Source organism: Numida meleagris, chromosome 3, assembly GCF_002078875.1.
Source record: "Numida meleagris isolate 19003 breed g44 Domestic line chromosome 3, NumMel1.0, whole genome shotgun sequence".
Classification (NCBI taxonomy): Eukaryota; Metazoa; Chordata; class Aves; order Galliformes; family Numididae; genus Numida; species Numida meleagris.
In genome coordinates, this window is record NC_034411.1 from 76,365,229 (window position 1) to 76,422,779 (window position 57,551).

General features: G+C 46.1%; 2 protein-coding genes and 1 long non-coding RNA gene across 6 annotated transcripts in view; 2 read left to right on the forward strand and 1 right to left on the reverse strand.

The window, feature by feature from the left end:
* LOC110396391 (maestro heat-like repeat-containing protein family member 2B) overlaps positions 1-2,969 on the forward strand; it is an 8,742-nt gene extending 5,773 nt beyond the window's left edge. Inside the window, exons 14-21 of the mRNA XM_021392008.1 lie at positions 4-135; positions 536-588; positions 919-1,026; positions 1,340-1,459; positions 1,657-1,779; positions 1,915-2,070; positions 2,289-2,411; positions 2,867-2,969. Coding sequence (XP_021247683.1) covers positions 4-135; positions 536-588; positions 919-1,026; positions 1,340-1,459; positions 1,657-1,779; positions 1,915-2,070; positions 2,289-2,411; positions 2,867-2,926 — 875 coding nt within the window. The 3' untranslated portion in view covers positions 2,927-2,969. The remainder of the gene's footprint in view (positions 1-3; positions 136-535; positions 589-918; positions 1,027-1,339; positions 1,460-1,656; positions 1,780-1,914; positions 2,071-2,288; positions 2,412-2,866) is intronic.
* On the reverse strand, positions 32,510-50,388 carry LOC110396718. Of its 4 annotated transcripts, XR_002437201.1 has the most exons (4): positions 48,061-50,388; positions 42,443-42,487; positions 36,155-36,336; positions 32,510-34,140 (listed from the first exon to the last, which is right to left on the reverse strand). It is a non-coding gene; the product is annotated as an uncharacterized LOC110396718 (long non-coding RNA). The 4 variants fall into 4 exon arrangements; XR_002437200.1 differs by lacking the exon at positions 42,443-42,487; XR_002437199.1 differs by having other exon boundaries at positions 42,443-50,388.
* The window catches only part of AKIRIN2 (akirin 2), a 16,931-nt gene continuing 16,069 nt past the window's right edge, over positions 56,690-57,551 (forward strand). Inside the window, exon 1 of the mRNA XM_021391750.1 lies at positions 56,690-57,327. Coding sequence (XP_021247425.1) covers positions 57,129-57,327 — 199 coding nt within the window. The 5' untranslated portion in view covers positions 56,690-57,128. The remainder of the gene's footprint in view (positions 57,328-57,551) is intronic.

The following is a 57,551-nucleotide window of genomic DNA, read 5'->3' on the forward strand; positions in this document are numbered from 1 at the left end:
CAGGGAGCCCTTCTGCAGGCAGCGAACTCCAAGCCGCTGCCTTGCTGCTCCTGCAAAACCTCCACAGCAAGATCCACAGAGCTGTGGGGGCCATGTGGGCTGCTGAGATCCCCCGGCTGCTGCAGTGCCTCGATGGTAAAGTACTGGCGGGGAGGGAGAGGCGGAGGCAGGGAAGGGGGGGTGTGAAAATGCAGCTCTGTGGCGTGGCAGAGGAGAAGCGTTGCCTGCAGCCCGGTGCTTGCTCTGCTGCCGTTCCCACTCCGGGGAGACAGCACTGAGGCCTGGGGACCTTTGCCCCCGGGGATCTGTCCATTCTGGGGCACGGATGGGCCTTTCATGTCCCCTCAGACAGCAGACTTGGAGCAGTTCCGTGTTCCTGCTGGGACAGTGGTTGTGGGGAGGGATGGGTCATTGTGGAGAGGGTGCAGGTCCCAGCTTGGCAGTGCCGCGTGCCCAGGCCAAGCCAGGTTTGCAGCAGCTCTTCCTCTGTGGCGTGATCCCAAGCAAGGTTCTTTTGCTTCCTCTTGCTGTGCAGGGAAAGATGAGAGCTTCCCGGGCTCTGCAGAGTGGGAGCAGCGTCTGCTAAAGGTACAGCACTGCCGGGAGGCACGGCGCAGAAAAGTGCCTGCCTGCCTCAAGGAGCCCCGCTCCCATACGAGCCACTGCGGGACGGGAACAGCCTCTAATGTGGCCACGGAGCAGCCTCACGCCTTTGAGGCACTGCCTCTTCCTCTTTGTGCCAAGCCCAAGGGGGGTCTTAGGAGAAGAGCGGCAGGCGGCTTTAATGGAGGGAATGCTGGGGGGAGCTGGGAGAGGGACTTTTCTTCCAGGCAGCTCTCCCCAGGAGGCTGCGGCGACTTGGGAATGTGGGAAGAGGCACAGGGCAAGGGAACATTGGCTTCTCCTGTTGTCCAACAGTTCCTGAGGGTGTCTCTGGAGACCATGGCGGACGAGGCCTGGACCAAGGCTCTGAGCTGTGAGCTGAGCCAGTGGCTGGGCAGCTCTCCCAGCAGCTCTGGAGAAAAGGTGGGTTCCCCCCGGCTCTACCCAGCGGTGCAGCCGCGGGTGCCCAGCTGGGGCTGGGGCTGCGGGTGGTGCTCTGCCCACGTGGGCTTCTCACGCTGCTTCCCCAGCCCGTGCCCCCCCGAGGGCCTTTCCCTGCAAACTGCCTGCGGGCTGGCTAAAGCTCGGCCCTGCAGCTGCTCTCAGCAACTCCCTGGGAGCGTGGGTCCTTCCCACCTGGCCCTCACCCAGCAGGTCAGGCTGCTGCCACATCTCAGGTTCTTCCTTCCCTTCCCTTCTCTTCTCTTCCCTTCCCTTCCCTCCCCTTTCCATGCAGTCTTTCCTGTACAAGGCTCTTGGGACAGCACTGGGAGCTTGTAAGGAGGTCCTCCACATCCAAGAGAAGCTGCTGAAACACCTGGAGGAAGCAAATGCGGAGCAGCGATCTGAGGCCCAGGTGAGGTCTCCTCCAGCTTCTGCGCGTGTCCCCAGCCTGTCCCTGGGGCAGAGGGCTTCTCCTGGCCCTGCTCCAGGCCCTTTCGATCGCCTGCTGCTGCCGTTTCCCTCAGGCGGGCCTGGCCCGGCCCAGCCGCTGTGGCTGGCCGCATCAGAAGGTTCAGGCCTGCACTAGCTGCCCCTTGTTCTTTTGTGCAGGGGATGGTCTCTCTTCTCAGCCATGCTGCCGAGAGCAACTTCCACCCAGTCTTGGACACGCTCACTATGTTTGCGTCCAGGCTGTGCAAAGGCCGGCATGCGAGGATTTCCGCACGCAAGAAGGTGAAGCGTTACGGGTGTCTATCGTGGCTTTCTTCTGCCTCATTTTCACGGCAGCTCCTGCCTTGGGAGCCCAGGTGCATCATGGGGCGCTGGGGGCCCTTGAGCAAGTGTCTCAAGGCACTTCTCCCCCCACAGGCGGAGCTGAACAGCCCAAGAGCTCAAGCCACACGCAGCGCCCTCATACTCGCCCATGGCAGCTTGGCGCTGCGTGCCTCCAAGGAGCAACTGCTCGCCCGCCTGGAGAGAGACATTGTGGGCAACATCCTGCTGCTCTACAGCTGCAGCTGCCGGGTGAGAGCTCAGGGTGTGCCAGGGTGTCTGAGCACCCAGCTGCAGCCCCTCCACCTGGGGGGATGCTGAAGTGGGCCTTCTCTTTCCAAAGGTCCCTCGGGGAAGGGATTGTGGCCAGATGAAGATCCAAGCCCTTCCATTAGTGTTGTCCCCACGCGTTCCCCTTGCGGCCCTGGGCCCTTCCCTCAGTTCAAAGAATGTTCTCTCTTGGGCCTCAGGACTTGCAGAACAAACTTGCACTGCTGCAGAGCGCCAGCAACATCTTCTCTGCCTTCCAAGCTGTGGGTGACTCCAGCTGGTTTAACCCCACCTTGCAGGCCAAGCTGCTGGAGGCCCTGAGGGTGAGTGCCTGGAGCCAGGGCTGTCTGCCCTGCAGACAGGGGAGTTTGGGGCTGTGCCGTGACGCTTGCTTCCCTGGAGGCATACAGGTCTCCCTCAGCCACACGTCTCCAGCTGGTGGGGACCTTGGGTGCTGGCAGGCAGCGGCTAGGCAGCAGGCTAGGTCCACCTGCTGTGGAGCTGCTGCATCCTGCAGTGCCTCTGTGGGAAAGGTGGGCGTGATGGGGCCAGTGTCTGGCAGCTGTGTCTGCCTCGGGGCTGGGCAGAAGAGCTCTTGCTTTTTTTTTTCTCCCTTGTCCACTTGGACAGTGCCTCTGTGGGACTTGAAGGACTTGCTGAAGGAGCACTGCTTGGGCATCCCTGTATCCCCAGTGTCCCTCAACATGGCTCTGGCCCTCTCAAAGTCTGTTTGAGGCAGGAATTACTCAGTCACAACTTGAGACTCTCCTTTTTCTAGTGGCGTGCGGGGGAGAAGAAGAAGAGCGGTTTGTCCTCGAGACTGGAGCCGGTGGAATAATGAAAAGGACAGCTGAGCTAAAAAATTTGTATTATTTATTAAAAATTTTGAATGCCAGAATCCTGGCTAAGGAGTATTTTTTTTACCAAGTCTTCATTTTAATAGCTGCTGTAGACTGTCTCTTCTCCATACCAGTTACGCCATGCGCTGGTCTGCAAGGGCAGCGGACGTCCGGCAGCACAGCTTGTGGCTGCGCAGGCATGGGCGTTTCCACGGGACACCAAGACCCCTGCTGTGGATACGTTGTGTCTCCTGCAGAATATCGTCCAAACACATGGCTTGCCAGAACAGGTTACTTTGTAGTTCACAGTCAGAGAACTACAGGAATACCGGGTTCTTCCTAAGTTTTGACTTAGAGGTACAGGTCTGTTTTGCTCCGAACTCTTGGAGAATTCCCTTCGGCATAACCAGGTGGTTTACCATGGGTCCTCTCACTCCTGCTTGCTTATATTTCCACATTAGACTCTGCTCGTTTCATATCTTTTTCTTTATCCAGCTGCTGACTTATTTTTCTGCATCCTCCTTCACGGCGTGTTTCCGTTTCCTTGTATCGGCAGGCAAAGAATTAGCCCTGCAGAGCTCATCTTTCTCCACGTCAGACGACACGTTCTGTTCTCGCCTGCCTCCCTCTCATTTCTCTGTGCCTCCTCCACCCTCGGCCTCCTTTCTCCGAGCAGCAGGTTGAGGCCAGCTGCCTCTCTAGCAGCACCCTTCCAGATCACCTCTGCCTGACGCTCGCGCTCTCTTTCACCCCTCTCATTCTCATCCTTCCTCTTTTGCTTCACTTGTCCTCGCCCCTGCTGTGTACGTGCCTGCAGGCGGCGCTGGCGGCAGGTGACGGCCACTGCCGAAGGTGCTGACATTTCACCTCTGCACATCACCTCCACTTCCACAGCAGCCGTGTTACTTGCTGTTGGTGACATTTCCCAAATCCCGTATGGACTTCATAGAGACGAGGCAGTGCTGGGTTATGCGATGAAAGGCTGCTGTTGCCCGTTCGTGGAAGAACCAGAGGCCCCTGGGCTGGGGAACTCTGGCCCTTCCCTGTGCTGTCACAGGAGGTGAGCAGCCCCACAGCTGGGGGAGCCTGCAAGGGGCTGGGGAAGGGCTCTAGAGACACCTCTGAGCAACTTTGTCCACCTCAACTGTTGGTTCGTAGCGCACCGGTGTTCGGCTGGTGCTGCGGTGCTGGGCCGGGCCACTGGGCGGGGCAGTGCAGCCGCCATGATGGCACGGGGCAGCGGGCGGGCGCAGGGCCAGCTGGGCTGCGGGTTGGACACGCCTCTAACTGGTAGGGGCTGGCCTGCAGGAGAGGAGCTCTGCAGAGAAGGGCCTGGCTAAATACCATGACGTATTCCTCCTGCAGAGAGATACTGAATTCTCTGCTATTATTTCTGGCAAATAAATCAAAAGACATGTGGCTTAGTTGCTTATTTTTAAGTGTGAAAGGTGAAAATGTCACCTTTTAGGGTAGACATCCTCTTAACTTCCGAACCATTCCAATAAACGTCTAAAGATCAACTGCGAATAAAAAGCCCCAGAGCATCATACAACTTTCACTGGGTAGAGAGAGGAAACTTGAAAAGAAAATGCGTATCTCTGCAAGGACATGGCAGTGTGTCCTACGAAAAGCACTGGCTGAGAGGAAGGAGGAGTCCTGAAGCCATAGCAGAAGAGATCACTGAATTTTCCCCAGGAAAAAGCCAGATTTCTGGGAAGCGACAAAAGTAGAAACTGTCTCATTGTAAATGGATGTTTGCCTTGTGTTCTTAAGACTGTACTCAGCTTTAACTAAATGCTATGACGTATTCCTCCTGCAGAGAGAGATACATAGAGTCATACAATCACAGAACGGCTTGGGTTGGAAGGGACCCCAAGGATCATCAGGCTCCAACCCCCCTGCCACAGGCTGGGCCAGCAACCTCCAGAGCTGGTACTAGACCAGGCCGCCCAGGGCCCCATGCAAGCCGGCCTTGAACGCTTCCAGGGATGGAGCACCCACAGTCTTTCTGGGCAGCCCGTTCCAGCACCTCACCACTCTCTCTGTAAAGAAGTGTTCTGACATTGCCTAACGTTTGACATTGGTTTTATTTGTTCTACTGATGGAGCAGTCAAAAAAAGAAAATCAGCACTAACAAAACAAGTCTTCTGAGGGTTTGTGGAAGCAGAACTCTTCTTAACTCCTTGCTAATGACTTTTCACAGAGAGGAAGGAAGATTGCAGGGAAGAGGTACAGCATCAGATATGATACAGCAGCACTCTCTACAAAAATGAAAGTGCAGCAGGATGTTGGCTTCCACCACAGCTGAGCAGATAGGCAGTGTCAGTCCCAGGAGTAGCCTCGCTGGATTAGAAGTGCCACGCAGCCCATCAGCTCCAAGGAAGGTTGCCTCAGATACTTCAGACTCTGGTATGAGACTCTTCCTACACCGACATGAGTGATTTTGTGGGGTTATGCAAAGCTATGCTCATAAACACTGTCTGTTCTGGAGAGAGTGTTGCAGAGGAGCTCATTTGTTTGCAGCCCACAAGCAGTTTTATCCAAGAAGGCTTTAGAACTCAGGACCCTTGGATAACTCCGGAGAATTTCAAAGAGCCGGGAGAAGACTCCTTTTTGCTGTTCTGTGATACTAATATCTACAGTGCCATTCTTCCTTAGCTGTGGGGAGCTCTGAGGTCTCCTTTGTTTCCACATTTTTAATGCCTAATTGCCCAAACTTGCCCTATACAGTACAGTACAGCTCTAACTACTTTCTAACATATTTAAATGTATGCAATAAAAGTGTGGCCACTGTGCAATTAAAGTGCCATTTCTGTTCATTTTAAATGTCAGTGTAATTTAAGTTCATGGATAATAATATTCATAAATCTGTAGAATTTCCTATGGATTTGCTCAGGCTCCCCATTTACTATTTCTGGAGATTTCCATATGTGAAAATTTCAAACTCTGTTATCGCCAGTGCTTGATTAGATAGAAGTACTATCTTTGACCCAAGGCTTGCCTATGCTGAATATCTGTTGCAGGCTGATACGTGCTCTATACTATGTCTCTAGACCTCTTGTTCATCATTTTTTTGGTCAAAAATCACCTCACACTTTACAGTTCTTTAACCTGAAAGCAACTTTACTGAGCTGCAGGGATAATGCATCCTCTCTGTATGCTGGAACCTGATGAATATCCTTGAAAAACAGCTTCTGGAAATGGAAATGGAAAGCCAACATCTGCATCTGCAAGGGAAAGATGCTGAAGCTGTAAGGTGTTCTGACTGGGTTGTAAGGAGTTTCTGATTATGGTTGTAGACAATAATAGGACATGGGGAGCTGGTCTCAAGACCTGTAGCTGAAAGGTGTGTAAGAACCTCAGGCCATCAGACACTAAATGTTTTATCCCCACTAAAAGTACTGCCACTCTAGATCAACAGAATGCAGTCCAGAAGGCAGATTCTAAAATCTATTGTCCTATCAGTGTGGAGGCCTTGAAACGGGAATGCCCTCAATTGCTGCTACCAGATTCAATTTGTTAGTGTTCAGTGTTCTTTCCCCTTTAGTTGCTCTACTCCAGCACCATCTCCATCCCACAGCATTAGCTGGTGTGGATGTGGCTTTCTCTTTTCTCCCCAACCTGCAGTGCTCAGAAATATCCTGGTTCTGTCACCTGCCTTTTTGAACAGCTCTTTACTGCATTTCTTAGGGACAGAGCTCAGAATAATGCCTCCAGGGCAAGTTCAACCTAGAGAGAACCTTGTGAAACAATTAACCTACAGCATGAAAAATAACCTTATACTGTGCCTCTCCCCATCCCTGCTTTCTCATCCTGAAGTCACAGCTTCACTTTCCATTTTCCAAGACGCACCAGCACTTGGTAGTTCGCCTCTGCCATGTTATCTGTAGAGCTCCTTCGCATGCCCAAATCCCACCTGGCATACATTGATTCTTCCTTCAAGTTGGCACACCTGTCATGTGTTATGAAGCCCTTTTGGAAAGGAGAAACTGAAGGAAAGATATTGCGTTTACTACTGCTGATATGATTGCAAGGACTTCTGGCTTAAGTAGCTGGACTTTTCTGTTTGGCCAGTGGATTCCTCCAGCAGCCTGAGGAAAGAGCAACCTGTCTAATCTCTGTCTTGGGAACAGGTGGAGGACCCCCGCAGAGAAATCCTTCCCTAGGAGGAGTAGGAAGATTTCCCAGAACATAACAAAGGACATGGTAAAAAGGAAAGGAGAAAATGAGAAATACTTCTGGAAAGGAGGAACAGACTGTTTCTCACAGAGGACACGACAGCTCTCTCATGGCCATCCCACAACCTGCAAGTGAACCTCTTTGCCTCTGGTACTGCTACAGTTTTGGGTATATTCACCATAAAGAAAGCCAAGATCAAGGGCTACTATGGACCATAAATGCTATGGAAGAATAAAACAAACAAGCAAACAAACAAACAAAAACACAAGATGAAATCACATTGACTCAGCCAACAGCATGGAACATGCAGATCTAGAGCTACTCCCATCCTGACGGGACACTGCTGACAAACATGACAGAAAAGCAGCAGTATTTGGCCTCATATTTGAGAACCCAAACTCATTCCCTGCATGGGCTGCTGCAGAAATAAGTCTGGGAGAGGTGTCTGCTTGGTTTAGTCGCATCCTACTCAGGAGCTTGACTCTGAAGTCTCTATATAATATAAAGAATATAATGAATATAAATGTGGTTGCAGCACTGATGTACTGAAATGGGCTGCCCAGGGAGGTGCTGGAGTCGCTGTCCCTGAAGGTGTTCAAGAAACATTTAGATGTACTGAAGGACATGGTTTATTGGGAAATATTGGTGATAGGTGGATGGTTGGACTGGATGATCTTGGAGGTCTTTTCCAGCCTCGGTGATTCTATGATTCTATGGATTTCGGAAACTGGGTCAACACCACAAGAAAGTAAATGTTAGATTTTATGGACTACAGACAAATCCTTTAGGGAGGCAGTTCTATGCATCATAAATAATGAATAAAAAACTCTCTACCAAAGCAGACAACCATGGAACAGTTTACACAGCCTTATAAAACAAGACAATTTTCATAGGCTGCTTTGCTTTATAGTAATGCCAATGGGAAAGAAAACCTGTAGACAAACAAAAATGACTCAGACATATTTTCCCTGAAGACTTCTGGACCCCAAGGGAATTTTTCTTTTCAGTTTAATAAAGAGAGTCTGAATTCATACAGAGCTCCTGAACTGAAATTTCTACTTTGCTGAACTTGTATTCAGCCTTGCTACCTATGCCTCTGATCTTGGTTTAGGATGACAGTTAACTCAGATATGTCCAAAAAGAGATAGCTCAGTAATTGCCTATGCAGAGAAAACCTTATCTGTTTCAAACATAAGCCTGACGGAAGAGAAAACTTACAGCTATTGAGGGCAAAATATATTTTGTCCTTATTTGTACTAGTTAAAGCTGGGATAGGGGGAGACATAAAACAGGGTGTTTGTTTGTTTTGCTCTGGGAATGCAGCTCTTAAAAGAATTATTCATCTCAGAGAAATTAAATAGAGGAAACAAATATGACTGTGAAAAGGGAATTATTCATGCCCACGTAAACCAAAACATTCTTCAATTAAAAAAAGAAAAGTAAAGAAAAAAGAGGATCTATCATTTGATTCTAAAGTTCACTGGTGCTAAGTAATGCAAAAAACTCAAGGATTTTCAGAGTTAATGCATCCTTCATGAGTGGAGAAGGACAGGGTGCATGCCCAGGCAGGAGAGCTGCCCTCTTCACATGTAAGCAATGGAACCAGAAAATGCAGTATTTGTAGTGGGAAATGGCTCTGCCATGGCACTAAGGTGGCACTCGGTTTCGGTGTGTTCATCATGAATTACAGCACCTACACAGCTGACAATACTAATATTCTGACCTTAATTCTTACATTCATATTCTGAAGTGACCCAACTAAATGAGTTTAGGCTAATCATCCTCTGGGGGCTCCACAGCAGGACTGGGAAAAACATGCATGTGCAATACATGTACAACTTGGAAAGCTAGTCTGGCCTGGAGCTACAAATGCACCCTGAAAAGTATGTGTGTCTTACATGGTGTGAATTAATAACAGCTTGGGCTACTAGGAGACAGCCACCGTTGTGGCCAGCTCCAGCTTTGACATCACACTCACCCAAGTGCATGCCTGGGGTCCCCTCAGAAGCAGAAAAACACAGCTGGAGATAAGGGAGAGGGAGATGTCTTTTCCATTTGCAGCATATCTGGAGGATGGAGAAGAGCCAAGAGCCCAGAGTGGCCAAGTGCCCTCTGGCCTTGCTGTGTGAATAGAGGGGCAGTGTCAGAGCCAGGGCAGGGTGGAATCTGCCAGGGAGGACAGGTCCTCATGGCCATCACATGGGGACCCCTCAGCTGCTGTCCCATGTGGAAAGGATGGACCTTGGGGCTGACCAAAGAGCCTCCCTTTGCCTCTTGTGAAATCAGCAGCACATCTCCTGCCAAATTCAGCCAAAAGAGGACCCTAGGCACTGCTGACAATCTCCATGCACTGATGGATACAATAAGGAAGATCACTTTTTTATTAGCTATTTACATTTGCAGGGGTCATTTAAGGGTTGTACTGAAAAAGCACCAGTCAGGAACAAGTGAAAATTGACACAGAATGAAACAAGACCCTGTTGTACTAGGGCACGTACAAGAATGAAAAAGACAGCCATTATCCTAAGAGCATAGATAATAAAACATTTATGGCCTATCTTTGGATTACTTGTCAGTGATCTTTTGGTCCATGGTGACCCATGAATCCTCATTAAATGCTCTGTCTATCACTGGAGCTTATACTCAAAACGATGCTACTAAAATACAGACAGGCTCTAAACACTGCTGCAGAAAACACCAATTGTTCCTTCCACATCACCTGATGCTCCTGGCACACTTGGGGAACTCCACGCCTGTCTGACAGACAGGAGTTTCTGTCCTTTATAAGTCCAATATTACAGAACTTTCCCCTAAAATGAAATGCCTTGCTACTTTTGGTCACTTTTAACTTCAGCAATTGAGTTCCATCTTTTTCTTAAATTCATGTTAAAACCTTCATAATTCTTACTTCGGTAAGGAGAATGTCTGTATTTGAGAGAAAGGCAACAAGCTCAACATTTTCCTGCTACATTTGAAGTTTAGAGGAGAAGAAAGGAAAATTCTTGCCCTGCAAAGAGGGACTCTTCAGGAGATGGCAACTTGCCTCATCTGTTTTTTTGCTGCTGCAAGCAATCTTTTGGCAATACTGCTTACCTTAGAGATGCAACAACACAGAAATATCAAAGACCTTGCTAAAGAAAGCAGCCATGGACACAGTACAATGCAATTTATTTTTATAAAACACTCTTCACATGAAGCACTCCTAGTCCAACAGCAGGACATCAGACAGTGATTTGAGGCTATTGTTCATACACCTATCTTAAAGATGTAGGATTGCATTTTGGTGCAAGCACATGACAGGGAATGCTGCCTCCTTTTCCAGCTCTGTGGCTGCTAGGGTTAAGCAGCAGAGCACAAGCTCACACCTTGAATGACAAGGGCAGATTTATGCCAGCCACAATCTGCCATTACCTAGAGATATGTTCAACAATGATGGTGGGACCATTCCTAAAGTCCAGCGTACAATTTTGGGACAATGTGGATTTGCGTGGAGAGATGGCTTTCATTAACAATACCAAACAAGTTCCTCATCACCATCAGTGGAATCCCAGCCAGCCTTTGCACCAAGGGCCAGCTCCCATGTGGCAAGGTCACTGGGCAGCCCACCTCTGCACCATGCCCTAGATGTGGGTATAGCCAAGGCCAGATGATCATAAAGCATACTGTAGGCAACCAGCTCCTACAAAATGGCCAAAATAACTTGCCAGCTTTAAGCGGTGAAGCAGTGAAGCAGCTGCTGCTGGGTGCAGCAAGGCAGGCATCCACATCACAGAAGAGTTGGCTGAAATTCTCTCTCCATCAAAATCCCCACTTGGAGAGATTTTCCTCTGAGGCAAATTCCACTTTGCACTCAGCCTGCTGCCCCCTGGGGAGACTACGCATGAGGTTAGCTAAGAGATGCCATTACTCTCTGCCTTTCTTTGAGAGGTGGCATGGCTCAGGTAGTAACATATTGGCCCCTCAACACATGGGTAGGCCCCATGTTTGTAACTTGATTCCAAGAGGAACATCTGAATGAGTAGTGTTCTGTAAAAAATACCTGATAACTTCAAAATCTGGTCCATGCTCATGAAGAGAATAAAGGCTGTATGACATCATTCAAAGAACATAGCTGACTCCTGTGGCTTCCAGAAAGGGTTGTTCGTGTCAAAAGTGTTACAAATTGAGATGCCAAGCAGAGGCTAAGGTCAGAGTCTGGAGATCCAAGGGAACAGCAGTGTCTGGAAACACAGCAAGAGAACGGCTGGGCTGTTGATGAAAAATAGTTCATTTCTCCAGAAGCTTAATATACGGTGTGTGCCACCTGCAGCTGTTTATAGTCGAGTGCCAAGTTAAAAGAAATGGATCAGGAAGTGTGAGGAGGCTCTGGAGCTCTCCTGTCCCCCAGGAAGGGAGCCCAGTGCTGAACAGGCCCCGACACAAGCTGGGGAGACTCTGAAGCCCCCAGCTCCATCCTGCCAAAGCTGCACATATTTATTTTAGCATGCAGAACCAGGAGTATGAGATGGCCCGTTTTCAAATCCAGCCTGACTCCATGTCATTTCAATGGCTTGGCACCAATCCATGCCTCTGTGGCCGCGAGGAGGTCTGTCGTCCGCATCAGCGAGAGATTAGGGCCGGGCCTGTGCTGGTCACCAGAACTGGAGGGATAATTACCATCCTTCATCAAGGTTGCAGAAGAGTGGCTGCGAGGCAGCAGCATCTGGGGTCTAAAGGCACTTGAATTGCAAATGGCATTTGTTTCGCTCTCCTTCAGCAGCCCTCTGGTGTGTGCGCAGCCACTGCAACAGCCACCTTTGTTAGCAAAAATGAGTGAATTCAGCATTCATTTTAGAGCATTAAAACTTCAGATGGCTTCCCCGGGGTGGCCGTTATGTGATGCAACTACACTGTTACCGAATCTTCACTTTTTTATTCTCACATGGTTTTCTCTGGGGAAAGTCAGGCTGCAAGCAACAGCTATTTACAAACATTACAGCCCTGGTTCTGGCTCTTTGCCAAGGATTTCCATTAAGCAAAGGCTATGTTGAATAAAAAGACTGTGTCAAGGCCAATATACACCAGGTGGAGTTTCATTACACATCTTGGCTTTCACTGCCCTCATTTGACTGAAAACAAATAACATTACTGCTCCTTAACAGAAGATTTAACTTGTATACAAGCGTGCTTTGATTTTTATTGCTTTTCCTTTTAGAATAAAGTGTTCAAGTTATACATAGATGTAAGCACCAGCAGACACACCTGGGAGGTGTGCGGGCCTGATGGAAGCAGCCTGGCTGCATTTCAGCCAGGATACTCATGCATGGATGGAAAGCTGTTCTGGCTTTGGGAGGTGTTCACTTTCTTTTTTTACTGTCTTTCCTCCCAGTTTTCTTAGTTTTGATTCTAATTCTTGCTTTCCTGTAAAATCTTGCAGCTGGCAGAACTTGCGCGATTGCCAGCCCGTGTCCTCATGGGGGACTTCAACTTCCCTGATACATGCTGGGAATACAACACAGTGCAGAAGAAGGTTTCTAGGAGGTTTCTAGAGTGTATGGAAGATAACTTCCATCTGCAGCTGATAAGAGAGCCTACCAGGGGACGTGCCCTGCTAGACCTGATGTTCACAAACAGGGAAGGTCTGGTGGGAGATGTGGAGGTCAGGAGCTGTCTTGGACAGAGTGACCGTGAAATGGTAGTTCTCAATTCTTGGTAGAACCAGGAGAGGGCACAGCATAACTGCTACTTTGGACTTCTGGAGGCTGGACTTTGAATTGTTCAGGAGACTGGTAGGGAGAGTCCCTTGGGATTTGGTCTTGGAGGGTAAAGGGGTTCAGGAAGGCTGGTTGCTCCTCAAGAAGGAAGCCTTAAAGGTGCGGGAACAGGCTAACCCCTGAGCCACAAGATGAGCCAGCGTGAAAGGAGACCAACATGGATGAACAGGGAGATTTTCCTGAGGCTCCAAGAGAAAAAGACAATCTACCTCCTATGGAAAAAGGGACGGGCAACTCGAGGAGAGTACAAAGAGGTTGTTAGGATGTGCAGGGAGAAAATTAGAAAGGCAAAAGCCCAGCTTGAACTCAACTTGGCTGCTGGGGTAAAAGGGAACAAGAAACTCTTTTACAAATATATTAACAGTAAGAGGAGGACCAAGGAGAATCTCCATTCTTTACCGGATGTGGCTGGTAATGTGACCACTGAGGATAAGGAAAAGGCTGAGGTTCTCAATGCCTTCTTTATGTCTGTTTTAAAAGTCAGGCCAGTTATCCTCAGGGTACTCTATTCTCTGACCTGGAAGTCTTGGATGGGGAGCAGAATAAATCCCCCATGGTTCAGGAGGAAATGGTCAGAGACCTACTACTCCACCTGGACTGCCACAAGTCCATGGGGCCGGACGAGATCCACCCGAGAGTACTGAGGGAGCTGGCAGAAGAGATAGCCAAGCCGCTTTCCATCATCTATCGGCATTCCTGGTCAACTGGAGAGGTCCCAGAAGACTGGAGACTTGCCAGTGTGATTCCCATCTACAAGAAGGGTCGTAAGGAGGATCCAGGGAACTACAGACCTGTGAGCCTGACCTCGTTATCAGGAAAGGTTGCAGAGCAGCTCATCTTGAGGGAGATCGCATGGCATGTGCGGGACATCTGGGGGATCAGGCCTAGCCAGCATGGTTCATGAAAGGCAGGTCCTGCTTGACCAACCTGATCTCTTTCTATGATCAAGAGACCTGCCTGGTGGATGAGGGAAAGGCTGTTGATGTGGTCTACCTAAACTTCAGCAAAGCCTTCAACACTGTCTCCCATGGTACTCTCCTGGAGAAGCTGGCAGCCCGTGGCTTGGACAGGTACACTGCTGGGTAAAGAACTGGCTGGATAGCCAGGCCCAGAGAGTGGTGGTGAATGGAGTTAAATCCAGCTGGCAACCAGTCACGAGTGGTGTTCCCCAGGGGTCGGTGCTGGGGTCTGTCCTCTTCAATATCTTTACTGATGATCTGGATGAGGGCATTGAGAGCACCCTCAGTAAGTTTGCAGATGACACCAAGCTGGCAGGAAGTGTCGATCTGCCTGGGGGTAGCAAGGCACTGCAGAGGGATCTGAACAGGCTGGATTGCTGGGCTGAGGCCAATGGGATGAGGTTCAACAAGACCAAGTGTTGTTCAACTGCCAAGTTGCCAGTAGGAGTAGGGAAGTAATTGTCCCTCTGTACTCAGCCCTGGTGAGGCCGCACCTCGAGTACTGTGTCCAGTTTTGGGCCCCTCACTGCAAAAAAGACACTGAGGCTCTGGAGCATGTCCAGAGAAGGGCAACGAAGTTGGTGAGGGGTTTGGAGCACAAGTCTTATGGGGAGCAGCCAAGGGAGCTGGGATTGTTCAGTCTGGAGAAGAGGAGGCTCAGGGGTGACCATATCACTCTCTGTAACTGCTTGAAGGGAGGTTGTAGTGAGCTGGGTGTTGGCCTCTTCTCCTGTGTAACTAGTGACAGGACAAGAGGGAATGGCCTCAAGTTGCATCAGGGGAGATTCAGGCTGGACATTAGGAAATACTACTTTTCCGAAAGAGTGGTCAGGCGCTGGAATGGACTTCCCAGGGAGGTGGTGCAGTCATCGACCCTGGAGTTGTTCAACGAATGTTTAGACATTGTGTTGCGGGACATGGTCTAGTGAGAACTACTGGTAATAGGTGGATAGTTGGACTGGATGTTCCTGTATGTTTTTTCCAGCCTTGGTAATTCTATGATTCTGTGATTCTGTGATCTTCAAAATGATCCCCTGCCCTTCTTAGAAATATATTTTAACCAGTTGTGCTTTAGTTTTCTGCTTTTAACACCAACCGCACAACACTGAAGGCACCAAATGCACGCTCCCCAAGCACTGCAAGTACAGCACGACCCCATGGAGACAGAATAACCTCCTATATGCCCTACTGTTAATGCATGGGGTCCAGGCCACACAGCAATGAAAAGGTTCCCTTCTAGGGCTGCCAGTGCATCCTTTATGGTCACCTTTGAATGTGGTAGAACCAGAGCATGCTCCAAACTGCAGTGAGGGGTTTCTCCCATGTGGCTGAAAGATAAACACAAGGTAACTGTGAGGGTGAGGAAAGAGGAGGGAAGGACAGCTTGGCCCGAGATGTCCTTGTGTCTGATCTGCTGTCACAATGAGAGCACCTCGGTGTCCCTCTTCCGAAACTTCACCATCTCCTGAGTGATGCTCCTGCTGACATCATGCAGCTGCACATCAGGGACCAGCACAGTTCTTAACCTTTAGGAAATTTATGTTAGTAATGAGCAGGTACCACTTCTGCACGTCAGCCAACGGGACTCTATTGTAACCTCTTTTGGGCAGCCACAAGAGGGCAATAGGACCAAACTTACCTTCTCAAGGATGAGATGTCCCGCTCAATAAAAAGTAGGTGCCTGCAAAGCTCTTCCTGCAAGCTGCTGGATGCTCAGTGAAGTACAAGTGCAAAAAGCTGCCTGGAGCACGGGGGATGCACCAGCAGGAGGGAGGCACTGCCAGTTTTGATGGACAAGGTTAGTGGGACTGCTTGCCCCCCTCTGAGTTTCACCATGGCTTTCAGGAGGCACCTTCCAGCTCTGCCAGACCCAGAGCCAGCAAGCACATGGACTGATAAATGCCAACAACATACTAAAATAATTGTGTCCTTTCCTTTTTTGATAGCTGAAGTGGTGTGTTCTCACCATAACAAACCCCAGTGGGAACCAGATGAACATTCACTTTGTGTAAGTACGCATCATAGCAGGGTTCAGCAATTTGCTGGATCAGAATAACGAAGAAACCTGCTATTTGCATAGAACATTGCTGTATTTTACTTCCGAACCTTCTATTTAGCAACCTTTAAACAATTTCTAAAGGGAGAAGTAGAGGGAAGGAAAAGAGGAAAAGCTGTACTTTTGTACATGCTACACACATCATGCTGTGAATACAGCAAAAAGCATGGCTGTTGAATCCACGTCAGCTCTGTGTGAGCAGTCATTCTAATAGTCCTCATTACCAAAGGGAAAATTATTTCATGCTGTTGGAACTGTTATAAACGAGGGTTGTTAAAAGCTGAGTTTATTATTCTGAAGCTGGACTGCATTTAAAAATGTTACTGAAGATTTTCCAGTCGCCTAATAATTTTATTAGGAACCACTTAAAAGATCAGCTGAAAATGTGGCAATGCCTGCACAACACAAACAAGGCTTGCCCTTCAGCATGCAAAGCTATTGGGGTTTTATACTGAAGATTTATGTGAAGCAGCTATGGAGGTTAGAGATGCTGCCGACCTCCATGTGAGAGCAGTGTTACTAACAGAGGTCAGCCCCACTAATACGCTGCTGATTTGTGTAAAGACAAAAAGCTCATGGGGTGAATATTCAACAGGTTAAAGGAGACCAGAGTGCAGCAGGGGCTGGCGATCTGGCTCCAGACTATTGCCTCAATCCAGACCAGCGATACAGGAGGTGTTACCACCAAGTAGTCTGTTTGCAGAAACATGATGGTCTGAGTTTCTACCCTCATGGACATGAGCTGGAGGTCCCAGCAGAAGCTGAAGGTTAAGCATTCACCTTGGCTGACCTGGGTAGAGCTCCCCACAGAGCAGGCACTGCTTTGATCTGAGATGCTGCATCAACAAGGAAGAGTGCCAAGCTTCCCAGCTCGTTGCAAAACCCTTTCCTTGGAGGTGGTTTGTAAAGCAGCACAGACGAGCTCACACCAGCATGGTATTTTGGCTGTGGCATGGTAACTTATGCAAAGGAACGGAACATCACACAACAGCTGCTCGTTCCCCACAAAAAACTCCTCCAGAGCCAAGAGGGGTGCAACATCAATGTTCCCGCTCTTTTGATGCTGGAATTCAGGATAATCTACTCACCGCAAAAAACGGGAGCCCTAGGATGTGCCTGGAATTGCCAAGAGTGTCATGGGCACAGCAGCACCAGGGTCCCTGCATGGGGTGGCATCAGCCCTGTCCATGGACACCAGTCCCGTGGGGGGACACCAGCTCAGCACCCATCAGCTCAAGTGACTGCAGCAAAGGCATTGCCTGATGTAAGGGATACGGCAGGGACAGCTGAGGAGGATTTCATTCCTTCAGCTGGATGATGGGAGGTCAAGACAGGCCACTGACCTCGTCAGCTGATCTCAGTGGGGAGGGCCTCGCATCGCTGACTGACAGACACCGAGCTGCCCCCTCACATCGGTGTCTAGGATTTCCTTGAGCACCGAGTTATGCAAAAGGTTTTGCTCCATTTCCCTCTATGGCTATCACATTAGCTCATGGGTAAATTGCTGTGACAATTAGGGAGAATAATGGGAAGACGTGACACATTTCTTTTACTTCAGTGCTGTCTACTGAAAACTGGAACTAGAAGATACTAGGCAGCTTCTTTCCTGCCTTTGGAATTCCATAGAGGGTGACACTGGAGCATTAAACAGGCAGAAATAATTATACTTGCACAGACTAAATTAAAAACAATGGGAGAAAGTGTACTATTTTCTTTGTAGCAGCCTTTGCCTGCAGCAGTTCTGTATGTTTCAGATAAATAGAGTAGACACTGTGAAACCTTTTGGAAGCTAATCAAAACCTCTAACACGACAATAAAATCTTCTCACAGCTGGAGCCAGAGAGCAGCATTAATATTTACTAATCATTGAGTATATTTACATGAAAGAGAGGATTCTCAGAGTATCTTTGATATGCAATTAAGGTATACACATGGACTGGCGGGAAAATAAATCTTTTTTATCATGGCTGTGTTAATGTTTCTGGTAACAAACTAATAATTATAAATGTACATGCAAGAATCTTGCAATAGGGAGAGTTTTGCTGCAGACTTTATTCTCATCTGAGTACATCTTGAACTCAATTGTGGCTTCTAAACTGTAGGACACAGAGGACCTAACCGCAATGGTTTAATTTTGTATCAGCGACGTCAACACACAGCTTGTCAACTAAGATATAGTGTGTGAACGACGAATGTATTTCACACTCAAGTAATGGTAGCACTCAGCTGATGTGCAAGGCCAGAGAAAAACAGTTTAGTGAGCAAAATACATACATTCTAACTGGGAAATATGAAATTATATTCCCTTAGGTCCACGCTTGCCTTTGTTGTCAGAGCCCAGCCTGAGATCTTCAGTGACAACGATCAAGAGCCGTGAGAAGATCTCTTAGCCCACGAGAATAACGCAGGCTGGTGAGGTCCCAAGGCTCTGCAACACCAGGCACTGGAGCACACCAGTTCCACTCCTGCCCGTTAAAGGCAGCGTGTTCCACTGCACTGTCTTTTACTGGTAGGTAAGGACAAGTCTGGGTCAACGCAGAAGAATCAGAGGTTTTTGATACATTAACCACATGATTTAACAGTGGATGTAAGGGAGGTACATCTTGTTGTCACAGCTCTATCCACATCATCTGCACAGCTGTAAGGGTTTTGCCAAAGAGGACTACATGCTAGAGATGTTCCATGCTAAAAATGCTAGAGAAACGGTTGCATTTGTATTGCATGTTTATCATCTGGTCTAACATATGTTAGTGGGCTTGTTTGTACACACAGATTCTACTGATTCACCTGACAGTATCAAGTTGGACTAAACTAGTATTTTTGCATGGAGAAACCTCTCTATGAATGTGAAAACTTACCTTGCAACCAGTGATATCAGTTCATAAACATGATTCCATACTAAATGACACTTGTTTAATTATAACAGTCCTGTACTGCATGTGGGCTTAGGTTCAGTATTTCACAGTGAAATGCTCTGGACACTCATTCCCATTTGTGCCAAGAAGCATCCAACTCTAGAGCTGTTCTGCTAAGAACCAAGGGAGGCTTTGGTGCGTTATGATCTCAGGTTAATCCTATCATTCTATGCATGCTGGTTTTCAATATTATGTATTTGTTATTCATTTGAATTTGTGCTACAGGTACAATATCCTGTATATCCCAGACCCAAAAAAATGCTGAAAGATGGGAAAATAAAATCACAGTCACAAAATATTGTCAGTGTTCAAAGAATGAAGGATTACCTACATCACCATGCCTTGTAATGTTTGAACTATAAAAAGATTGGCATGAATCTTTAAAAAACACTGGTAATGGGTCTGCTGGTCATGAGTGATTCCTTCAGCATCATTCAAGGCTCTGTTAGCAAAATGTCAAACATACTGCTAGCAAAGTCTTGGGCTTTATCACTAGGAAAGGAGTTACTGTGAGGGAAAAGGAAAGAAATTCAAACAACCAGTTTACTTATCTTTCTAGATTCTTTCTCTCAGCTTAGCCAATGCAAAGTCACTAGTATCAGAATCATGTTATTGGAATGGGTTTCACTTTCAAGTTGTCAGAGCTGCCGTATTACAGCTGCCAGCACTGCAGGAAGATATTTATTGCATGAGAAACAACAGTTCCCACTGGATTTGGAAAACAATATAATTGCAGTATGTAATAGAGCATAAGTTTCATAAATGCTGGAGGTGACTGGCCTCTCTCCCACTCTGACTCCATTTCCTTGTCCCCCTCTGCTCCCCCAGGCTAGGCCTGGGACCACTCCAAGTCAGAAATGTTCTCTGCATGACAAACGTGCTGACGGATTGGAAGGATAACAGCATTAATTGCCAGCTTAAGCCTGCAACTGCAGAAGGGAATTGCTAGGCAGAGCTTGGGGTTGGGTAAAACTCACTTTACCCCTCTGAAGCAAGGAATGACACCAAACATCATCAGGCTACCCGCATGCAGGGCAGGGCACCTGGTGCAGACCCCAGACTGACGTGACCACCCCCGAAGGCAGCATCACATTGTTTACATCTCCCCACACCAAAGATACCAATTTTTAATCAGGGGTAAGAAATGAAGGTAAGGCCTTGGAAGAGATTCATGGGTTTGGCTGAAGGACACATAAATGACCATTCCTGAAAAGAAAGCAAGTCTGAGTCCAGTTTCTACTTTGTCTTACCTTCTTTTCCAGTATCAGCCAACAGTCACTGCAAGCCACATTTTCCAGAAATAAATCACAGAGAGAGAAAAAAAAAAAAGGCAAGAAATGGAAAAGTATAGCACCACTGAGCTGGTCAGAGATAAGGAAAGCGACGGCCTAATTTTAGGCAGAGAGAAATGTTATGAAAATTAATACATTTCTTGGGGGAAAAGAAGGAAAGTAACAAGGGTTGTTTAGACTGAAGGGCAGCCAAAAAAGAAATCCTGGCCCCTAGGAACAACTCAGGGTTTGGCAGAATGTTTTCCAAAGGATTTCCAAAGCACAGGGAGAAATCCCAAGCCTGAAAAGACGAGAGAAATACATAGAAGTGCTTTAGCTCTGAGGCTTAAGTAGGGAAGCAATGCAGAGGGTCCACAGGAGGATGCAGTCCTGGCCATGTCTCAGCAACGTGGTCCTTCCCCTGCAGTGCCAGCCAAGTATCTCCTTCCCATTCCTGCACACAGGGACTTGCATGTGGTGGGCACAAAATTGGAGATGCTGGGAGATGGTTCAGCATCTGCATATAGGGACTTCAGCAACTGCAGTGTGGTGATGGCAATGAAATCTGTCCCAAAGAGAATAAAGAAAACAGATATTCCAAAACAGAGGGCATTTCTGGGGGAAAAAAAGGTGCTGATAGGAATGGGGAGGTTTAGAAAAGTTGCTTGTGGAAAATGTGCAAGAGCCTTCCTATTCAGGGCTCACTCAGTTTGATTTCAGAGGCATGAATTTTTGCAGAAGAAGATAGGTTTTTCAGACACCAAAGTCATCAAGACTCCAATTATAAAGAGAGAGAACTTTGTTCCTATAGAGAAGCAGCACAAAGCACTCTTAAATGTTCTCAAAAGAAGTAGGTTACGATTGCCTGAAGACTGTGCAGTCTCTATCAGCCAGCCTCTTCTAGACAAAGCTCCAAGTACCAGTTTTGCTCCTTCTTGTGGCTAGCATTCACAGCCAAAGAGGAGAGACAGCCATACTTAAGCTGCTAATCAGCTTTTGCTACTGGCACACTTCTAAAAGCTATCTGGGCAGGTAAGAGTGCACAAAGGTCTGAGTGTGCCTAGGACTGAATTTATGCTGACACTAGACTGTGCTGTCATGCACTGCAAAGACAAGAGCTCTAGAGCTGCTGCCAATGAGCCCTGTGAGCTGTTTGTTTTGTCCAATTGCTGTTTTTTTTTTTAATCTATGCACCAGCTAGGAGCTTTTCTGGTGAAGGGAGCTTGCCCAAAGCCACACTTCACAGTTATCAGTTCTATTCCGAGTAGGCATTAGTGAAAGGGTCAGAGGAACTGTCACACTAGCTCTGACCAGTACCCCAGACCTTTGTGGTGTTCTGGATGTCTAGTGGCATGGGAACACCCAAAGTCTGATACATGTATTTGTATCCTCACCTTTCAGAGTTTGTATCTCCGTGTCTTTAGAGCGAGGTCATTCATATCCAAGCCCCAAGAAACATGGCTCTTTGACATCACATCTGTAGCTACGTTGCATCAAAAAGGGAATGGTGGTCCTCCATATTCCAAACTGACCCATCATCTCCCCAACACCTTGATATTCCTAGAGCAGTACACAAACAATTTTATTACTCGCTGCCTGTATTTGAATAGCACTTTCCTAAGCTGCATTTGGTCTCAAAATCAGTGGCCTCATAGCAAACTAAAAAAAAGAATTTACATTGCAACAGATTGACCTGGTGAGATTTGCCAACCATGACTTTCATAGCTGCTCTGACTGGGTCCAAAATCCTCAGGTCCCTATTTGCTCACAAAACATCTGGTTTGGAGAGCTTGTCACAGCATGCTGCAAGGGCGCAGCTAATTCATTTCTTAGCCACATGATCATGCCTAATGCAGCACAGAGATAATAAAGCAGTTTCACTCTGAAGCACTAGTTCCCAGGTTGGTACAATGGATAAAGCTGACTAAATCTGGGCCACATCACTCCATGAGGCAATTCATAATGTCAATGGGACATTAAACAGTAGGACTTGTCAATGCTCACAGCACCCACAGCCCATTGGAATGTCTTTCTGTGAAGGTCCCTGTCAGGCCATGTGCCCTGCGAGTCATCATAAAGAGCCACCTCATAGAAAATTGGGCAACACATGTGTTATCTAGAGCTGTACCCTTGCCTAGTTCACAGAGAAAGGCAGGGAGATAACCCACTGTGTACACAACGCTGATACCACCATGTATTTCACAAAATCCTCTATCATTTTCCCAGGAAGAGCTACAGATGGGAGTTTCTAGATCTTGACTGAACCAGCATTTGCTTCACTTGTTCACTGGGCCATTTGGACATGGTTTCTAGGAAGACCAGCTCCTTGCTGCTGCTGCTACCCAGGCTGATCTCTTGTTAAACCATGGATGTTCCAGCCTGCCCCCTCCAGCTCTGAGCTGTCTCTGCCACTACTATTACATTAGGAATCTTCTTTGTGCAACTCAGTACCTCCACTGCTTTTAGAATTGGCTTAAAGGAAGCTTGCAGGCAGCCTTGACATGAGCCATTACCTCATCAAGGACATACAGCTGTAGCACACCAATTAAAGAATACCACACAGCCTGGCCCCACTGCCCTTGCAGCCCAGAAGCACCTTGTGTGTTTCTTCTCCTGAAGCAATGAAGCAAGGCAGTAAAATACCATCACTCTTCTATTATTGCTTTTAGAATCTTCACCATTATTCATACCCATGCATACAACCTTTTCTCACTGAAAGAACAGGTAAGAGTGCTCTCCTTCTCTTCTCCCCTGATCCTGTGCCCACAGCTCAGCTGCAAAAGAACTCTCAGAGCAGGGCTTCAAGGGGAAAAGGAAAGCCCATGGCTGGAGGCTCTTAGAAAGATGTCATTTCTCCAACCTGTTTGCGTTAAAGTCTCAAGGGCATTTAAGCCACGTGGTCTAAGGAGCCCAGCTGCTGCCGTCCTACAACAAATAGAGGCAGGCTCCAATATTAATGGGTATAATCCTTCCAATTTGCAGATTTCTTCATCTCTAAGTATTGTTCGATTGCATGCGCAGTGCTGTAGTGCCTATTACCATCCCAAGGCCTCCTTTTGAGATGCTCCTCACACAGCATGCCACGCGTCGGGATGGACAATTACTCTGATGATTGACATGAAGGAAGAGAGCTTATGCAGTCATTAGCAAAGGCCTTCACTTCAACAAAGCACACTTGTCTATTCTTCCTTCCTAAGATATAGCTTGTGAAGAGCAAGAGAAACTGAAAGAGGGAGAGAAGGAAAGCAAGGGAGAAAGAGGAAGGAGAGAGCAAGCTTCTTTTCCCCTCTGTAAACTGAAAGCTGTTTTCAATTTCTATGCTTTTTTGGCCTGAAGTACTGTGCAATTCTTTTTGAAATAAATATATAGACTGCTGTTTGATAAAAAGAAGAAGCTTGCTCTCTAGTGGCTGAATTTAAATAGCTCAGAAAACACAGGCTACAAAAGAAAGGGAGTTTATCCAAAATGTGCTCAGTTCCTAATCTTTGTGCCCCTAAATATTTGCTCTTTCCCAAAATTTACTATCAAATAACTACCTATGATCGGTGTGATTGTACTAAGGGAAAACAAAGTACATGGTATTAAGACCTAATCCCATGAAGTTCCGAGTTGGGAAAGGAAATTACTTCAGCCTGTAAATGCTTCCTGACCCAAGAAGGGACAGGGATGGGGTCTGAAGGATAAGCTGGCATGGGCCCCATGCTGGTGGCACATGGCCTTTGGTCATGTCAGAAGCCAGCCCTGCACTATGGCTGTTCCATCCACCACACAGTTTTTGAGCTGGGACTGGCTTGTGCCATCAGGTATCATGGGATGGGAGGGCGAAGGCCTGGGGGCCGCTGTCAGGAGTGGGCTCTGACTTTCCCCAGGCCTGTAGCAGGACCACAGACATTGCCCAGGCTCCTGCTTCCATCCCCAACTGGAGGGCACCCTGCAAAGCAGTATCAGGATGCAGATGAAAAAGCACAGCCTGCATTTCTATCTCTATCCCTGGTCTTTCACAGCACAAAGATCCAGCCTGCTGCTCAGCCCTCCTATTTCCCATTGCAGAGATCTTCAGACTGCACATAGACCCTGCATCTGGGGTCAGCATTGTTTCCGAGAAGTGCTTCTCCCAGGGCAGTCCCACTGTCTTAGAGAAGTCAGCGGCAGGTTGTCTGTTTGCCACTGCTGTGTCACGTCTCTGCTTACAGCTCGTCTGGCAGAAGGAGCCGAGTGCCATAGAGGTGTCAGCATGATGGGATTAGCCAAGCAACACTAATGAATCAGAGGTTTCCTATTAACAACTAGTGGGGAAAGGGGAAAACAAAGAAACAAGATGAAGCCACAGCCTCAGTGAAGTCCAATCCCATCCATTTCTTAATTTTTTAGAGTGTTATTACTTGGAGGGAGGCCTTATTTTCAACAGCCAGATGGAGAAGAGGATGAAGCAGATGAAAATGACAGCCGGGTCTCGAAGGTCCACCTGCTTGCAAGGCCCATTCCCAGGCAGAGTAATTGCCAATCAGAAGCAAACTGCTTTATAATTAAAGCATTGTATGAGCAAGGGGATGTCTGGGGCTTGTGCTTAATTGCTGTACATTGCAAGGAAGCACAGAGGCACAGAGTGAGGGGCTGAAGTCAGTGAGGGTTTTGCACTGAGCTAATCCAGGGCAGGGGAAGAGTAACCTGCCAGATAAACCTTGCTCTACCCTACCTCAGGAAAGCATCTACACCACCTCCTCCTTGCAGTCCTGCCCCTTCCACGCACCTGGGGCAGGCTGGGGCACAACCAGACCCTTAGGGGTCTCATTCCCAATAGAAGAGCCCTGTATGTGTTGTCACTATGGATTGTGCAAGTTTGGACCATTCCCTATCACTTCTTACTGCTCCTGCTCCTGGCCTGCTGCCCAGTTCTCATGCCGTGCTGACGAGCTCTCTCCAGCGCACAAGCCTTGTGAAGTTCTCATGTGGATATCTTTTTCCTTTCTTCCCAACATTGTTCTCAGAAGGTGGGCCTAGGATTTTGGCCACTATATTGGAAATCCAGAGCCTGTGATCTTTGGAAATATGCTTTTACAGCTTAAAGCCAGAAAGAAACCACCATTATTTAACCTGGTCTCTAATACCTGTCTCATCAGGCCTCCCAGGTCTGATCTCTTCTTGACGAAGAGCTTTGCTTGGGAGTATCCCACCCCACAGAGAAGAAGCTCTATTATTGGAAACGATAGTTGAATTTTCGTATTGAAAGAAACCATGCATATTCCCTACAGAATAAAAACATTCATACACCAGTCGTATTTCACCATTATGGCATTGCAGCATTTGGGATTTTTTTTAAGTTTGAGGTTAATGGTACTGTAAATGAGGAATAGAGACCCAGCTTTAGAAATCATTTCTGAGTTTAACCAGAGATGAGGAAGTGACTAAGTTAGTTACTAGGGCTGTGTTTAGCTAAAGCATCATTTCCTATTTTGAGATAGTTCAGAGAGGCACAGCATCAGCAGGAACCAGACCCAAGTTTTGGGGCTCTTGGCAAATCCATAGCCTCTCCAGTGACCACTATTCTCTTCCAGTTTCCTCTACCATCATCTGGACCATACAGAGATCCTTCAGAGATAGACAGTATAAATCCATCCTTGAAGAGATTAGATTAGCGAATCCATCCCTCAGATGCGAAGTAGCAATAATATTACTGAGCATAGAGTCAATCTGATGTTGAGACTAAACAAACCAGAGTTATGCTATTGGGATTGGCAAAAGAAGACATTCTCCTTGGAAGTCTTTACTTCAAATAGGCCTGAAGAACAAAAATGTGCATCAGCACCCTCATGCAGGTATCATAGTCCTTCCAAGGTGTGACAGCACCATACACTCCCCTTTCTCCCCATCATGCTTTGCTGGAGGCTAAGCATACTACTTGCCTGCAACGTTGTACTGCGTTCTCCAGCTGCTCTGCTCCCCTTGCATGGAACAAGATAGAGTGTAAAGACAGAAATTTACCACTGTGACTCCCCTGACCTTTTACACAGTCTAGGGCTCAGTGGGCCTCCTGGAACTGATAAAAGCCCCACCTTTAAGAAAAACATCACAAATGTTAAGTTACCTGTGAAGGAGAAACCACCTCAGCCTTGGCTGATTGTTCTAGGGACTATTGCACTCACTGTAAGAAAACGAATCTTATTTTTGTCTGTATTTCCTTACTTTCAGCTTCAACCCACAGTTTTTTTCTGTTTATCTGCTAGATTAAAGAGTATTCTGCTGTTAAATATCTGTCCTGATTCAGGTGGTGGCAAGGAGAGACCAGTCCACTTCTCAACCCTCTTTCCCATGAGCCAAACAGAGGTAGGCCTCAGAGCCTTCCCATTGCACTGCTACCACTGTTCATCAGACACATGTTGGAGCACATATTTGCACCCAGCTGAACAATCAATCTCCCTACAACGTGACCTCTCTGTTATCTGCCCCTTAGCCATTCTCTGGTACTGTTTGCAGATGTCATCAGCAATGTGCCTTTGTTCCACAACATCAATAATGTTCAATAGAAGCACAGTTTCTGGACAACTATTTGGTTATGGTTTGATTCCAAGCAGTCACCGGAGACAAATTTATTTCTATTTAGGCAGCAAAAAAAGTAGGTATTTCATACAGGATGGAAGATTGCACCTTGGAAGCAGTAATCCTAGAAGGGACATGAGACAAAGAAGCAGCTCCTTGGGATGCTGTGACCATTGCTAACCAATCTGATCCCTTTTTAAAGATGAGAAAGAGTACATATTGCCTACTCTGGAGGTAGAAATCTGGCAGGGTTAGCCTGAAACCAGGCTCACCTACTGGCTTCCCCTCAGGAGCAAGCCCTCCTGCCTACAGGCTGTAGAGCAAAATTGGATGAGGAGGATGTGCCCAGTGAAGTCTGCCCTCACCTCTGAGACTGGACACACTGTTCCAGGTGAAAAGTGAAGCCCTCTCAGCTGCTTAAATGCTTCTCATGCACCACATAGTGCATTCAGAAGTTGGCAGGAATAGCAAGTGGATCAGGAGGGAGGGGGCTGTGTTAATGCAACGTGACAAGAGTAGGAATTACACAGCACCACGCTTTTATGTCTCCCCCAATAAACTCTCAGAAACAAGTTTTCTGATTTCCTTTCTGCCATTGTTACACAGCTAGATTAGATTTTGCCTACGGATAGCTTGACCCAAGCTTTACCAAAACCTAAGAGTCTCTGAACAGGGCATGCTGGAAGTTCATTAATGTAAGTTACGTTTCAGCAAAGCTGAATGTTACATAAAGCGGCTTTTTTTGAGCAATGTTGAATCTGAATGAACTCCTCTTTTGATTCAGCTTTCTTTCCCTGGAATCTAAGACCTTATGTCCCTGTTTTTTTTAAAGGGACTTAGTTCTCACTGAAAGTGAAATCAGGGCTGATTAATTCTGTTGACTTGGGTGTTGTACTGCAAACAGGAGATGTCTTATAGTGTAGCTCAAGCTTCTTTTAAAAGTGTATCTAAGGAAGAAAAGTGAATGATGAGGTTGTTATGTATTCTTAGTGTTGCTAGGGAAACCATTTCCTGCCTGTATTTATCCCAATTCATCTCTGTTTTTTCAGGGAGGGGAGGAAAACCTTCCAAAATAAACAGACAATACTCTAGAATGAAGGTGCTTATTAATGAGATAGGGTACCCTCGAGATACACAGCATGAGATCTGGTACTTTTCCAGTCGAGGCCACTAGTTGAAATGCATCCCAAATTAATAGCTACTGAAAAAAAAAGAAGATACAACAAACAGTCTGTATTGCTGGTGGTCTGTGTCTAGTTCCTCTTGGACTGGGGTGTATCTGGAAAAAAAAAAGCATTAATCAGTATTGATGTGTGCAGCTGCTCCTTGAAATCTCTTTCTACCTCAAGTTGGTTCTTCCAGACCAGACTTGGCCCAAGTCTGAAAATCTCTGCCAGGGCTTGTCAATGCTATGAGAAGAGAAACACTTTGCAGTGAGGGCCTTTGCCAGAGCACCTTGCGGAGGACCTGAATCCCAGGCAGGACCCACAACACAACTGCCTGTCACAGACTGACTTAACATGGCTAGAGTCTTTGTTCCTTGGAGGTAAACTCAATATATCCTTAGAAAAACTTTAGAGATGGAAAGAAATGTGTGTCACTGCCATTGGATCAGTGACCACATTTGAGAAAGGACACATGTCTTTTCCTCTTCCCAAGGATGAGTTGCTCAAAGGGGGTGGTCAGACTCGTGTTTATGATATTAACCCAGGGCTCAGTTTCTCACGTTTTATGTGCTCTATGATCACAGTCAGACCATGAAAAGTGGGTAATAGCACTTCTCTTTCTCACAAAGTGGTAAATATAGACAAGACTGAGGCACAGAAATATCTTCTTGACGACTAAAATCATACTTACAGTGACATCTTAACCTGTGCTGTCAAAAATGTCAAAAATGACAGCACTGTAATTATCCTCCTGCCTTCTGTCCCCAACAGACAACACACCACTCTGTGCTCTGTTAGTCTCTGGCAGAAAGGAGCTCTCTCAAATGGGACCCCCGTTTCTGGAGATATGGAGGTCCACCCTGTCCTATAGAAAAAGTAGCTCTGGGGCCCTTAGCTGGACTTGTGCATGCAGGCCCTGTGCAGACCTGATTTACAGTGCGACATAAAGAAAGCACAAGTGTGAAGACCAGGCTACCACCACAAGCTTACCACTAGCATTTCCTCTGGGGCCACCATGGAGCAACTCTGGAGGCAAAAGCCAGTGGTGACAGGACCAAAAGGAGGGAGAGTGGAGAAAAAGCTAAAGAGGCTTGCCTTTTCTCATCTTTGTTTAGATGTTCATCTCTCTCTGCTGTGTTTTCCATTTTGATGCCTTAAACATTCCTTGTCATGTCAGAGCAGGAATTCAGTGGGAAAACCCTCATCAAGAAGATTATATGCAAATACATTAAAATCAAGACAGATTGCTGGAGATGCATGTTTTGGATCCTGTGGGTGTGTTTGGCCTGTAGCTTTTCAACTACAGTGCACTCGTTAGGCTGAAATCCTAGCCCTGTGAAAGCCAGGGGCATTTTTTCCAGTGGCTGTGGTGGATTCAGGAGGCAGATCTCCATGTCCAGTACCCACAGAGGGAGTGGATGCTCCGTCCTCCATCCAGGGTCAGGCCGGACAGGGCTCTAAGCAACCTGATCTAGCTGTAGGTGTCCCTATTCATTGCAGAGGAGTTGGACCTTACCGGTCCAACCTTTAGGGGTCCCTTCCAACCCAAACAATGCTATGATTCTATTATTCAACTCAAGTGTTGCTGCTGAATTGGGAAGTAGGTGGCTTATCTTGCAAGCAGTCGGGGTTTGCAGAACCTCAAGATGGGAAATGGTGATGGGATGATGAAAGTTTGGAGAGGAACACCCAGAACATGCTGCAATTTCTTCTTATTTCCTAAAAGTGTGATCTAGTGCTCAACCAAATCCCTCCAAGGCCTATGCCCAGCCTGTGAAAGACATGCTCTCAAAACAGTGCAGACTTCTCCAGAGGTCTGTTCTGTTTTTGGGAGCTCTTAGTTGATTTGTCTTGATTGCCAGCAAACATAGACTCTATCTCATTAAGCCAGAAGAAGAGTGGCGACAGTCTTTAAATGATCAACCTGTAAACAAATCTAAATTAATACGACAAAGTGGTTTTATGGAGATGGGCCATATATTTGAAGATGTCCCAGGTTGGGTTAAATTAGGCCGTTTCACCACACCCGTTCATGTGAGATAGCTCTGAGAGATAGCTGAGCACTTATTTAAACCCAAAACAAAAGCAAACACAGAGCTGCTCTAAACTCTGAGCAGATCAGATTGGTTAAGGGTGGAGTTGCTACATATTTTCTTGGAGGATGAGACTCCCTTCCCATGCCCTGGGCTGGCAATCATTACCCCAGGGGCAGTGACCCAAGGCTCAGCAGGGAGAATGAGCAGCCAGGGGCAGGGGCGGCTGGGAGTTTCTCCACCTTGCTTGTTGAAAGGGAAGGCACAAGGTACTGCATCCCTAGCATCATGTTGAGGTTGGGCTGGGTGAGAGGAAGGAGCAGTGAGGCAACATGTAGGAGCCGACCTGTTGGACTTGGATCAGAAAACATAACTGCCTTGTAGATCTGCTGGCTCAGGGTGAGAAAAAACTCCTGTTTCCTAACCCAGGCAAATCTGGGTATGCACACAGCAATTCCAGCTGCAGAGACCTTTTGTCAGCTTATTTCTGAGTAGATTGTAGCTGATAGCTGCTTCACACACACCACTTTTGGAGACCTTGGCAGCAGTCCCATCACACCAGCCTGGCTCAATGCCAAGTGCTCAAGAGCGTACCCAGAGTATTCGGCTCTTGGGACCTACAAAGGAAGCCTGGCACCTACTGACGCCTGGCTGTGTCTTAGGAAAAAAACAAGTATGCTCTTGTAAATAAACACTATTAACCTAACCTTATTGTACTTTGCACCTCCTGCTTACAACCTGCATAATGTTCAGGTCTCAAAGATATCTGGATAAAAAAAACGTTTGGAAGGACATGTTTGGTCCAATTATAGCACAGATTTTGGTCCCAACTATTTATTCTAATGAAATATTACAAATACAGTGAATTTTGCGTATATAGTATTTGACTATTTAAAGGTTTCTGTTTTGCAGTATTTAGAGTCTGTCTCTTGACAGCATTATCACTGCAACTTTTTGCTGATTGGTCAGTGGAAGGATAAAATCCCATTACAGTTTCTTGCGAACGTGCAGAATGATGCTGTTAATTAAAGAAATATAAAATTCATGTATGATGCTAAAGATCACCTCTGCAACTCTGAAAGCACACTGGCCTTAAATCAGCTATGTAATGATGGGATAATTTTGTTGGCCTCTTGAAACTGAGGCTTATATAGTCCATTACAAGAAGGAAATGTCATCTTATGATTTAGCTGAAGGTGATGTCAGACAGTACGGTCTATAATTTACGCCAAATTCCCAATAACATTTTGATATGATGTCTCTGACGTATGGACTTGAATGGTCTTTACCTCCTGAGTACCCTTAAGCACAGGGTGCTAAAATAGCTGGAGATGCCATAGGAGCAGCTCACAGTCTCTCTGCTCCGTGCATCGACTCTGGCTGTCAAAACAACAGGTGGCATTCCTTGTATTTGCATGGGTAACAGCTGTGCACACAGCTCCCTGACCAGACTGAGCAACAGAGAATAGGAAGTGTGCCCTGATCACACCCACCTCTCCGAGGGAAAAACATCAGGAAAACTGAGGCTTTTGAACATGTAAAGGCAGTAGGGTAAAGTTACCCCAGGTAAACACACACCTGCAGAGAGACAGGCTGCTATATCCAGAGAACGAGAAGTTTAATGCCAAATGTTGCAGGAAACAAAAAAAAATTTGCATCACTTAAGTACTGCAAAATTAAAGTTTCCTTTGAATAAAAGTAGAGGCAATAAAACTTTAAATTTCACATTCCCCTTTCCCTGGTTGTGCATAATATTAACACATAATAGAGGCACAAATTGTTTTTGAAAGAAGATACACAAACCATGAGCCAGCCACAAGATCTCAGGGGACAACATTTCACTTGTCCTCTGCCTCCATGACCTCTGCTGGGAAGCCCATTTCTCCAGTATCCTGAATGCAACTGGCCCATGCTGTGTGCCTGGGAAATCACTGATAGGACCATACTCCAGCCCCTCTGCCATGTGCAGGGACACCACCTTCCAGCTCAGACTGCCCAGGGCCTCATCCAACCTGGCCCTGAGTGCCTCCCAGGGATGGACCACCCACAGATTCTCTGGGCAGACTGTTGCTGTGCTTCACCACCCTCAAAGTAAACACTTTCTTCCTAATGCCTAATCTAAATCTCCCCTCTTTTAGTTTAAAGCCATCACCCCTTTCTTGTCACTACACTTCCTGATAAAGAGTCCCTCCCCACCTTTCCTGTAGGCCTCCTTTAGGTACTGGAAGGCTGCCGTAAGGCCTCCCTAAGTCCAGAGCATACGTAAAACCCTGTGGCATGGAGGTGCTTGCACAAGTTCTTGGGAGGAGGAAAGACAAAAACCCACAGGGAGGCACACCAAGCCACTGTTGGATGCAGCGTCAGAGCAAAGATTACAGAAAATAGGAGCATTTCCAGAAAGGGCACTGGCTGCATCATTTGTCTCTGATACAGTTATACAGCTGCTGCTTAAGCCAGTCCTTGTCATGCCATGGTTCCCTGATAGTATCAGGAACTACATGCGCATTTGTCAAAACAGGATGACATCTAAAGATAGCGTTGAACCTAAGGGGAAGGAATTTAAAAGAAAACAAGTCACCATGGTTACGGGGTAGGGTAAGAAATGTGTTCTCTATGTGTAGAAATCTGACTTAGGCCACCTTTGCCCATACGAACTCCCAAAACAGCATTCGTCTGTGCCCAGCCAGTGAAAGGAAAGCAAAGGAGTCCCAGCAATAAAAGTGAAGATATTTTAATAGTCAAGGCTGTGTAAGGCAGCTGCTGCAGATCTAGTACTGCTGCAGAGGCCCAGGACTTGGCCCCAGGGTCAGGGGCTTTTGGTTACAGCATGCAGCACCAGGAATGCAGGTGAACACAGCAAAACCTCCACCTCAAGGCCAGACAGATCCAGCAGTCCTCCAGGCAGCCTGGCCTAGCCTTCGCCACAGCTCCGAGCCACAATTCAGTGATGTGCCAAAGCCAGCCTTAGAGTGCCCTGTGCCAAGTTAAATGCCACATGGTGCAAAGCTGGGATAAATCAGCTCTGGCTGTTCACGTGAGCTTAGAAACACTGCTGGGTTAACTTGGCATGGGCATGCCTGGCTCTGAGTGAGACCCCACTTGACTCACCACTGTTCAGGGCACATGGGAGAAATGGCAGAGATGCTCCATCTCTCCCACTGCTCTGGTATGTGGCCTCATGGCACATCATGGGCGCAGGTCTGACCTGGAGAAGGGTTTCTCCTGCACCATGCAGTCTGAGAAGGTACCTAATGTCTCGCTACAGCACTTTGACATTGGAGGTACCGCTATGCCTCATGCACACGGCTTCTGGCGCAGATGCAAGATGGCTGTGTTACCAAAGGAAAAACACAATAGAAAAATTTGTCTGCCCAGACAAATCCAAAGCAAGTCCTTGATCTTTCTTGAACTCCAGGAAACACTTTTTTTTTTTTCTGTGAGGATGGCTGAGCACTGGCACAGGCTGCCCAGGGGCTGTGGAGTCTCCTGCTTTGGTGACTTTGGACAGGAAGCCCCTACAAATCCTCTAGCTCCTGAATTTTCCATTTAGTGTTTTGGGTGGTGTGGTGTGATGGTCTCTCCCACAGCAGCCTGTGGCAGGCTATGACTGGATGGGGTTTCCTACACTGTTTGCAACACCCTGGAGGTGGCGAATTTATATAAAAGCATCATTTCCACACTGAGCTCAAAATAGTGTCATACAGCCAAACTGTGATGAACTGATGAAAGTTTGTTCTGATGATGTAATCTTGATTGTGTAAGGTAACACTGAAGGGTGGCATTGCCATAGAAACAGATTTTGCAATCCTCCCTTTCCTAGCTTACTCATGCATTTAAAGTTAAATTTGGCTGTCTCACCCTTTTATTTTCAGTGAAGTCCATCTTTGTGCTTCTGACTGTTCTCTCCCTTATTACTAAGGAATGGTAGCTATATCCTGCAAGTTTTATTCTTACTGCACACAGGTAACACACGAAAGCAACTGGCTTGATAAACAGCAGCAGTGATAAAATTACTATATAGAATAGAGAGTTTACAATTGTGCCTCACTCTCCAACCAGCGGTGGGTTTCTCCGTGTGTATGAGGAAGGGCACTAAAGGTGCTTTAGCCCTCTAAAATGTACGTCTGTTAAAGCCAGCCAGGTCTGGGACTGCTCTGATGTCCCACATCCTTTCTCTCAAATGCTAAATCGTCATTTCTGCTATCTAGACATTAACCAATTTCTTTTTTCAAAACTCAGCTTCAGCTTCCACTTCAAAAACCCCTTCAGCTTTCACTTCCCACTCTTCTGACATCATCCCTTCAGTATCTCTCCATCCATCACAGAGCACAGCCAGAGGAAGTCCTAAAAAATGAAGAAACAGACAATGAACTTTCCCAGAATATCTGTTGCAAATAAGTCAGCCCGTGGAATGCAGTGGAAAAGGACAAAATTTTTGCTGTTTTTCATTTGCTAAACACCTTCAAAACACGAGTTAAAACTACAAATGGTTGCACTGTGTACAATACAACTGAAGGGATAACTGAGGTTATAAACAGCTTTTATTGCTTACATGTGGTCACTGTGTAATGTAAAACGCCCAACCATTTATTTCCTCAAACCAGTTATATCAATACATCAGAAGGTAATGGGTATTTAGCATTTTTTCAGAACAATGTTGCAATACACATTTAGCCAGGAAATTTATCAAAAGTATTTACAGTTGGTTGAAAGTTCAAAGGGGCAAGATAGGAATTCAGATTAACTGGAAACCTAAACAAATGTAAAGGAAAATAAGGATCAGATTCCAAAAACCTTCTAGTCTACATTGCAAGCGTAACAAATGTTCCTGATTTGTGCTGGTTGTTAAAGAAGTGTAAATTCCATGATAAATTGATGTAGCTCCTGGGATGAATAAAATCAATAATGTAATAACATTGAGTTAATACCAAGCTGACATTGATTGAGAATGACTGCATCGAATTTGAGGTCTCCTTCCATGCACAAGGAGATACTAGTAAATCAGAGCCAGATTGCCAATTAAACTTTGTTATTTCAGGGCAGAGTAGAATAGAATAATGCATGATGAAGAGAGTATGTTGAGAGTAAAATTATTCAGGTGGAAGCTGAGTATTTAGCGAGTCCGTGATTCCTGAACGGGAGCATTTGAAGAAGTCAGTAATGCTCTCAGAAGGCTTGCAGAACGTGATGTTTATGATATCTTTTCCTGTAACTATTTGTATACAAAGGCTTTGGGGCTAGGTTAGAAGCAAAAGAACTTTACCCCAAAGAATGGGGCTCCAGTTCACAAATTAGACTTTGTAGTATATCTCTGATTTAGACATATATTATTGCATTCACTTAGCATACAGTGAAATTGGAAATAAACTGTAAACCAGGTTTAAAGAATGTTTCGTTCCCTTTATTATGATAAATGAAACACATTTGTTTTGAGGCAGGGAATCACAGAATGGCTTAGGTTGGAAGGGACCTTAAAAATAACCGAGCTCCAACCCTCTTCCATGGGCAGGGCTGCTACCCACCAGAGCAGGCTGCCCAGGGCCCCACCGAACCTGACCTTGAATGCCTCCAGGGAAGGGAGAATGTCTGTGAAAGTTCGGGGTGCTGTGCCCCAGCCTCTCTGTGATGGCTGTCCTGGGATCTGCACTTCATGGACCACCGTGATGAATAATTATTTGACCAAACTTGTCAAATCAGCTTTTGCACTTGTACACCTAGATGTACTGGAGTGGAGGTTTTCACAGGATGACCACCTGACTTTGCTTCTACCTGATCTCCAGCAAGCTTGGTCACCAGCTTCAGTATCAATGGGAGATGAGCCCTACATACTCCTCCAGGTTTCATGTTAGACATCAGCGTCCTCTAATTACAATTCATTGCTGTGTATAACTTCAGAGGCTGATATGTAATGAGGGAGAGAAAATGCCTTGACACGGATGCCCTTGAAATAAGCTATTCTAACAATATCGTGTCAGGATCAAGAGAAGCACATTATCCTCAAGTTTGTGTGAATGAACTGGGGTTATTTGACAGCTCTGTAACTCATTCAGCTTTTTTATCCTCAGAGTGAAACACCAAACCCATTCATTATAGTTGGCTCCAGGGCTCCTGGGAGCCACCCTGAAAGCTCTCCATCTTCAGCACAGACAGCTAATCTGGACAAATCATTTCAAACAGTTTAAGAAACCATCTTACCCCCCCCCCCCCCCCCCAAGAAAAATAACTGAAGGTCAGAGGGACATCTTGGTGTGTATCTGTGGAGAATATAAATTGAGTTGTTTATTCCTTCTCTCTGGAGCCTGTGCAAGGTTCAAATTCAGTTTATAAGCTTATCACCAACATTCATTTTTTACAGTACCTTAAACATAAACTCCCACTCAGTCCGATCAAAGCTTTTCCAGTGTGAAGCAGTCAAGCCACAATCGGTTCCCTTGTTCAGTTAGCCAAGTCAATGTTCTTAATCAGTAGAAAAACATGAGGAGTCAAATGGTGGTTTTTAATAAAATGGGTTTGATCCGCTTCCAAGGAGGTGGCAGAGATCTATGGAAAGAAACATTACTGCCAGTTTCTACAAAATGTGTGTGAGCCCACCTGTGAGGTACCCATGGCTCAGCGATGCCTACACTCATTCCCTGATACGAGGGGTGCACCCCCGAACCCTATGCTCTCATGCACCTCAGCCTGAACTCTTCAAGTTTCCTACTCCCAAAAACTCATTTATCTCAGCTCCTTCGACTGGAAAATAATCAAGCCCCTAGGCTTTGCCAGAGATCAAAGAATGATTGCTCCAGTTGTCTCAGTTTCAAAATCTGTTGCTTCTTTAGATTCTGTTGCTGCTTATTCAGACAAAGCAGCTTTATGCTGCAAGGAAAGTCCACAGCAGCTGTGGATTAGAGACAAGGCAATGTATAGGAAGTGATGCACACAGGACATCCTGGACATTCGCTCAGCTGGTTTAGTGAGTGCCGAGGTACCCCAGGAGCACTGCCCCACTGGTAGCACTGAAGCTAATTCCCTCTTTTGAACTTAGCAACATAGAGCTGATTCTTTCAGAATTTGAAAGGAGCTCCCTGAAGCCCACAGCCCTACAAAGAACAGACAAGGGAAAGAACATGCCCTGGACTGTTTGAGCCAGACTGCTGATGATCCTAAGCAAGCTGGGAAATGACTACTACCAGGGGTCAAGGCTTCAGCGTGGTTTGGAGTTGTCACACAGCTGGATCTCTCAGCATTATGAAGCAGAAGAATCAGGACAATGCTGTCCTGTAATCGGGTCTCTGATAGGCTCCCAGTCTATCTAAATTTTCTGTGCTGCAAATAATGTTATTCCCCAAAATTTCAAGCACTGACTGCCAGAAACCATTTTACTGCCATGACACTAGCTTAGATGTCTGTCTCTAAATGGCTAACATGAAGATCATCAAGAAATATTCATGGCACAGAGAGTAAGATCCAGTGGGGAAAACAAGGTTACAATGAAATAAAATGATTCTTTGGATTAGCTCTGGACTTCAAACATCTAGGGCCCAAAAATTAATGTGAATTAAATTATAGTCCATGCAATTAAGTTATAGGAAGAGGGCAGAAGGGCCGTTTTAGATTCATGTGCTGGGAAAGAGAAAAAGAAATAACTAAGAAAGATTCACTTTTGCATTCATGACACCTGCACCTCAATCCAAAAGGCTGTCAGCAGAAGTCAGCATCAAAACCAATGTAATTGAGACTGTTTGAGCAAGATATCTTACTGCCATGACGTATTCAGACAGAAAAGTCATCAGCAAACATTTCACCTTGGAAAACCACTCAAATCTGGCAGGAGAAGCCTTTATTCCCCTTGGAAATGTGCTTAAAACTAAGCATCCCTTGCAAGCATCAGTTCTGTTGGACACATCACTGTACCAAGGAGTTTAATCACTAAAGCCATAATCTCTTCTTAGCGAGGTTCAAGTTGGATATAAGGAACAATTTCTTCTCAGAAGGACTGGTGAGGCATTGGCACAGGCTGCCCAGGGAAGTGATGGAGTCACTGTCCCTAGAGGTGTTCAAGAAACATGTAGATGTGGCACTGAGGGAGGCAGTTGGCATGATGGGGATGGGCTGACAGTTGGACTTGGCGTTCTTAGAGGTCTTTTCCAACCTTAATGATTCTATCATAACTTGGGCAATTCTTCTCTTGCTGAGAAGCCACTGGGAGGCAGGAGGGAAGTGTTCATACACAGGTTAGTGCAGGGAGCGGACTGATAGGAAGGAACCTCCAACCAGCCTGTTGGAGTGGGGAGGAAGGTAGCATGTAACAGAAGATTTACGTTTCCATTTACTTATATTTTATAACACATATGGTTTATGCATCTGAAAATATGCAATCATTTTAAAGAACTTGTAATAAAAGACAAGGGAAGTAGCTGAGCCATCCTACCCATTTGCCATGCGTTCTAACAATTCAGGCAAGCAGGATGACTCCCAAAAAGCCACTATGCTGAGTAGTACCCCATTCACAAAATAAAAGTAGGAAGAAGAAAGCAGCTGAAATATCAGATAATCCACCCTTTTGAAAATAGGAGCAGTTTCTTTGGATCCTAAAGACAGACTTGTGATCAAATTTTTACACCCACTTGTCAGAGCCTTAATTTATTAATCCAGCAATATCCTGTGAGAAATCTCTAGTTTCGGGAACTACATGGATCATCTCCATCTTCGAGATCATCTCTGTATTCTATTTCTGTCGTTATGTCACTATCACTTTCATAAATAGTGCTCAGTCTTGGTTTCTGGTTGATTTTCTTTTTTTTTCTCCAAATCTCCAGCAGAGAAAGTGGGATTGGGATCTCAAACCTCTCCCCAGGATGCTGGCTGTCTGCTGGCAATTCGTTCTCTCTTCAACCACGCCACACAATATGTGTCAGTCTACAGAAGTTTACATGCAATGTCTACAGTGTATAAGTGTCTAAAGGAAAAGGTAAGTATATTACTAGTTAAAGAAACAGAAATGAAGCAACATTATCTCTCATTTCTGCCTTGTTAACTGTCCGTTAAACATGCTCTTTGTGCATCCTCCTCTCTTATCACCACTCAGTGATGGATGACTGATTTTCACTCTGTAAACCCAACAACCTTCCCCATACCACTGGGCTCTCATCTTGGCACAGTCCATTTCCGTCTCGGTGATTCCACCCAGATTCTTCTTGTTTGCTAACAGATGTATTTTTGTGTTCAGTTATAACAGTCATACTATCGACTCACTGACAGATACAAGAGTTGAGTCAGGAGATTTCTAGGAATAGTACATTTTTCTTGTGCTGCTGAACTGTCTCCCCCTGGAATGCTTATGAACAAGGATTTGAAGAACCTATTTGCTATTGTATTTACCCAGAAAGGTGCATCCTGATTCTAGGTGATGAAATCTCCTCATTTACATGACTAAAAATAAAAAAACAAATGCTTTGTTCACTCAGTTCCTTGTAATATAGCCAGTTTCATATCCGTGTATATAAAATATTGCTCACCTGCATTTTTCACTGTATTGGACAGTGACAAAAAATGTTTTTACAGAGTAGTTCTCTCGATGTCATTGAAGAAAGCAGCTGAAAACAAGGTTCCAGCCTTGCCAACAAGACTTAAAAACAATCAATTTTGACTCACTGTTAACCCTTAGTCACTATATTAATTGTGCTCTGTGTGAGATAATGACAGATATGATATAGCGCTTTTGAGGACAGTGAGGGGTTTGTCATCAGCTTCTGAAGGAATAGGATGGAAGTTTTGTTCTTTCCTCATTTTTGCTTCATCCAAGTGACAGGAATCATGCAGGACAGCAATAGAAGTAGTTCGGCCCTCTTTCTTCCCAACTCTTGGTGGTCGCTAGTTGTTGACACAGTTAACTAGTGACCTAGTTATCAGTAGGATGGTGAGAAAAGTACATGGTGAATGATTTCATCTCTGTTTTACTACAGCATTTCTTGCACGTCCCTTAGCAGCCACTGCCCATTGCTGTCTGAAGCAAGATACCAGACTTCTTCAGTCTGGACTAGCACAGCAGCCTCTGGCTTTTTGTAATAACAGAGGGTGCATTTATTTTTCTGCCTGCCAGGCTGGATGCAATATCCATGAGAATACTCACTAGACTGCTCCCTGCTTGCAGCCTCCACAGATCTAAGTCCATGCTTCACCCACACTGGTCAAACATTGGAGTGGACTACCCAGGGAGGTGGTGGAGTCCCCATCCCTGTAGGTATCCAAGAGACATGTGGACGTGGCACCAAGGAAAACGGTCAAGTAGCGGGACTTTGTAGGTCAGGTTGATGGTGGGACTTGACAATCTTGAAGGTCATTTTCAACCTAGATAATTCCATGATCCATATGTTTACAGCACTGTGCCCTTGCTTGCCTTCTGCTGTGTGATTCCAGGCAGTCTTGGGTTGGCCAAGCAAGTGAATATGGAAGAACACAGCAATGGGAGGGCACAAGGAAGATGGGGGTATAGGAGGTGCCACACCCACCAAAAGATCAGCTGTGGAGTTAGTGCCTACCCGAGCTTTGTTGTCTGTGGGGCTAATTGTTGTGTTCTTCCCTTCCTGCACAGAGAATGAGCTGCCTAATGCGTCACAACCAGAGCAACTTGTGCGCCTGCATTTAAATGTGGACAGAGTGACTTCTCAGTACCAGCTACAGAATTTGAAAATAGCCACATTCCATCATGCACAAATAATTATGCAAGAAGCAAGGGTCACAAGACCTCTGGTGAAAGAAGGCGAAGGAGACATAGTCTGAGAGAACATAAGATTCAGATCCTAAGAAGAGGATTAGGTTGTGTTTATGTAGCTAGGTGGATAGTGTGAAATGTGATTCAGATGTTTCCATGAGCATGATCCATATAACTACAAACTGGATAAAGCTGCCAGATTTCTGTGAAGCTCTGCTGTGCTTTAGGGAACTGTCCCACGCCCGATGCTGTGCTGGAGAGGAAGAAGGTGATGTTCCCCCCCAAGGGAAACTTAGCTTGTCATGCAACAGCACCCATATTTTCCCAACCAAAGGCTGCACCAGCCACTTTGCCAGGAATGGGAGAGCCACACCCCATCTACAGAAAATAGAGAGGATTGCAACAAACATACCTTAAAAAATGCACAGCTCGTAATGGCTGCAGGCCACAGCAGGCCATTTTCTATCCTTCAATTAGCGATCATCCACATGACTCATCAGTGAGCATTGCAGGAAAGGGACCTGCAATCTGCAAGGGCCATATCTAAGTATTCATTGACAGGACTGGTAGCACCACTTTTTTGAAGATTACCCAACTTCTCTTTATAAGATCCCATTTTAAGTTTGCTTACAGCTCTGCCAACCTTTTATCAGTTCCAGCTCACGTTTCAAGCCTCATGCCTGTATACGACATGTAGCTTGTTTGTTGGGTTTGGTGGTTTATTTAGGTTGAGTTTGGGGAAGTTATTTTTCTTTCTTTCTTTTTAATTGGTTCAGCTGAGCACAGGCATCAGCCTGGGGAAGGCAACCTACTGTGGTCACAGAGTGATCCGCTCCTTCTTGCCAAGGATGAGGTCTGCTTGGACCAAGAATGAGAGAATGACCCGTGAGCCTATCGTTGCTATCTGCCTCTATCATCAGCTTTCTTATAGTTCAGAGAAGTGAGTCCTGCCAGTTCATACAAACTAATTTAGAAGAGGCTCTAACTAATTTTGTGAGGTTAATATGTTCCACGTGCTCCGGGCAGATATGTGAGAATGAAAGGCATCTGGCTGCTCCTTGGACCTGGGAGATTGCTATGCCAGAGAGCCATCATCAATCAATCAATTAGCATTGATTAATTAGAGGAGAGATGAAGGACAGCAAAGATACCGTAATCCTGTTTTCTGAACAATGGGTCTGAGTATGTGTAAAGTCCAGGCATTCCTGAGCCGTGGCCCTGCAACAGGACAAGGTGTTTGGAACAGGATCAGAGACTGTATGCGGTGGGAATAGCACAGAATCATAGAATGGTTTGGGTTGGAAGGGACCTTTAAGATCATCTAGTTCCAACCCCCCGCTATAGGCAGGGACAACTCCCTCTAGACCAGGTTGCTCAAAGCCCCATCCAGCCTGGCATTGAATGCTTCCAGGGAGGGGGCATCCACAGCCTCTCTGGGCAACCTGTTCCAGTGTCTCACCAACCTCACAGTAAAAAACGTCTTCCTAACATCTAGTCTAAATCTACCCTCTTCCAGTTTAAAGCCACTTCCCCTCATCCTGTCACTACATGCCCTTGCAAAAGAGCATACCACCTCATAGTCCACCACCCATAGATGGTTAGACTAAATGATCTCAGAGGTCTTTTCCAACCTTGGTGATTCTATGATTCTATGATTCTAGGGGAAGAGGAGGAAGAAAGGATGAGGGTTTCTTCAACAAGACCAGGCAACTATAAAGAGGGAACAGTAATAAAAGGGAAGAGGCAGTAGAAGAGGGAAAGGGAGCTAGAGGGCTAAAGCTAGAGGAGGGGAGGGAATAAAACAAAGAAGAGATAGATAGTGGGGTTATGTTAAGCAGAGTGAGGATGAGTGAGAACCTGTCACATTCTCAGTTTCAGTCATTACTGACTGGAACATGACTAGAGATGTAGGAACTAGCTTGTCCTGCCTCCCAGACCCAGACCCACCTGCACCGTGTCACCGTGGAAGATTCTCTAACAGCCAGGCTGCAACTGGAAAAAAGCAGAAAAAAGTTCACAAGTACCCCGTTGGGGGACGTGCTGGTCCCCACACCTGTACAGGGGTGTGATGGGATCAGCCTGGGCAGGTGTTTACAGCACCAGAGGGCACCAGATAGCAAGGAGCAAGTGGTAACAGTCCTTGGGGCTACAGAGCTGATGGGGTAGGAGCAGGAGGGCAGAAAGCAAGAAGGGCTGAGTGTTACAGAGGTGTGGGTGTACACATCAAGAAGCACACAGATTTTTTCATTTGCTCTTTCTAACCAATTTGGAATAAATCTCAGGATATATGCCTCCTGGGATTTCTCCCTCTGCCCTGTCAAATCAAGGAAACGAGGCTACAATGTGAATTCATCTCTACCTCTTCTGAACTGGGTGTGCCTATAGCGCACTTACCCCAAATGTAGCCTTGCACAAAGCGTAAAGTACTTTGAAGAAAAGGACACCTCTACAACTACTTCACTTTGCAAGTAGGGTGTAGAAGCCCTAAAAGCCATCAGATGCCAGGGAAAAACTTTCTGCATTCCACTACCTCTTGTAGACCCCTCAGCCCTTTGCAAAAGGTACTGTCTGTACACCAGGGATGTTTGTCCCTGAAGCCACTGGCCTCAGTTGTCCTCCTGCCCTCTGTTAGCAATTGTGGTGGCCAGAAGGCCCAGAGGCACTCCTGGTGACATACATCTCTGCACCAATGCCATCACTTCAACTCTGGAAAAATCAGGCTTCCTTTTTTTCCCTCTGTGTCCTTGTGCTTCCGAAATTAGATTTCCTTAGATGTAGGGCAATTAAATATGAGTCCTCTCCTCAAAAAAGGCACTTTAGTCAGGCTACAGACCTAATTCTTCAGCTGCATGACAGAGACAAGCATTACATCTTTCATACACAGCTCAAAAACAAGTCTTGTGGCTCTAATGGGCTCTTGAAGAGAAGCAGCTGTGGCTGAAGCAGACTCCCAGCCTGCAAAGCACTCGGGGGAAGAGAAAATACCCTACCTGGCATGATGATTTATGGATGTGTTCAGAGCAAGACTTTCAACTCTTCCCCCGCTACATAGCTATCTTCTCTATCTCCCCTACAAAACATATCATCTAAATCCCCATTTAGCCTCTCTCGCACTAAGCTTTTTGGTCAGGTCACTTCATTTTTAGCCTTGGGTTTTGTCACAGTAACTGTTCAGAGCAGGGGAAGCCTGCTTTGCAGAGGTCACCTCAGTGTTTGCCAAATTATCTGCTGTAGCTCCAACAGCTCCTCGCTTAAACTCACTTTCTTTTTGCTCTGCTGGAGTTTCACAGTAAGCTGGGCCACCAAGGGGGAGAGGATGTGGTTTACCAATCACACCAGAGATTAGAAACACCTTGTTTTGGAACAAAAACTAAGAAACACATGAGGATGCTGCTGAATCGCAATAAGCATTCAGGAAACCTTGATGTGTCATCTTAATCATCTTCCTATTCATGAACACACTTGAAAGATCTCGCAAGGTTAAGATAAGGAGTCACTCACCAGTGTTACAAAAAGACAAAGAGTTCTGTTTTGTCGGAGCAGCAAGCCACAACACGCAAGCAAACGCTGTGTGCGGAACACTTCTCACCTCCATGTTCCCATCCAGAACTGTATTTACCCTTGATAAATGATGAACTGTGTCCTACAGCTGCGCTACATATTTCAGTCTAACAAGGGCAGGAGGAAGGTCACGGTGATTCCAGAGCTCTGTCTATGGGGACTGCGGGACTTAGGCTGGCTCATGCACTCTGTGCTTTATGCAGCCCAGCCTTGGGCTGTTTCCCCAGGCCCTTGTTTTCCTGAGGATGTAGCAACCGCTTATGTACGCTGCGCTGCAGTTAGACTTGGCCAGGTCATGTGTTTCTCCCTTCTTTTACCAAATGCTGTTCCTTTAAACCCTGCTTAACCTTACTTCAGTTCCTGTTTCTGTGCAGGGCCCATAAACCAATACAGAAGTGAAAGCAGCTATTTCTGTTTCTTTCCACTGCTCTGAGCACTGCCTGAATGCCTGAAGATGAATAAGGGCCACAGACATGTCTGAGAGGCTGAGCGGGCCTCCCGTTCCAGTTCAGATCAAAAGAGACTCTTGTGCTGACCCGCTGGTGCAAAACTTCAAGCCCTTCTTGAGCAATGGGAGCTTGCTCTGCTGCCAGCAATGCATGGCCAGGCCCCAGAGGAGCTGTAGGCTCAGGTGGGGATTCACCTCATCAAGCACCAGCTGTCTAGTGAGTTCAGACCGTCATCAAGGCTTCTCAGCACACAACTTGAGAAGAAGAAAAAGAAGAGCTCTTCACAGCCATTTTATACCTATTTTGGTCTGGAACAAATTGTTCCGGGAAGGTGCCTCTTTGTCTCCATGGGGAGTGGAGACCAGCTCTGGCTCAATGGTGAGCTATCAGATGGCTGGGGTTGGGTGAAAGGAATCCAAACCATCTTGAACAGCTATGCTTGTCTGGGTCTTCTGCCAGTCTGTGCGTTGTATCTAGGATTTTGTGGTGCTGTTACTTTCAAGGCATCCAGAGGGGTGTTAGGTGGTGCCTCCTCTACTCTTAACAGCATCTAAAGAATTAAGACCCAAAAGTGCCTTAAACAAGTAATTCTGTGAGCAGTGCATCTGGTGACTCCTATCTATTTCCTATGGATTTGTTTACAACTAAATTCTATGATGCCTAGTAACGTACAAATGCCAATTACAACTTCTCCCACACTTGGGGATCTCATAATAATCCACTCCCACGTAAACTGCCTGATGTCAACTGTGAGTTTTGCCGGGGCCTTTCCACCAGTGGAGGCGTATGCAGTCTGTCTCTTCCAGAGAGCCAGCTCTTTGCCTGATGGGAATTATTAGCCTAAGAGTTCAAAGATCTGGGTGGGATGGCAGAAATATCCAGTTAGACTTCCAGCAAATGCAGCAACCCTCTTAAAAGCACAGGAAGTACCCATTTGCCCATTTATCTTGTGAAAAATTAAACTAAGAATGCAAATGTTTTTCCCTCTTCACAACTTCCAAAGAAAAATGTTTTTCACCTCTACCTTTTTTGCCGTTACATCATGCCTTTGATGGCATGGGCTTGCCATATGGTAGGAAAAATCAGTTGTTTTTGTTATTTAGATACAGAGCACCTTAAAGTATGCTGGTAACTGCAGAGTTGGGTGGAGGTTTCCTAGTGGAAAATTGTGCCTCCCTTTCCAAAGGAAAAAAAAAGGAGGTACTTGGAAAGATAAAGGGCAATTCAGTCCTTTGTATATTCATATCATAAAACTGAATAAGAAGTAATTACCATATGTGAGGCAACTAGTTCCTACACCCTCTGCAACCTGGATGACATCCTTCTGTGTCATCAAAATAAGAGTTACTTGCACAAAACACCTTATCTCAGTCACCTGAGCTCATACATACAAAAAGAGAAGACCAAAGTCTTCTAAATCACGTGTATCTGCAAAGAAATTAATTACAAGGGCTTGAGTTCCATTTCTTTCTCCAGAACTATTGACACAAGGACAGGCATGTGATTTTATCCCTAAACAGGGTGTTCCTTAGGCTCTTTGCCAATTTAATTGGCTTATTCATATCCTTCCCTTCCAGATTACCTCAGGGTGATTTACATGTTGGAGGCCTATAAACACTGATGATTCAGTGCATGAAAACCAAAAACATTGTTCAGTGTCTGACAGGGTCCTCACCAGCTTTTGCCCCCAGATTAATTGCTCTTATTGGAACAGCCTAACCTATAATCAAACTCTGACATCATCCTAATGCTATACAGAAAAAAAGGAGTTCTAAAGTACAATGAGACTAATGTCATTTATTTATATTTTGTGTCTTTTTTTTAATTTGTTTTGTTTTTGGGGGTGTTTGTTTGTTTAACTGATGTTTCCAGGTATTCTGCAGGAGCAACCAACAAGCAAAAGTGACAAATGGGGAGATACAGATGCTCCCAATCACCTTCTTCAATCTACTGGGCATTTGGAAGACAGTCTTCTTTTGATTTGCCATGAATAAGTCTCTTATGCTAAGCTCTAAAGAGATGCAAACACAAAGGTAAGTTCATTTCCTCTCCCTACGAAACAGAACTTCTCTTACAGCAGTTCAATAGCTACTTCGTATGGTGTTATTCTGAATGAGTAGGTGGAACATACTTCATACACTGAATGAGTAGGTTGAACAGAGAAACAGTTTCCTTCAGATGTTGAACCTGAACTCTGTATCTAGGAAATATTCTGCAGGACAATTCAGGCCAACTTTACCTCCAGCAAGTAACAAAACAAGATAAGGTTGTATTCAGGAACAAAGAAAAGGTTGAGAAATGTTTGTTTTCTCGTTTTGTTGATTAAAACCCCAAACTTCCATGTATCTTTTTCTTCCTGTAACATGAACAGCTTTGATAAAATGCACCAGAAAACTTTACAGAGCATACTTCTCTACATTTTTAATATATGCTATGCTTGTTTCAGTGCTCTCACAAGAAATAGACACTTGGTCTCCCTTCCAGAGAAGATTATTCCATATAATCTGTATAGAGTTCATGCTCAAACAGCCCCCATTTCCTCCTTACGCTGCATACCCCTGGAGTGTCTTTCATAAGAAAACTCCCTACTACCAGCTACACAGGCACTAAAGCAAATCCACCACTTTTCTTATACACTTCCATTTTGTCTTCTAAAAAATTCTCCATGCTTAATGCTCATCTCCCAAAGACCATCAAAGACCATTAACTAGCACTTTTTAATCCATGTCCCAGTAAGATCTACATAATGTCTTTAGAAGCCATCACCTGCCGCACAAAGGATTCTCACCATTTGGGTACCTGTTTTCCCAACATCTGTGGAATATCAACTGCTAATAAAGTTTGTATTCTTTAATAACAGAGTTTATGCACTTAAGTATCTGCCAGAGGATGAACACATTTGCACCATGCCAGCTGAAGTATTTCAAAGTCCAGCACTTTTAAATCAGCACAAATGCCTTAAAACGAGTTTCCCTGTTTGCACTGACAGTTGTGGTTACAGGTGTTACGCACATACAAGCTCTGCCTAGATATTAAAGCTTGTGCACAAACTCATTCATATTCGCCTTCACTGCCTGTGTTTATCTATGAAAAATCTGCAATACATTTGTCATGCCCATACTGACTTTATATAACATGTTCATGCAGAAGTTCCAAGCAACATCACAGAACTATTACCATTCGCATATGTAAATGCAAGCAAACCACTCCATGAAGCTTTTAATATATAACATAGGGAGAGCAAGCAGGTAATGAAATGGTGGGAAGAACGAGGGGTGAACACCCTCGAATTAAAGCATATATGTATATAATTTTTCTAAATGGCAGGAATGCTTCACTCCTACTGAATACCTTTAAAACAATTATACCATATGCAAGCTAGTAAATAAGATTCAGATCTCATAAGAAGTCCATTACAAGACTAGTGCATTTGAGAAGTTGCCTAACAGAGAAATAAGCCCTGCACTCCAGATTCATTGCAGGAAACTGGCAACCCTGAGAATGCCACCTCTTTGATCCACCACGAGAAAAGATAATAAGGGCACATGTACTCACCCTCCTCTGGTTTTCACTTTCTTCAAGGAAAAGAGTTCTGCTGATTCAGGGCTCTGGCCATGGCCTGAGAGAATTTTGTTCTTACACTCCCGACACATCAAATATCTACTTTTTAGAAAGTTCTCAAGATTTTCTGGCTCGTTACTTAATGCAAGCAATTATAGTAACAGACGTTTCTTTGTTGCTTGTCACTGAAGTATTTTAAGTACTTTGAGTCCTGCATTTTATACTTGTTTCTGAAGGAGTCAGCTCTGGCCTTCAGCTCTTTGTTTTCTTTCCTTTCAAAACCTTATTGAACATGTTGTGCTCCTTTGAGATCCCTTCAAGGACAGAATATTTTCTTTTGCTACGATAACTCCTCTTCTGAATGTCTGCAACTTACAACCAAATGCAAAAGCAAAGTTCTCTCTTTCGTTTATTCTCACTAGGATTATCCTGATGGCCCTTCAGATGAGCATGGGTGCATTTCACTTGAGAATGCCCAGGTGACAGCTACATATCTGCAGCTTATGTTGCAACAGGGACTGACTGCTGCAATACGTCTGTTCCCTTTTAGTGTCTTCCCTAAAACCCTAAAGGTGAGCATGAGCCACGCAAGCACACGTATTGTGTAGAGAACCTGCTCCTGCAGGTCAACAGCAAAACAAAACAGCCTAGGAGTCAGAGCTTCCCTTTCTTTACTCTTATTTAAATGTCAGCCAGCGTTTTATGTGGTTGTTTATTAAATAATAATAACACAATCGTGCCCAAAGGCTCCAATTAGGACTGGAAGTCACTGCAGCCAGGTTGTGCCAACGCCAGGGAAGGGGCGGCAGGCTGGGAATGAGCTGCTCCTGGCACGGTGAGCAGCTCTCCTCGGCTGTGTGTGGGAGTTCAGTGGGACCTAGGCTTCCAGAGTCTTTTTTTTTTTAATGTAAGATATAGGATAACTGAGAAGGCATGCAAAGAGTCTTTCTTCAAAGTAGTTGAGCCCACAAAGGGAAAAAAGAGAGTATGGAGATGTATATGCTAATCATGACTAATTAAAAGAAAAGCGCTGTACTGGAGCTGTGTAGTCTTTATGAGCTAGTATTAAAACAAAGGGTGATTCGCCTTCCTTTCACAGCACTGTAACCTTGGCAAAGCTCTGCTTGCTGCAGTGACGTTTCTCCTTACACCAGTGAGAGCACAGGATCAGCCCAGGACCCCTCAGGAAGGACTGGGAAGCTGATAACAAAACAAAAGGACAAACAGAGGCATGTGGGGAGGGCAATTGAAGAGGGGAATGAGAACAAGTGTGTTGCTCTTGGCAGAAAGCACCTGGCAAAAATTAATTGTGTACTCGGTCTCTTGCTCAGTTTTACTTTCTTATGAAACAAGATTTGTTTTTATTATAGAGGAATATATTTCAGCAGATGAATCTGAGCTGGATAGGCTTTGTGGCAGTAGCATGTTTTATAGGGAGATCAGAATGAAGACAGAGTGGGTTTGTTTCACCAGACCAGACTTAAGAAAAAGGGTGGCATGAGCTAGAGCCGTCAGAGGAAAGTACGAAGAGGTAAGGCAGGAAGTGATCAGAGGAAAGCTGGGATCTACCACAATGTATGGGAGCACACAAATCCAGAATTAAGTCCATGGCAAAATGATGCAGGACCTCAAAGTGAGGCCTGAAATCAAAGGGGAAAACAGCGGGCACCCAAGGGGCACAGGGGTGGTGAGATGCTGCTGCTCAGTGAGGAGAAACTATATCTGCTGCAGTGGGGAAAAGAGAGACCCCAAACTGAGAAAGAAGGAAAAGTTCATCACAGAATCACGGAATGGCTTGGGTTGGAAGGGGCCTTAAGCCCACTTATTTCCAATCCCTTGCTGCGGGCAGGGCTCCCACCCATCAGATCAGGCTGCCCAGGGCTCCAGCCAACGCAGCCTTGATTGAACACCTCCAGGGATGGAGCATCCACAGCTTCTCCGGGCAACTAAAGATTAAAGATTCCCTGGGAGAAATGGATCTTAGAACTACGCGGAGGAAGAAAAAACACACTCAAAAGCAGCTTGCATATGGGGGAGAACGAGGAGCAAGGAGTTCGGAAGATGTCACCTTCTCCATGGTGGTGGAGAAACAATATGAGATTTCCAGCACAAAAGTTTTCCTCTTGCATTTTGTGAATGGAAAATGTGCACTTAGTTGAGGGGTATTGCATAGGATTGGCAGAGGTGGGAAGAGGTGGAAGTGCAAGAGTGTATTGGTGAGAAGCAGAGAAGCAGATGAAGCAGCAGATGTGGAGAGATGACATGGTGCACATCACCTGGAAAACCAGTGATGCAGGAGGAGAGCTGAGGGGGAGAGGATGTTTTTGAAAACGAAATAGAGCCAGATAGTGCCTGAAAAAAAAAAAAAGAGAGAGAGAGAGGAGGGTGGAAAAGACAGTTATGATACTGAAAGAGAAATTTAACTCTTAGTAAATGATCTGAGAAAATAAGAGTTTTAAATAAAGTCCTCAGTTTTTCATTGTTCCTTGTAGAACAGCCAGCTTCCATGCAAAATTTCCAGAGAAGTGACAAGTTTGCAACTACAAGCCTGCAAGCATTTCCTCAGTGTGCACTCCGAACTAGAGGGATAGGTCTTGAGAGTGGACAGAACAGAAGACATCTAACCCTCCTCCTAAATCTGAAGAAATATCTATGTAGTAGCCTCAAGTTTAAACACACTTCTGAGTGGTATCAAAGAGATATCGCTCCTAGCAAAATGTGCCTAGCCCAAGTAATTAATAGGAAATTGTTAATAAGCCTCAGTTGTCACTTTGTCCTATGCTAGTTTGATCACTATCACACTGGCATAGAAGAAAAGCCAGATTGTCACATCTCAGCCCTAAAAAGTTGCATAAGGTCATGGAGGATTTGGGCTCCAGTCCACCCAACAGTTGAGACGTTAACAACTCTAACCGAGCTTAACTTCAATGGCTCTTAATTCATGGGTTCAGTATTACTCAGGTGATTAACATTTGGCCTGTAATTTCTTTTACCTTTCCAGTTCAACATATTTTTAGTAGACTTGATTCTGCTCTCCAGCTAATATGCAATACCATGCTGCTCCTTTACCAGTATAATCACTGAGGAACAGTTGTCTCACGCAGATGTAATAAAACCTTTTGGAAAAAGTCTTTGTAGAAGAAAAGTGCAGTTTTCCTTTCTGCTAAAACACCATGGCAGTTTTCTAAGGTCAAGAGCAAAGCAGAGCTCAGTTTGATGCAGTGTGTCTGTAAAAACTGTCAGGGAACCTATTAGAAGAAGTTAAAATACTCTTTACAAGGGAAAAAGGAAGGAAATTAACAAAAAGATGCAATGCAGGTGTTGCTTTTAATTGAAATGTTGGACAGAGCAGTGTAAGGGTGTGCAGGACACAAGGATGTAGCATTGGTTCTTCAGGTCACAATAACATTTCTAGTACCTCATGAAAGTGCCTCCCCATCATCCCAGTGAACTATAAAATGGTGCAATTCACAAGAGATGGAAAAGTGCATTGTTCCACCCTTAGCCAGCGCTGACACCTTCCTGAAATTGCAGAGTCAATTGCAGTAGTCAGAGCTGCAAAGTTTTACTCTCTGTTTCCTAATTATTCTATATCCAGGTCCGCACAATTCTTGCTTATACACCAGTGAGTTAAGTAATTTTCCTTTTATAGCCTCGATGCATTGTCCCAAATATAGGTGAACTAACTCAAATGGGTTATTATTCCTTCTCCTCCTTGCAAGTAAAAAGTTGAGTTTCACTGGGACAAGTTCTTTACCAAGAGAGTGGTGAGGTGCTGGAACAGGCTGCCCAGAGAGGCTGTGGATGCCCCATCCCTGGAGGTGTTCAAGGCCAGGTAGGATGGGGCCCTGGGCAGCCTGGTCTAGTATTAGATGTGGAGGTTGGCAGCCCTGCCTGCCACAGGGGGTTGGAGCTTTGTGATCCTTGAGATCCCTTCCAAACCAAGCCATTCCATGATTCTACAATTTATTGTTGCCACTTTATACCACAAATTGACAGCGAGGACTGGCTGGTTTATTCCAAGCAACCATACCCTACATCCCCTTTCCTTAAAATATTAAGCCTTATGTAAAGAACATTTGAAGATTTGGGTTTGGTTTTATTTTCACCCATACTACTGCAACTGGAATGGAAGAATACACCGGAATCTCATGGCTCGGGCTGCTGCAAGCCAGTTTAGGTGAGATTATTGCCAGTTCCTATATCATCCTTGTCCTTACTGCTAACAAAGACCTTAAAATGCTCCTAAACTTATCTTGTCCTCATGCTTTAGAGAAAAATTAGAGACTTCAATGGTGATTTGGCTTCGCCAGCCATTCACAATCCTTCAGCTTCTTGCAATAAATCTGTTCTCCATGTTTACAAGCAGTCCAATCACCTTTTCTGGACAAGTTCTGGTTTTAATTAATCTTTCCTGAATGCGTATGAGCAGTATGTACAGTATTTCAGACGAAATGTGTTTTTAGCGCCTCTAATGTTGGCAAAGATATTTTTGTACTTAGGCTAGAAATACCTTAAATCTAAGAAACGTCTCTGTCCTATTGAGGTTACTCATTGCTGCAGGTTCAGTTCATAACTTTTGATACACTTTAATCAGCATAAGTCAGAAACTAAATAAGCACAGGTGACCTTCACTGACTCTGGCTTCCACTTCAGTTCCTTTTTATCCTATTCTTTTGCTTGCCATGTGTTTGTATAGCAAAGCAGATTGAGAAACTCATTCAATTTTTCTTTTGGCTGTTTTTTCCATCTTACAACACCCACTCTAATCCCCATTTTCTCATCCTAACCAACCATTTTTTTCACTTGGCACCACATAAGCGCTCCACTCAAGTCCTGACAGAACTTTTCTGCGTTTTGTTTACACAATCTGCAAACACAGTGACTGTCCAATATATCAGCAAGAAATCTTGAATACATACGGCCATACCGGATCAGAATGGCAGACTACATATGCTTTTTTAGGTAGCTTTTGCTCACTCAGGGCAAGATGGGACAAGGCCTAGTGAAGAGCTCAGCTAACGGGAGGTCACGTGCTTGTGAGCACAACCTGTTAATGAGAAATCAGACACTGTTAAATGGGAAGAACATGGTTAGCACAAAAGAATATAAAAGGACAGCAGCACGAACCCTGCATCACATGAATAGGATGTCTCAAGGAAAAGGAAGGGGAAGCAAAGTCAAGGTGGAATGAAGGAGAATGAGAGGAAAACAGAGAAAAAACAATGGAGGAATGGAGCAATGGCAGAAGGAAGGGGAAGAAAAGACAAAGACTAACATTCAGCCAACTATATTTCCCTCACAGTCCCAAAGCAGTACACAAAAGGGTTGCTTCTCTCCCCCAGTTCAGAAATGCAAAGGTCAAAATGGTGCCCTACATCTGGACCTGTCCTTTTAGCAGGTGTCATGCTTGAAGAGCAGATCCAATAAAATCTAGCACAGTGCTAGCTGTAAATATGCTCTCTCGTTCCCAGCATTAATAAAATCTGTGGATGGTATTTATTTTTAAAACATGTCTATAACATATAGTTTAATTTTAAAGGCACCCTATGCAGCACATAATGGGACACTGCAAATTGGTTATATAATAACTAAGTAGAAGAAAGAACAATATAAACAGTGGTTTGTAGCCTTGACCCTATAGTGTTTCCTGCCACAATGAAAGTAAAAACACATGTTCTCGACAACCATCAAACACTTTGTCACTGCTGTAGGACATTTTGCTGCCTTAGGGCTTGTCTACATGCAAAGCTACATTGGTTTAGCTGGGTTTAATTTACTGCAAAGGGCTGTGTGATTTCTTACTTTGACTTAAATCAGACTTATTTCAGTTTAGTTGAACAAATTAAAGGTCAGATAAAGCCTGAGTGACTGTTGATTAAGACAATCATGGTTCTAATCAATTGCTTACAATTATAGTTGCTGCCTGTGCTGGCAAATCTTGCTTTCTAGTAGCTTATCTTGATGAAGTTTTGCCTGATTCCCCAGACTGTCTTAATTGACTTTAATTGCACCTGAATGGTCCTTAGGATCTGGTGTCACGTGAGTTAATGTAAATGAATCTTTCCTCCTGCTGAAGGCAGAAAGCATACATGTATGTATATCTGTAGTACATATATAAAACAGCACAAACATTAACTAGGAAAATGCTAGTTATTCTAAAAATTAACTGAACTTTTTCAGTATAGGTTGACCAAATTGGTGGTGGATGTTTCATCCCCAGAGACACTCAAGGTCAGGCTGGAGGGACACTGAGCAACCTGATCTAACTGTAGGTGTCCCTGATCACAGAATCACAGAATGTCAGGAATTGGAAAGGACCTCAAAATATCATCTAGTCCAGTCCCCCTTCAGGAGAAGGAACACTTAGATTAGGTCACACAGGAATGTGTCCAGGCTGGTTTTGAATGTCTCCAGAGAAGGAGACCCCACAGCCTCTCTGGGCAGCCTGTTCTAGTGTTCTGTTACCCTTACTGTGAAGAAGTTTTTTCTCATATTTATGTGGAACCTCTTATGTTCCAGCTTGCACCCGTTGCCCCTTGTCCTATCACTGGATGTCACTGAGAAGAGCCTGCCTCCATCCTCCTGACACGCTCCCTTTACACATTTATAAACATCAATGAGGTCACCCCTCCATCTCCTCCAAGCTAAAGAGACCCAGCACCCTCAGCCTTTCCTCATAAAGGAGATGCTCCGCTCCCTTAATCATCTTTGTGGCTCTGCACTGGACTCTCTCAAGCAGTTCCCTGTCCTTCTTGAACTGAGGGACTCAGAACTGGACACAATATTCCAGATGTGGTCTCACCACAGCAATGCAGCGGGGGAAGAGAACCTCTCTGGACCTACTAACCACACCCCTTCTAACACACCCCAGGATGCCATTGGCCTTCTTGGCCACAAGGGCACAATGCTGGCTCATGATCATCGCAGGGGCGTTGGACCAGATAACCCTTCAGGGTCCCTTCCAACTCAGATGATTGTATGAATACTGCACCCAACACAGACACTTCTCAGCATACAGACGATGGCAGAAGTGGCTGTCTCAGACCTGTATAGGCTCAGAGAATCTGAACTAAAGAATTGCCTCATACACATTCTGAGCGACATACAAGTTCCTCAATTCAAAGGCAGTAAGAGCAACTTGGCCTCAGCCTCACCTGGTGGAGCACTTGGTAAGTATACTTGAAACTGCTGCATGAATACAGGGAAACTTATCTGCTTAGGGAAATGCAATGGAAATTACAAATTAAATGGAATGGAAAACCAGCCATCATTATTCCTAAGAAGAGCATGCACAGAAGGAGTTATACCAGTAGAGTAATAGTAGGACAATTATAACGCTAACAACATCAGTACACTTCCTCAGCCTTGTTCTGTTTTAGGAAGGCTTGTCAGCATTCTCCTTAGTAAGGAAATTCTGAGTATTTCTGTACAGAGGAAAAGATAACAGCAGAGGAATAATTTTGCTATTTTCTGTAACTAGTTTTAGGCCAAGGCAATTCAGGTAAACCTAAGGAGAATTTCTCCTAATCGCCCCAACATCATCACGAGCTATCTGTCACAGAGAACACACATTATCATTAATTACTATTTCTATTTTTGTTGGGCAGAAGGGCTCTGCCAGGTCAACCCACCACCTAAAACCACAGTTACGCTATGAGCTGTACAGCCACACTGCCAGCAGATTGGTGTTCAGACTGCGGGGTGCTGTTGTGCTTAATGATACATATACTGCAAAGGGAACACACAAAGCAAGAACTTGCTTCCAAGTGATATTTTTATTTTTCAAATGCTAGCTTATTTTTCATAAAGAAACACCCAAAAAACACTAAAATACTCCCCATTTAGTCTTCTACGGGCAGCATTTTGATGTTAACATTTAAGTTAAGGCACATAAAAGCTGAAGTCACACACATTTTTAGGCCTAGCACCTCCTGTTCACATTTCCACTGCGCTGAACTGTGACACAGTTTACTTCAATTAGGAACAGGAAGGAGCTCAGCTCTTGCCACATAAAGCTGGAGCTACGAGCCCTCCCTCAGTAAGGGAGCCTAAAGCTGCGAGGGTGCTCACGGCACGGCCTCCCCTAGCAAGCCCTCAACTGCCACCTCAGCCGCTCTGCCCCTGCTCTCCCCTCACACGACGGCCGCAGAGCGCCCTTTGCCCTTACTTCAGGCACAGACACGCGCCCTGCAGCCGCACAAGCGCTGCCGGACCCGCTCAGCGCTCCCAACACAAGTACCAGCAGCCCCGCAGGGCCTGGCGTACACAGCGCGTCTCCCTTTCCCTCGGCGTGCCCCCGGAACCTTTCAAGAACCCCCACCCCTCCCCCAGGGGCACCCAACCCCGCAGGCGCCACCATTCCGCCGCCGCCACCTACAGCCACCCTCCAACACGCCCCACCGCCGCCGAGGGGGGATTTAAATCAGAACCCGGAAGCCGGCCCGGGCGGCGCGGGGCACGCCGAGATTTGTAGTCCCGTCGCCCTCCGCGGGCAGCCCGCCGCCGAGTAGCGCGGAGGGGGCGGGGAAACCACAATTCCCCTGAGCCTCCGCGGCCGCCACCGCCTCTGGTGCGCAGGCGCAGTGCGGGGGGCTGGTTTTTGAATCCGCGGCGTTGTTATTGACGCCATATTGCTGGTGTGGGAGTCACAGAGGGGAGCGCCGCCGCCGTCGCCGCCCGGGCCCCGCCGCCATCGCTCGTCATCGGCGGCCGCGGGCCGGGTAACCGGGCTCAGCTCCGCGCCCCTCGGCCCAGCGCCCGCCCCTCGACCCTCCGCGGGCGGAATTGGCCCCGCCGGAGCGCAGGGTACGGCAGGACGGGCGGCGAGAGGAGATCCGGCCGGCCGAGCCGCTGGGGGCCGGAGCCGCTCCCCTGAGAGAGGCCGATAGGGAGGCGACGGAGGCCCTGACGCAGCGGCCCCCTCCTTCCCCTGCCTCCCTCGCTCCCCTCCCTCCCGTCCCAGACAGCGAGGAAGGCGCCTCCGGGCAGGGCCGCTCGCCGCCGTCTACACGTCCCCTCTCTCCGAGCCCCGCTCCCCGGCCCGGCCGCCGCCCGGCGCCATGGCGTGCGGCGCCACTTTGAAAAGGACTCTGGATTTCGACCCGCTGCTCAGCCCGGCGTCCCCGAAGCGGAGGCGATGTGCGCCATTGTCAGCCCCGGCCTCGGCCGCCGCCTCCTCCTCCTCCTTCGCCTCCCCGCAGAAATACCTGCGCATGGAGCCCTCGCCCTTCGGAGAGGTGTCCTCCCGGCTCACCACAGGTGAGGGGGGGCCTGGGGGGCTGCGGGCGGGGGCTGGGGGCGAGGGGGTCCCGCGCCTCGCCCCGGCCGTTTTACGTCGGCTCGGCGGTTGGCAACGGCGGGGGCCGGGGCCGGCCCCGCTCGGCTTGGCAGCGTCGCGGCGGAGACACAATGGAAATGGCCGTTTGCAGCAGGAGAGGGGGAGGAGGGACGGGGAGGAAGGGGGGCGGGTAGCGCCGCTGCGG